Source organism: Sminthopsis crassicaudata, chromosome 2 (assembly GCF_048593235.1).
Source record: "Sminthopsis crassicaudata isolate SCR6 chromosome 2, ASM4859323v1, whole genome shotgun sequence".
Lineage (NCBI taxonomy): Eukaryota > Metazoa > Chordata > Mammalia > Dasyuromorphia > Dasyuridae > Sminthopsis > Sminthopsis crassicaudata.
The window spans coordinates 489,939,985-490,012,073 of record NC_133618.1 but is presented as its reverse complement, the minus strand read 5'-3'; the positions used below and the strand labels follow the sequence as shown (position 1 = coordinate 490,012,073).

The 72,089-nt window shown below is 35.9% G+C and overlaps 1 long non-coding RNA gene across 1 annotated transcript; it reads left to right on the top strand.

Moving 5' to 3' along the window:
- The first annotated feature begins 38,094 nt into the window (after nt 1-38,094).
- On the top strand, nt 38,095-69,850 carry LOC141553637 (uncharacterized). The gene is made up of 3 exons (XR_012485562.1): nt 38,095-38,234; nt 63,479-63,587; nt 69,592-69,850. It is a non-coding gene; the product is annotated as an uncharacterized LOC141553637 (long non-coding RNA).
- The last annotated feature ends 2,239 nt before the right edge of the window (nt 69,851-72,089 follow it).

Below are 72,089 nucleotides of genomic sequence, written 5' to 3'. Positions count from 1 at the left end.
AGATGAAGTAGAAGCGCCTCTCTCACCCCTTACAATTTTTTTTTTTTTTACTGGTCATTAAAACTTCACACATCTCAGTTCTCACACACCTAACCCCACTTAGTTTAGTTCTCTAGACAGAAGCTCCCAACTTCATCCCAGAGTCTATAGGTATGACTCAAAAGTGCCGATATATTAAATAAGGACACTGGTTTCTTGGACTTTTATAGTTAGGAAGTGCTCAGGTTTCTTCCCTATTCTCCTCCTTCCCGGGGGAAATAGTATTCTGAGGATTCAACTGTACCTTGAATCCCATTCAGAAGTTCAGATTTCTGTTCACCATTTTCCTCCGCTTGGATTTTAGAAATTCTACACAGAGTTCTAGGTAATGGCTCTAGTCCAGGGTAAGCTAGGGAGGCAGATGGCAACCCCACAAAATATCTATAAAATATTGCTCTAGCAAGTCCACCATCCCAGACACCTGGGAGCCTTCTTCCTACACAGGGGAGACAATGGAATTTGGTAGAGAGGGTCTGGAGATCCCAATGAGAATCCAGTCCCAAGAGACCTCAACTTGAGCTTAAAATTGCATAATGAATAAGCCCCGTTACTCTAACAAGATGATTTGAGGAGTTACATTTATAGCCATTAAGGAAACTCTTGGCTTTCCTCTTGGCAATCAGGGCTTTCATCCCCATGCTATTTCTTTGTTCTCCAGCTTGTGGGAGGATTTGTATGGGTTAATGGAAAAATTACCGCTATTTTGCAACAATGCAATCAAAGTCAGCTCAGCATACACTGATAAAGTAAGTATAGCTTATTCAGATTGGACTGGCAGGCCTGAACTCACAATTGCAAAGTTTGAATACAAAATAAGATATTCATTTAAAAAAAAAAAAGAATTCGTTGTCATTCATTCTAAAAAGGCATTACAGACTGTCGACACTGTACAGAAAAATAGGAGATGTTGACCTTTTTATTATAGACTTTTCTCTACCGTTGCCCTCCTTTCAACTGCACCCCCCCTTCTTCAGCCCCCCATACACACACTCTTCAGCTGTATGTTATCTCAAATAATTACCCTGTGCTTCTGGCTGTCCCTAGTGACTTCTGCTGCTAAAAAAGCTACTCATTGTCGGAGAGTGAAGAGGGATTTCAAACCTGCTTCTTGTGGCCCAGCAACAGCTCTTAATTAACCACTCAGGTATTGTGGAGACTCCCAGCCCAGCTCCCATCCATATGGCAGAAACATGTCCGCAGTGATAATCATGGAAGGAAATATTGTATCAAAAAAAAAAAAAAAAAAAAAAAAAAAGAGAGAGAGAGAGAGAAAGAGAGAGAGAGAGAGAGAGAGAGAGAGAGAGAGAGGGAGCTCGCAGAACAGAAAGCTTGCGCAAATTATTTTTAATGATTCTCCTCTGGTGAGCCATCTTATTTGTTATTACCAGAGGAGGGGGCCAGATTTGTTTTGTCCTTGATTCCCCTCACCCCTCCCTCCCTTTGGCCCCTTTTTGCTAGGTTCACCCAACCTTAAACCTGATCCTTAACACTGCTATAAAGAGAATGCCCCAGGTAGTGAAGGAGTCCCTCCAGACTTCCTAAAAAGCTTTAGTCATTGTGATTGCCACAAGCCTTTGTTACTGCAGGGTGACTTGCTTTTACACACACACATACACACATACACACACACGTGTGTAAATGTATATTCACATGCTCCCTATGAACAAGTTGTTTTAAATACCTTGAACAATGTTCTATTTGCAATACCACACATATCTGGTATCTCAGCCCCCCCCCCTTTTTTAAGGAAGAAGTTTATAAACCTAATTAAAAATGAAGTCGCATTTACATTGTAAAATCCCTGCGTCCACCAGCACACAGTGTCACCAGGCATTATGTACGATTTTACTTTGCGACAGAAACCATTACATTTAAAAATTCATTACAGCAAGGTTAGTTAGACACATGATGGATGCAGTTTTAATCCTGCCATATATTATTACAGTTAAAATGTAAATGATGAAAAATATTTTGTGCTTATCAGCATTTATGTGGAAATGTGTTTCACGGTGATATATGGAGTTATATTTCTATTATTGTGATGAAACAGAATGAAACACAAAAAAGATGAAGTGTTTATTAAAACATGGTTACTTGTGATAACATATTCCTGTTGTACATAGTTTTCAACATATTCACTGAGGGCATTTGTCCAAAACAACCGTGAAATGTGTTTGCTGTGCAAATCATTCTAAGTTTTTTCTCTTGTTACACTGATTACAGCTCTTTTTAATAGGCTAATATTAATTCAAAATCATGTAAAATGTGAATTAGGCAGCAGAGTTTTCTATCATGTACTGCTAAAAATGCATGTGTGTATATACATGCAGACATGGATCTGTGACCTATATAAATTATAGATAAATGCATTACCTGAAGAGAACGTGCCAGGCAAAATGGACACATCCAAATAGAACCAGCAGTACTGGTGTGGTTTTACATATCAATATCATGGTACATGTATACAAATAATACACATTTACATACATAATAATACCTACTAATTATTATGATTAATGAAACTGAATACAAATCCAGATCTATTTCAAAATAAGGTGGAAATTTTTTAAAAAGTGAATGTTGGATTCTCATTCTCATATAAAGTACTTAAAATATTGCCATAGTGATATGATTGCTAAATTGTGCTCCTAAAAGGACTAGATCAGTACATAAAATTCTTTACTGGGTTAGACTGGAAAGTTACTTCCTAAACTAAGTTTTTGCCAATTTCCCACCCTCCTCCCCCTCCTCACCCCCTTTTTGGCAAGATGCAGAACAATGGATATATACAACTGCAAAATGAAATATGATTCTGTAAGAAAATGAATCATTGTCATACTCAAAAAAAAAGAAAAAAAGAAAATTCATGAATAAATCATTTTTAAAGAAAAATAACACTGTACCTTCCTAAACACTTTCTCTAGATTGGCATTTAGATTTGGGTATTTAATAAATTGTTCACTCAAGTGCCTGTAATAATGTTTATCCAGTTACCAAGGGAAAAAATATCATTTGTACAGCAGTCCATGGTTACCTAATTTGTTGCATAAATTGTGACTTTTTCTCCCTCCTCCTGCTGATGACAGAATCGTTTAATAAATTTGGAATTGGCCAGCCCTGAAAATTGGTTCCACATTCTCCCCCTTTGGTTCAGTTTGCTAAGAGTCCCCAGGGTGAGAGCAACCTAGGCTTAATGCAAATTTCCGTCAGCTTTGTTTCCTTTCTTTTCTTCTCCCCCCCCCCCCCCTTAACATCTGCTTATATGAGGATGTTGTTATGTATATTAGCCCTGTAAAGTTTAGCACCCTTCAGGGCTACCTTTAGCTCAGGAAACAAGAAAACCAAGAGCCAACTCCAATATATCAGGACCTGAAATATTTCCTATCTCAGCACTCTCCATAACTCTCCTGTTCAGCTGTCTGGAATTGTTTTCCTTAGGAAGTCCAAAGTGAGGGTTGGAGGCAGGGTGGACTAGGGGAAGGTTGACCTGGCATCTATCCTATTTATAAGACATGAGTCTCCTCCCTGTACACCTTGGGAACATTGTCATGTAGAGGTCACATCCGCTTAGAGTCACAGCCAATAGTGCCTGTGACCTATATTGTCCTCCACCTCTTTGTTTGAAGTATCAAACCTGATTCTCTTCAAAGCAAGAGGTTACAGGATTTGCAAAAATGTCTTGCCATACAATTAATTAGGAAGGAAAAAGGATCTGTCACCCTCTGTACTTCATGTACTTTAATTTAAAATCTGAAGAGAAAAAAGAAATTCTATTATTTTTTTTTTCATTCATGGCCTAGAAATGAAACTAGTCCTGAACACAGAAAAGTCCTGTGGTTGGAAGAGGCAAGGGGCCATTTCCTTCGGCCTCAGACAAGCTGTAATTCCTTCCCAGAAGGAAAGTCCCTTTGGCTTCTTTCCTGCTGAGATATTCCCAAGTCGGGATTCATGGGGCCATCAGACAACCTGGGGTTGCCCTATTAAATGTATTATTTCTTGGAGCTGAAGAATATTTGCTGAAAGCTGGATTATCACTTGGTAGACCACCAGCAGCTGCTGAAAACCAGGACATAAAAGCTTGTTTATGTCTTTAATGGCCCACTTAATGATGGAGCAAGTATGTTATTCATAATAAAATGCCAAGGAATAATCTTAATACCCCAATGCATGGTGCTAGTGAATTAAGAAACATCTGCTATGTAATAAAAAAGCATATTATTTGGGTTTCTACATTTAAAAATGATTCTATGGAGATCTATTGACTTATATTGTAAAAAACAAATTATGGTATCTTGAAGTAATTATACTTTACACTTAAATCTACAAGGGCTGTGATGGGAAAAAGCAAGTTCTCCTTATCCTGGGTCTCAGATATACATTCTCCCTCTTCAATGTAACATTACTAAGGAAATATTTCAAGTCCTACTTTTTGTCCCTCAAAGAATATTGCAAATATCAACAATACACAGCTGCTTAAACAAGAAAGGGAAAAGTTGGCTTGTTTTTAGTTATTTTTGCCCACCTGGCTAGAGTCTAATTTCTTCCTATAGGATCCATAGATTTACCTTGGGAAGGAAGACATAGACTTTTGTCTACCTGGGATAAAAAGACTTGTCATATTCTATTATGAGTATAATATTTGCAAGGTTAGAAATGCTATAACCAGGGGCATAACTAGGAAGTGAGAGATAGAAAAAAACCCTTCAGAATATAATTCTGAAGGTAAAGGGGATGTTTCAAGGACATAAGTGAAGTTCCTGTTACCTCAAATCTTTTTTTTTTTTTTTCTCTCTCTTCACTCTTTTTTTTTTTATTATATATATATATATATTTTATAATATTATCCCTTGTATTCATTTTTCCAATTTACCCCCCCTCCCTCTATTCCCTCCCCCCGACGACAGGCAATACCATACATTTTACATGTGTTACAATATAGTCTAGGTACAATACATGTGTGCGAATATCATTTTCTTGTTGCACAATAAACATTAGAATCCGAAGGTACATGCAACCTGGGCAGACAGATATTAGTGCTAACAATTTTCATTCCCCTCCCAGTGTTTCTTCTCTGGGTGCAGCTACCCCTGTCCATCATTGATCAACTGGAAGTGAGTTGGATCTTCTTTATGTTGAAGATTTCCACTTCCATCAGAATACATCCTCATACAATATTGTTGTTGAAGTATACAGTGATCTTCTGGTTCTGCTCATTTCACTCAGCATCAGTTGATTTAAGTCTCTCCAGGCCTCTCTGTATTCCTCCTGCTGGTCATTTCTTACAGAGCAATAATATTCCATAACCTTCATATACCACAATTTACCCAACCATTCTCCAACTGATGGACATCCATTCATCTTCCAGTTTCTAGCTACAACAAAAAGAGCTGCCACAAACATTTTGGCACATACAGGTCTCTTTCCGCTCTTTAGTATTTCTTTGGGATATAATCCCAGTAGTAGCGCTGCTGGGTCAAAGGGTATGCACAGTTTGATAACTTTTTGGGCATAATTCCAGATTGCTCTCCAGAATGGCTGGATTCTTTCACAACTCCACCAGCAATGTATTAGTGTCCCAATTTCCCCACATCCCCTCCAACATTCATCATTATTTGTTCCTGTCATCTTAGCCAATCTGACAGGTGTGTAGTGGTATCTCAGAGTGGTCTTAATTTGCATTTCTCTGATCAGTAGTGATTTGGAACACTCTTTCATGTGAGTGGATATAGTTTCAGTTTCTTCCTCTGAGAATTGTCTGTTCATATCCTTTGACCATTTATCAATTGGAGAATGGTTCGGTTTCTTATAAATTAGGGTCAGTTCTCTATATATTTTGGAAATGAGACCTTTGTCAGAACCTTTGTTTTTAAAAATATTTTCCCAATTTGTTACTTCCCTTCTAATCTTGTTTGCATTAGTATTATTTGTACAGAAACTTTTTAGTTTGATGTAATCAAAATCTTCTATTTTGTGATCAATAATGATCTCTAGTTCTCCTCTGGTCATAAATTCTTTTCTCCTCCACAAGTCTGAGAGGTAGATTATCCTCTGTTCCTCTAATCTATTTATTATCTCCCTCTTTATGCCTAAATCATGGACCCATTTTGATCTTATCTTGGTATATGGTGTTAAGTGTGGATCCATATCTAATTTCTGCCATACTAATTTCCAGTTTTCCCAACAGTTTTTTCCGAATAATGAATTTTTATCCCTAATGTTGGAATCTTTGGGTTTGTCAAAGATTAGATTGCTATAGATGTACCCTTTTTTGTCCTTTGTATCTAATCTGTTCCACTGATCTACCGGTCTATTTCGTAGCCAATACCAAATGGTTTTGGTGACTGCTGCTATATAATATAGCTTTAGATCAGGTACACTTAGACCACCTTCCTCTGAGTTTTTTTTCATTAGTTCCCTTGCAATTCTTGACCTTTTATTCTTCCATATGAATTTTGTTGTTATTTTTTCTAGGTCATTAAAATAGTTTCTTGGGAGTCTGATTGGTATAGCACTAAATAAATAGATTAGTTTGGGGAGTATTGTCATCTTTATTATATTCGCTCGGCCTATCCAAGAGCACTGAATGTCTTTCCAATTATTTAAATCTGATTTTATTTTTGTGGCAAGTGTTTTGTAATTTTTCTCATATAATTCCTGACTTTTCTTTGGTAGATGGATTCCCAAATATTTTATACTCTCAACATTTGTTTGGAATGGAATTTCTCTTTGTATCTCTTGCTGTTGCATTTTGTTAGTGATATATAAAAATGCCGAGGATTTATGTGGATGTTACCTCAAATCTTCACAACTTTTTTGTGTTTTGTTTCCCCTGTGCAAATGACTCCCCCTCTCTGTGTTTTTTTCCTGTATTAAAACAGGAAGTGATGCCATAGCCACTGATACCTCCATTATAAGTCAAGTGAGTTTGCATGTCATTAATTCCTATAAAAGTACAGTTTTCTTGACATTCCCTATATCCTGATCTAGGGCTCTCCCAGGCTCCACTGTCTGTGACTATTCACGTTTGAGCTGACTTCAAAGTCCAAGACAAATGCAAAGATTCTTCACTCTGTTTCATTTATTATTTTGAGAAATTACTTGGTTACTCTTTTATCATTCCCTCCAGGTTCCTTCTATTCTATTCTTCCTGGCTTCTCTTTTAATTCTCTAAGTGCATCAAAGCCCTTTGGCCCATGTGTCAGCTATTGCTAAGATAAATGTTGTTAGCAGAGAGGTCCAGACTTTTCCATTGAAATTATCTTGGTCCAGGTCCCTGATACACATGTGTGTGTGCTATGTGTTCATTGGCTATGAGAATTTGTGTTCTTGGACAACCACGCTGGGCTTCTTTTAAACCGCTCTGGACCTCATTTCTTCATCTGTAAAATGAGGATGTTTTCAAGTACTTGAAGACTCTTCTGGCTTAAATGTTAAAAGCCTAGGAGTACTTTGCTATAGTCATCAATATATGATGTGAGATCAGTTCAACAACCTTGCATCCATGCCTACTCCATATGAGACCACGTATATTAAGTCTATCCCTCAAGTCAGTTCTTCCTGACTCAATTTGGCTAGAGTGCTGCAAAATTTCCCTCCTTTATGTGCTCTTCTAATAAAAGTTACAAGTAAATAAGGCAGTTTTGAAGAACTATGAATGAGATGAGTTCTCTTCCCTATCTGAGCATCAATCTGCAGGAAAGTAGCTCTGCTGGAAATGGAATCTCTCAAAGGCCAGGCAGCATGGAAACATTACAGCATGCCTTGGTCAGCCACCGGGGCCAAAATCAACATCAGTGATTATTATGGGAAGAGAAGCAGTGACTACTGAAAAGGAGACTGGAATACGTGTGTGCAAAGGAGAGCACGTTTTTCCACTGAGCCCATTGTGAGCATCTAATGTGTTTGTATTTCTCCTTTCTGGCTCCTGTTTCTTCAAGTAGACTGGCCAGAGTTCCCTTTCTCAGCCCTGCCCTGATCATTGCCTTTGACCCTTAGATACATTTCAATTCTGTTCTGCAACCTTTCTCACTGAACTCAAGCTTTCCCATTCCCCTGATAGCCCACACAGCAGGTCATAGCAAAATAGGAGGCTGTCTCCATTGACCCTTCTTTTTCCAAGTGACAAGGAAATGGTTATTGTTGCTGCTGTTGCTGCTGCTGCAATTGTTCACTTTTTGTTTTTCAAGAGGACCAGTGACTTTGTGGGAGAAGTCTTGCTCAAAGTAAATTACATGTAATCAAGGCAGAGTTGACCAAAGTCATCAGGCTCATTCTCACTTCTGGAGTTGAAGGCCAGTGGCAGGAAAAACATCAAGATAACTGGCTCCAACTTGGGATGCAGTAGATGACTTTAGTATCTTCCATGTCTAACCAAGTTCAAGGAAATGATAGGGAGGGGTCTTTCTCAGACTAAACATCCCTTGCTCCTCATTCCCCTCCCACTTCTGTTTCTGATTTTCTGGACTTTGCCAGCAGCCTTCTCATATGAGAACTTACCTCAATGTCTGGGTCTCCTCACCCTGCAACATCTCCCTATCATGCCAGGTCCCCTTTTTCTATTGGTTAGCTCTTCCTGGGGCTTCAGTTTCTAAGCCAGTTAACCTGCATACCGCTCCTGGCTCTTTATGCCTCCATTCAGGTTCCTTCCTCCTCCCCACCCTTTCAACTCCCTTTTATGTGCAATCTTCCCTCATTAGAATGCAAGCTCCTTGAGAGCAAGAGCTATCTCTCCTTTTGTCTATAGTTGTACCCCACACATTAGCACAGTGCCCAATAAAGATAAGTGCAAAATAAATGCTCCTTACCTTGCCTTGCCACTTACAGCTAACTATACATAAGATGAAATTTTAAGGTCCCTCAAAACGGTAATCATTCTCTTATGGCCATGCTTTTGCCTATCAATGTCCCAAAATGCAGTGCCCAACATGGAAAATAATATGGCAGTTGTGATCTGACTACATTGAATTATATAGCAGAACTATCCTGCAACTTGTTTCAATGACAACCATATTGAGTTCTTAAACAAAATGGAAACTGTTGTCATTTAAAATTTCTATATCTTTTTAAATTTAAGCTCTTGTTGATCTAAACCTTCTCCATCTATACTTGCAAAGTTGACTTTTTAAATTCCAATATAGGCCTTTACATTTATGCTTGTTGTTGTTGTTCATCTTTCATTTTTGAAAAGTATCAGTGATATCACAAAATGATCATGTTTTGACTCATTCATGAATTGGATGTGAGTCAGTTGCAGTTTCTCTCTCACTTCTAGAGTCACCAAAGTCCAGCGGCAAAGCAAAAGTCAAGATGATTGGTGATGGCTCAGGATGCATTTATACTTGCTACCAGCCTGCTAAAATCCTCCTTTATCCTGATTCTTTCACTCAATGTATTAGTTATCCAGTTAGGAGATACAGCAGACAGATTGGAAGTCAGGAAGTCTTGTATTGAAATGCAACTTCAAACGCTTAGTTTGAATAACCTCTTTTTGCCTCAGTTTTCTCATTTGTAAAATAGGTATATTAATAGCAATCACCTCCCATGATTGTTGTTAGAATCAAATTAGATGATATTTATTAAGTGCTTTGCAAACCTTAAAGCATTATATAAATACTAGCTATTACTATTATTATCTTCATCATTCCCAATTTAATGACATCCTATTGATAATTTTGATGTAAAATATATAATTTTGATGTGTCCTATTTGATAATTATCAAACGGTCTTTGTTCAATTACTGGATTAAAAACAAAAAAGCAAACAAAAAAAAAACCTTTTTGCTACAAAAGAACCAAGAAAGGATCACATCACAACATTAGAGACCTCTTTGAATTGATATAAATCCATTTTTTTGGATTTTTCTATCTAAATTTTATTAACAGACAGCCTACAGTTTTCCATAATGTCCACAAGGTGATCATGAGAGACTTTGTGAAATAAGTTGATAAAACTCAGATATATTGGACTTATGTCCATGACTTTGCCCTAATCAGAACCATTGAGGAACTCTGTAAAAAAAAAAAAAAAAGGAATTGGATTAGTCTGGAATAATTATTCAAAGTTAACCCATGAGGACTCTTAATGAATGGACACTTCCCTAAGGGCTTACAAGTTGCATTCTAGAATTTTGCTATTCATCTTTTCATTTTGCAGATTCTAGAACCTACCTTCTCATTTTTTGAAAACTGTTGCAATATGTGTCCATCCAGTCTCTTATCACTTTATTTCCATGATTCCTCAAAGAACATTACAATAATAGCTAGTACTTATATAGCACTTTGCTTATGAAATCTTATTTGATCCTTATAATAAACCTAGGAGGTAGATATTATTATTATCTCCATTTTTCAGATGAGGAAACTCAGGTAGACTGAGATTAAGTGACTTTAGGCTAATAAGTATCTAAGGTGGAATCTGAACTCAGGATTTGACTCCATAGCCTACTAGAACATTTTGTGCCTGGGACAATCACTACCAGAGCCTGACTGAGGCAGAAGACACAAAAGGAACTATTAGTTGAGGAAGGGGGTACAAAATTATCAAAAAAGGAGGCAAAGACCCCAGAATATCCTCATGAGACTGATACTGGGGAGACAGCTAAGCTTGAGGACAGGGAAACATGGTAGGAGGATACAGCTCTCTTCAACATCTGGCAGCTTTCTATTCTTAACTAACTATCTTAGCTAACTAGGGTCCAGGTTCTATTGTTTCTATGGTACTGAAGGAGGTCAAGTGTTATTGGTGTCCTCTCATTTTGTTGCCCTGAGGAAAGTATTCATACTTGCCCTGCTTCTGTCTTTTCTAAATATTTGTTACAAATCTGGATATACCAGCGATTCCTTGTAAAGCTACATTTTTTTATCTAAATATATCCTCCTTTCCTTTTTCATTAAGATTATTGAGTGAATCATCAGATTTTTTTTTTTTTTGAGAGCCCTCGATCCTCTTGAGCCATGTTCCCTTTCAGAGAGTGACCGTTTCTTTGAACTTTAAAAAAGAAATGCCTTCTTGAAGCTTAAATGCAATATTTTCCCTCCAAATCTTTGTTGGCCTATAAAACAACTTGGTCAGTTTCTACCACAGTTTTCCTTGCTTTCTTTTTATCAGTCATGGCCTCCTAGCTAGTTAGAATTTAATAGCAGTTGCCTTTTCCTAGAAAAGACTTCTCTTCCATTCCTTCCTCTCTCCACATGTAACATTAAATATTTGAAAAAGACATGGTATAATGAATCTAAACTGGTATCTAAGTGAGAAAAGCCTGAGTTTGAGAGTAGTCTCTGCTACATATTGATCATTTGATCCTGGGCAAGTCACTTAATCCCTCAATATCGCAAGGTATTCTCTAAGACTATTAGATGTAGAGAACAAGCAGATTTGTATTGTTAGAGGAAATTTCCTCACTGAAAGCACCCTGAACTGATAAAAATCACAGGTCCACTTTTTTTTTAAATTTGAATATTAGATTATATACAACTCTTTCCCATTAGAGACTCCTTGGAGAAGGTGCTCAAGCCAATAGATACAAAAAGATGTCATTAAATGCTGGTATTTGAGAGAAAAGTTTCATCTACTCAGATATTTGTATATTAAGTTGGCATTCAGTCATGACCACTCTGATAAGTGAAATAAGATTGTAGATCTAACTAGGTGCTCAGGGCTGCTACCCTCCCCAGGTTTGCTTCTGTCTTCCCATGATAATGCCAGTGACACTAAGCTTTAGTGGGGGAAAAAAAGAAATTTTCTCAAATTCACAGGTACATCCTTGCCTTTGGAATAACTCCCTAATGCAGGGCAAGAAGACATAGCTTCTGAATGGAACTTGACTTGCTATCTTCTGATGGGAAATAGACAAGAGTAGAGTATGTTAGAAGGATGGATTGTCTGACTTCAAGTTAGCTGGATCACCTTACCTTCTCACTTTGTCAATAGAATAGGTATGAATTTAACTAACAGGCTACAGACTTTCAAGGAAACCTGAAAGAGGTATGAATAATTCCCAGCTCATTGGGAAAAAAAACACAAAACACTCCACGCCCCTGTGTACTCAAATATTAAAGGATGCAGTCACACCAAACAGTATATTGTAATTAATCAATGGCACAATTAATAAATAGTTTGTATAACAGCAAAGCTGAAAACAGCATGAAGTGACAGAGGCTTTGCCCCAGACTGACACTCCAACATCTTGGGGAAGGGTGTAGTCTCCCCTTGGGGTTGTACTTCTTCCTCACTGTAGCTGACATTCTCAAGCCCAAGTTCCAGATCTTTTCTGGCCACAGTGCAGCTGACCCCAGGCCACTACTCTCAGGATCACATTGCCAAAGTACTGTTTCCTTCTTAGGGAAAGGGAATAAAAAGGAATAAACACTTATAAAGTTTCTACTGTGTCAGATACAGTGCTAAATACTTTTACAAATATTATTTCATTTCAATCTCCCATAACCCTGTGAGGCAGGTGCTATTATTATTCCCATTTTACAAGTGAGGAAACAGAGGCAAATAGATGGCATATCTCTTGTTCATGATTATGCAAGTTGGAAGCATCTGAAGTAGGATTTGAAATCAGATCTTCCTGATTCCAACCTTGGTGCTCTATATATTCTGCAAAGCCAGATGTAGAGACAAAAAATTTCATCTCTTGGTGCCCACAGTGGGTCTCTTCTCTGTTTCCCTCTCATTAAGCACCCTTCCAACTCAATCTGCCCCCAGGCTCAGTTACATCTATTTATGACTTTTTTGTGAAAATACTTATGAACTCCTGAGCTCATGTAAAGTATGTAGTGGCAGCCTGAGGCTATGTCTTATCCTTCAGAATTTTATGTGGATGCCTTTAAATTAACACTGGAAAACAAATCACAATTATGAGTCATTTTGATGTGATCATTAAAAGTAATGGGATGCCCTTTGAAAAACCAAACATGCTATGGCAGAATAAAGAAGGATTATGATAAAATATCTACAAAGAATCAGGTAAACAGCATGGAAGAATGCATAGAAAGAATCCTGGACTTGAAATCAGAATATCTATGATTGGGAAGCCAGGAAATTTCTCTAGGCCTAGGTATTTTCACCTGTAAAAGGGGGATTGCACTAAATGCTCTCCGAGATCTTTTCCAGCTCTAAATTTGATTCCATGAAACTTATGTGTGGCAAAAGCAAATGAGGACCCCCCAAAATAATAGCTAAGAATAATAACAATAGCATTTATATAATCCTTTAAGGTTTGCCAAGTGCTTTACAAATATAATCTCATTTTGTTTTCATAATAATACTGGAGGCAGGTACTATTATTATCTTCATTTTACAGATGAGGAAAGAAAAAGGTTAAATAGTTTGCCCAAGATTACAGGTCTAGTGTATGTCTGAGGCAGAATTTGAACTGAAAACCAATTAGAAATGGAGAAAAATGCTTCTCTTGAGACCTATCGTCCTTTCCCTACCAACTCACATCTTCAGTGATGACCACCTTTGGCTAGCTTGACCATCTTTTCTCCAGTTCCAGCTTTCATCTTTATATCTTAATTAAGATGAAAATATTTTAAAAGATATAAAAATTTCAAATAGCAAAGGCTATCCTGTATTAGATATTACTGATTTTCACAAAAGAAAACATTACACTTTTTAAACATTTTATTTCCTTAAAGTTTGATGTATTTAAATATTTTTTGTCATTTCATTTTCTTTTGGTTTTATATCATAGTCATATCATAGAATATATTCCTTTTTACCCTCTTCTTTCCATGATTTTTTTCCCTTGAAACAAAGAAAAAACAACTATTCCATAGATCCAGTCTCACAGTCTATGTCACATTCCATACCCAGTCCCATTGGCCCCATATAAGGAAAAGAAGGAAATAGAATTATTCTTCTGCTACTCTTTTGTCCAGGGCAAAGACTGACTATTGTACATCTATAATGTTCAGCTCAATTTTTAATTGTTCTTTTCATTTACTTTGTTGTTCACACACACACACACACACATTTTGCTGAGGCAATTGGGGTTAAGTGACTTGCCTAGGGTCATACAGCTAAGAAGTGTTAACTGTCTGAGACCAGATTTAAACTCAGGTCCTCCTGACTTCAGGTCTGGTGTTGTATCCATTGCACCACCTAGCTTCCCCTGACATATATATTTAAAAAAAAACACTCAACTCCAAAACATTTTCATTTTAATCCTCCACACCCTTTAGGTCACTCTCCTAACTTTTTTCACTGACAGCTCTCCACCACATTACCTGCTTTCATCTTTGGGAGTGCCAGTATTTTTGTTGAAGACTTTTCTAACAGCCTGACCATATAATTACTCAATTTCTCCATCTCTAATAGCTTCCTTCCAAGGAGTGGAGTATAGTAAAAAGTTCAGTGACACTGGAGTAGGGAGAATCTGGGTTTAAATCCAGTACCTGACATTTACTATCTATGTGGTCTTGGGAATGAATACTACTTAATCTCTCTGAGACTCAGTTTCCTCTTCTGTGAAATGGGAATAATAATAATTATTGTAAAATGGAAATAAGATATGATATATGTGAACACTTTTTTAAGTGTTTGTTTTCAAGCCATATAAATTTTATATAAATTTTCAAGCTTTATATAAATATTAGCTATGATAGTTAATATTCTCTACCTTACACTCCAATATGGGGTCACACCAAAGACAATACCATTCCTAAGAATTATACATGCCCTAAGACCTGAAACTTTAAAATTCTCACCAATCACAGCCTTCTAGTCTTTTATTTCCTTTGTTTCACTCACAGAGACTTTTCATACTTCCTGAGATCTCCAGTCTCTTAATTCACTCCTATTTCCTATTTCATTTCTCTCTTCTCTAGTTTTATTTAACTTCATACCCATTGCAAACTAATGTTTTTTCAGCTACCTTCCCTATCCCTGAACTCATTGACCTGAAACTCAGACACTTGCTAGCCTAGATAAGTCACTTAATTTCTGTTTGTCCCAGTTTCTTCAACTGCAAAAATTGGAATAATAATATACCTTCAAGTTGTTGTGAAGATCAAATGAAATAATATTTGTAAAAGTGTGTAGACAGTCCCTGGCATATAGTAGGTACTAAATAAATGCTTAGAACCCTCCTTCCCTTTCTTCTTTCCTATGCTATCAGTTCTCCTCCCTGGGAAGTCCCTAGGTAAATAAGATTTCCCATTTTCCTTCTTACCAGCCATCTTTCTGCATGAACCAGACACCATGACCCAAAGGTCTTAGCCCTTTTATGTTCATTACCTAATATGGCTCACGTTGGTGTAGTTGTTCAGTCATTTCAATAATTCCTGAAGTGTTAGGAAAAGAGGGGAAAGTAGAAAGAGAAAAAAAAAATCTACAGATGATCATCTAAAAAAATTCTAGGAGAAAAACCTACAAGAATATTATAGCCAGATTTCAAAATCCCCAGGTTAATGAGAAAATATAATAAACAGCAAGAAAAAAATAAGCCACCATTAGAGCTATCATTAGAATTACTCAAACTTAGCAATGACTAGACTAAAAGATTGCAAGTTTCAGCACATTATATATTGAAAAGTAAAAAAAAAAATGGGTTGAACCTAAAAATAATATACCCAGGAAAATTAAAGATAATCCTGCATGAAAAAAAAAACATTCAATGAATTGCCAGACTTTCAGGATTTTGTTGAAGAAAGACCTAAACTTTATAGAAAATTTGAAATACAGGATTCAAGAGAAATGTAAGGTAAACATTAAAGACTAATTATAAGGGATTCTAATAAGAACAAATTGTTTATTTTTTATATGTGGAAATGTAAAACACATGTTTAAGATTGTCATAAATAGTTGGAGAGTTCAAAAGAAAGACTGGGGTAGAGATGAGTATAATGTGATTCTAAAATGCAAGACCATGTAGAAAAAGATAGAGTAATTATCTCATACAAGTCAGGTATGAGGAGAAGAACTGATACCGAGGAATTAAATGGGGCAGGAGGACTGGTAGTTCTGGAACCGTACTCTCATCAGCAATGGGATAAAGAAAGAACAATACATACATACATACAAGCATACACACACATATTTTTTCCTAAATTCAGAAAGAAGTAAGAGAGTAAGGCAATAGGGAGGGAGGAGAATATAAGGGAGGGATTTTTAAAGGGAACCCCACTCATATAAGATCTGAGTTACAAAACATACATTTATAAGGAAATAAAAGTCTTATAGATTTATAAAGAAATATGAGAGTGAAAAAATAGAATGCAGGGGATAGAAAGGTGAATAGATTAATGGGAGTTAAGAAGGAGAATAGAGTGAGAAAGTGAGGAAAATAGGAAGGAGGCAAATAATCAAATAATTATAGCTTAGGATATCAATTGGATGACTTCAACCATAAACAGACAGTAGATTAAAATTTTGACTTCAACAATATGCTGCTTTTGGGAATGTTATAAAAATGAGAGAAATATGCAAACATAAAATGAAGACCAGGAGTAGAATTTATTTTGCAAAAAGAACAATAATAATCATGATCTTAGACAAATTTAAAGCTAAAATAGATTTAATCAAAAGAGGAAAATGAGGGATCTACACTCTATGTCAGCCATACTAATCAATATTGTTTTATGCTTTTAAAATTAACTAAACAATCTAAATTTGGAATATTGCTGTGGTGTAGGAATATTGCTGTGATGAATTTTGAAAAATATGGCAAGATTTGGATGTATGAAGAAAGATGCTATCCACCTTCAGAGAAACAGAGGATAAGGGGAAATCAGCATAGCATGATTTTACATATATACATATGAATATATGTATGACAATAGATAATTATTATATCTATCTATCTATCTATATGTGTATATATATATGTGTGTGTATATATATATATATGTATATATATATATATATATATATATTTGTGTATATCCACATTTAATTGTAACCTTTTTTTTTTTTTTTTTGGAAAGGGTGGGACAAAGGAAAGGCTAAAAATAAAAATAAAAGGCACATAGAAGAGAATAAAAGAAAAATCTACAAGGAAGCAAAGAAAGAGGGATAACTCTGAATACAATATATAATCTTTATTATATAGGCTTTCTGGAAATGGAAATTTATTCCTTTATGTTTCGAATCCCCTCATGTTCTGCTGTACACATGGCAATTTTTTCTTTTCTTATTTTGTGTTTAACTTTAAATAAGGAAATGATTTTTAAAAGAAAATATTTTTTAAAAAAATAGAATTTGGCAAGTAGAAGTTAATGAGTCTATAAGACATCAAAAAACAATCAAAATGAAAAGAATGGAAAAATAGAAGAAAATACAAATTATCTCATAGGAAAAACAACTAACCTGAAAAGGAGACTAAGGAGAGATAATTTAAGAATTATTGGACTACCTGAAAGTCATAATAAAAAAGGAGGCTAAATATCATCTTCCTTCCTTCCTTCCTTCCTTCCTTCCTTCCTTCCTTCCTTTCTTTCTTTTATCTATTTTATGATCAATAATGGTCTCTAGTTTTTCTTTGGTCAAAAATTCCTTTCTCTTCCACAAGTCTGAAAGGTAAACTATCCTTTGTTTTTCTAATTTGTTTATAATATCATTCTTTATGTTTAATTTCAACCTTACCTTGGTATATGGTGTTAGGTATGGGTCTATGACTACTTTCAGCTATACTAGTTTTCAATTTTCCTAGCAGTTTTTGTCAAATAGTGAATTCTTATCCCAAAAGCTGGGACTTATGGGTTTGTCAAATACTAGACTGTTATCATTATTGGCTATTTTGTTCTGTGAACCTAACCTATTTCACTAATTAACTTCTGTATTTTTTAGTCAGTATCAAATTGTTTTGATGACCACTGCTTTATAAAGTACATATATATAAACTAAAACTATTATAAATATATATACATATACAAATATATATATATATATATATATATATATATATATATATATACATATACATATACATATATATTAGATCTGGTACAGCTAGGCCACCTTCATTTGCTTTTCTCTTCATTAATTCCTTTGAAATTCTTGACCTTTTGTTCTTCCAGATGAATTTTGCTATTATTTTTTTCTAATTCAGTAAAATAGTTTCTTGGGAGTTTGACTGACATAGCAGTTTAGGGAGTATTGTCATCTTTATTATATTCACTCAACCTATCCAAGAGCTCTTAATATTTTCCCAGTTGATCTGACTTTATTTGTGTGATAAGTGTTTTGTAGTTTTGCTTATATAGTTGCTAACTTTCCCTTGGCAGATAAGTTCCCAAATATTTTATATTATCAACAGTTATTTTAAATGGAATTTCTATTTGTATCTCTTGCTATTGGATTTTGTCAGTGATGTATAAGAATGCTGATGATTTATGTGGATTTATTTTGTATCCTGCAACTTTGCTAAAGTTGTGGATTATTTCTAATAGCTTTTTAGTTGATTCTCTGGGATTCTCTAAGTAGACCATCATGTCATCTGAAAAGAGTGATAATTTGGTTTCCTCATTACCTATTCTAATCCCTTTTATCTCTTTTTCTTATCTTATCAATATTGAATAGCAATAGTGATAGTGGGCAATCTTGTTTCATCTCTAATCTTATTGAGAATAGTTCTAGTTTATCCCCATTACATTTGATGCTTGCTGATGGTTTTAAATAGATGCTACTCACTATTTTAAGGAAAAGTCCACTTATTCCTATACTCTCTCGTGTTTTTAATAGGAATGGTGTTGGATTTTATCAAATGTTTTTTCTGCATCTATTGAGATAATTATATGTTTTTTGTTAGTTTGGTTATTGATATAGTCAATTATGCTAATAATTTTCCTTATATTGAGCCAGCTCTGCATTCCTACTATATAAATCCTACTTGGTTGTGGTGTATTATCCTGGGGATGATTATCTGTAATCTCTTTGCTAGTATTTTATTTAAGATTTTTGCATCATATTCATTAGGGAGATTGGTCTAAAATTTTCATTCCCTGTTTTTGTCCTACCTGGTTTAGGCATCAATACCATGTCTGTATCATAAAAAGAATTTAGTAGGAGTCCTTCATTCCCTATTTTTTCAAATAGTTTATATAGTACTGGAGTTAATTATTCTTTAAATGTTTGGTAGAATTCACATGTAAATCCATCTGGTCTGGGGATTTTTTCTTAGGGAGCTGATTAAAACTTGTTCTATTTCTTTTTCCAAAATGTGACTATTTAAGTAATTTATTTCCTCTTCTGTTAATCTGGATAATTTGTGGTTTTTTTTAGGTATTCCTCCATTTCACTTAGGTTGTCAAATTTTTTAGCATAAAGTTGGGCAAAGTAATTTCTGATAATTGCTCTAGTTTCCTCTTAATTGGTGGGGATAGTTCTCTCTTTTCATTTTTGAGACTCACAATTTGATTTTCCTCTTTCCTTTTTCTAATCTTCTTAACTAAAGGTTTATCTATTTTGTTGGTTTTTTCATAAAACAAACTCTTAGTTTTATTTATTAATTCAATATATTTTTTTACTTTCAATTTTATTGATCTCTCCTTTTATTTTTAGAATTTCAAGTTTGGTATTTGATTGGGGATTTTTATTTTGCTCTTTTTCTAGCTTTTTTAGTTGCAAGCCTAATTTATTGATCTTCACTTTCTCTATTTTATGCAAATAAGCATCTAGAAATATAAAATTTCCCCTTGTTACTGCTTTGGTTGCATCCCACAAATTTGGCTATGTTGTCTCATTATTGTCATCTCTTGGATGAAATTATTGATTGTGTCTATGATTTGCTATTTCACCCATTCATTCTTTAGGATGAGATTATTTAGTTTCCAATTTCTTTTTGGTCTATTTTCCTCTGGCCTTTTATTGAATATAGTTTTTACAGCACTGTGATCTGGAAAAAAAAATTACTATTTCTGCCTTTCTGCATTTGATTTTGAGGTCTTTATGTCCTAATATATGGCTAGTTTTTGTATAGGTTCCATGAACTTCCAAGAAGAAAGTGTACTCCCTTCAATTTTCTCCAAAGATTTATCATATCTAGTTTTTATAGTATTCTATTTACCTCTTTAACTTCTTTTTTATTTATTTTGTGATTCAGTTTATCTAGTTCTGAGAGAGCAAGGTTGAACTCTCCCACTTTTATAGTTTTGCTGTATATTTGTTCTTGCAACTCTCTTAACTTCTTCTTTGGAAATTTAGATGCTACACCACTCGATGCATATATGTTTAATATTGATATTGCTTCATAATCTATGGTACCTTTTAGCAAGATATAGCTTCTTTCCTTATCTCTTTTCATTAGATCAGTTTTTGCTTTTGCTTGATCTGGGATCAGGATGGCTATCCCTGCATTTTTTATTTCACCTGAAGCATATTAGATTCTGCTTCAGCCTTTTACCTTTACCCTGTATGTATTGCTCTGCTTTAAATGTGTTTCTTGTAAAAATATATATTGTAGGATTCTGGCTTTTAATCCAGTCTGCTATCCGCTTACGTTTTATAGAAGAGTTCACCCCATTCACATTTATAGTTTAAACTACTAATTTTGTTTTTCCTACCATCTTATTAACCCCAAATTATATTTTTATCTTTCCTTTTCCCCTTTTCCTTCACCCCAATATTTTACTTATAAACACTACTTGCCTCAAGCAGTCCTTCCCCTTTAGAGACCATCCCCCTTTCTTATACCTTTCCCCTACCTTTTCTCTTTTTTCCCCCCTTCTATTTAGCCTACCCCTTCCCTTTTCCCCTTTCCCCTCCCAATTTTCTATAAGATGAGGCCAAATTTGATGAGAGTAAGATTCACACAATATTCATTACTGTCCCTTCTTTCCCTCAATATAATGGGTTTTTTTTTTTGCCTCTACCTGAGATGTAATTTCCTTCATTTTACCTCCACTTTCCCCTTTCCATCTCTAGTTTCTTTTTTATATTATATCAGTAAAATTAGATTATACATGTACTCTCAATGTATATCCATAACAGAAACAAGAGGTTTTTTTTTTCTTTTTACCTTTTTATGCTTCTCTTGAGTTCTATATTTGGAGGTCAAATTTTTTGTTTAGCTCTGATCTTTTCATCAAGAATAAATGGAATTCACCAATTTCATTGAATGTCCATCTTCTTCTCTGAAAGAAAATGCTCAGTTTAGCAGGGTAATTTATTCTTGGCTGCATTCCAAGTTTCTTCACCTTTGAGAATATCAGATTCCAGGCCCTTTGATTGTTTAAAGTGGAAGCTGCTAGGTCCTGAGTAATCCTTATTGTGGCTCCTCAGTATTTGAATTGTTTCTTTCTGGATGCTTGTAATATTTTTTCCCTTGGTTCAATAGTTCTCAAATTTAGCCACAATATTCCTTGGGGTTTTAATTTTGGAATCTTTTTCAGGAACTGTTTGGTGAATTCTTTCAATGGTCATTTTACCTTCTGATTCTATATCTGGGCAGTTCTCTTTGATGATTTCCTAAAAGATAGTGTCTAGGCTCTTTTTTCATCATGTATTTCAGGGAGTCCAATAATCCTTAGATTGTCTCTCCTAGATCTATTTTCCATGTTGGTTGTTTTCTCAATTAGGTATTTTATATTTTTTCTTTTCTTTCTTTCTTTCTTTCTTTCTTTCTTTCTTTCTTTCTTTCTTTCTTTCTTTCTTTCTTTCTTTCTTTCTTTCTTTCTTTCTTTCTTTCTTTCTTTCTTTCTTTCTTTCTTTCTTTCTTTCTTTCTTTAGTTTTCCATCACTGATTCATGTTGTCTCCTTGAGTTATTCATTTCCATTTGTTCAATTCTGAATTTTAGTGAATTATTTCCTTCATTTACTTTTTTGGCTTCTTTTTGTATTTATCCAATTAAGTTTTTAAATGAGTTGTTTTATCCTATGGAATTTTTTTTTTCCATTTCACAAATTATGTTTTTTAAGGAGTTATTTTGTTTGTTTGTTTCACAAATTCTGTTTTTCTGGGAATTGCTTTCTTTTTCCATTTTATCAAATCTATTTTTCAATGAGTTATATTTCTTTTCCAAACCCTCTTGCAAATTTTTCATTTCCTTTCCCCATTTTTCTTCTAGCTCTCTTTTAAGATCCTTTTTAATTTCTTCTAGGAGAGTTTTGTGGGGAGGGTACCAGATTATATCACCTTTTAGGGCTTCATCTAGGGACAATCTGCCTTTAGTCTCTTCAGGGTTTGAAATCTGTTCTTCTCTTTCACCATAAAAGCTGTCTATCATCAGAGCCCTCTTTACTTTTTTAATCTTTTTTTTTTAAAAAAAAGTTAAGATCTGTCTTTAGGGTGGGGGAGGTTTCCAAACAACCATGGCTACTCTGGGTCAGTGCTAATTCATTCCTGATGAGTGTGGCCAGGTCCCCTGAGATTCTGGCATTTTGGGGGTTCACTATTGATCTTTGTGTTTGTGTTGGATGTTTTATAATTTCTTTGCTGTCTACTGGCTTGCAACCAGGGCAGAGTGGCCAACACTGCTGTAGATCCCTACAGATTCCTCCCTGTAGATTCTCTGCCACACAGAGTCAATACCACCCTGTGAAATCTGCACCATCCCTGGATCTGTGCTGTCTGTGCTGGCATTTGTACTCAGATATTTGTGGTTCATTGCCTCCCTCCTGTTACAGATTGAAACAAACCTTCTCTGGTCTGTTTCCTCCTCATAGATTTTCCACTACGTGGAGGAGACTGCAACACCCAGGATTCTGCCTTGTCCACCCTGGTATTTGTGTTCAGCTGCTTGTGCTGGCTGCCTCCCTCCCCTTTCCAATTGAAACAGACCTTTTCTGGTGATCTTCAAAATTGTCTTCTGCTGATAATTTGTGCACTCCCAATATTTGTGGGTTCTGCTGATCCAGAGCTAATTCAGAGGCTGGATTTAGGGTGAGGATTGTAGAGGTCAGAAAGAAAAGTGTGTCATCTCTGCCATCTTAGCTCTACCCCCAGAAGTCTAGACATCATATTTCAAAAAATTATCAAGGAAAATACTATACTAGAATAGAAGGAAAAATAGAAATTGAAAGAAACCACCAATTGCCTCCTGAAAGACATATCCAAATGAAATCTCCCAGGAATAATATAGACAAATTCCAGAGCTTTCGGGTCAAGGAGAAAACATTTCAAGAAGACAGAAACAATTCAAACATTAGGAAGCTAGTCATGACCACACAAGATTTAGCAGCCTCTACATTAAAGGATCAAAGGGTTTGGAAGACAACATTTTAGCAAGCAAAGAAGTTCACATTGCAACAAAGAATAACCTATCCAGCAAAACTGAGTATAATCCTTCAGGGGAAAACATGGATATTTAATGAAATAAAGGACTTTCAAACATTCCTGATTAAAAAAACAGAGTTGAATAGAAAATTTGACTGTAAGATATAAGGCTCAAGAAAAGCATTAAAAAGTAAATAGGAAAGAGAAATTATGAGGGATTCAATAAGATTAAACTATTTACATTCCTATATGGGAAGATTATGCTTATAACTTAAAAATTTTATTACTGTTAAGGTAATTAAAATGAGTAAACATAGATAGAGGGCATGGGGGCAATTTGAATATGATGGGATGATATAAAAAATAAAATTAAAGAGTGAGAAGGAGGGATGCACTGCTAGAAGGGGAAAGGATGAGACAGAATGGGGTAAATCATCTTAAAGAGTTTATAAAGTGGAGAGGAAGATGGGAGAAAGTGGCAGGCAATACTTGAATTACTCTCATTGGAATTGAATTAAAGAAGGAATAACATGCACACTCAATTGCATATAACAATCTTTCTTACCCTACAGGGAAGTAAGAGAGGGAGGGATGAGAGAAGGGGAAGCTGGGATTGGTAGAAACAGTGGACATAAACAAAACATTTTTGAAGAGGGACAAGGAAAAGGAGTGGAGGAGAAAGAACAGGTGAGGGAAAGAGGAAGGAGGAAAATATATTTACATAACCATAACTGTGACTATTAATGGAATGAATTCACCCCAAAATGGAAGCAGAATATGAACTGAAAATAAAATTCAGTCAAGCTTTTAAAAATAAGAGTCACTTATCAATTAATACATGGTCAATGGATATAAACAGGCTGTTTTCAGAAGAAGAAATCAAAACAATTTACAGTAAGATAAAAATGCTCTAGTCATTATTAAAGAACTGCAAATTAAAACAACTTTGAGGTACTACCTCACACCTATTGGAAATGACAAATGCTAGAGGAGATGAGGGGAAAATAGGTACACTAATGAATTATTGATGGAGTAGTGAATTGGTTGGTTTCAGAAAAATATGGCAAGATCTATAAGAACTGATACAAAGTGAAGTGAGAACCAGGAAATCATTGTATATATAGTAACAATGTTGTAATAATAATCAACTGGGAAAGATTTGGCTATTTTGATCAATACAATGACCCAAGACCATTCCAGAGACCTCATCTCCAGAAAGAGAACTGATGAACTCTGAGTGAAAAATTGAAATAATTATCCCTTCCAAATTTTAGAGGTTAGGGGCATAATTGCACCCATGATCTATAAAATTCAAATAAAAAAATTGGCCCTTCCTTCATACCAGAGAAGATGTTCTAAGTTATTATGGTATTTTAAAAATGAAATATATGGATATTATGCAAAATCATAAGTATATTTTATGAATTTCTAAGTTTTTAAAATTTTCTAAGTTGTCTGCTGAGCTTCACACATCATTTGCAGCTTTTGCAAAACTCCCCAGAATTCCCATTTAATTTCTTATGCCAAACCTTAAAATATTGAAATTGTGATGTGGAAAGTCATGACGTAGAAGGGATCTCTGTAAAAAAAATTTTACATTATTTTCTTGGGGTGTTTTTTTTTTTTGAATGAGGCTAATCTGGAAATATATTTTACATTAATTCACATTTATAATTAATAGCATATTGTTTACCTCTTTAGTGGATAAAGGAGGGGTAGAAGAGAAAGAGAATTTAGAACTCAAAATTTAAAAAGAAAAGAATGTTAAAAATAAATAAATAATCTTTAAAAATTAAAGGGAAAAAAAGAATGTAAGCTCCTTAAGGGGAAGTGTCTCTAATTACTTTTATATTTTTATATAGTGTTCAATATATAGTAAGCCCTCAATACATGTTTGTTTTTTAAAATTCATTATTTTGTTATTTTATTTCATTATTTATTTTCTCCACTCCTTATCTAAGATTACAACCTCATAATAGATTATAAAACAAAGTTGATTTCACCTGCTATAAACTTGTTACATAAACTCATTACTATTATACAACACTTATAATCTATCCTCATCCCTAGTACATTTGCCACATTGATTGTTCTATGGTACTTTCTTTTTCCCTTTCATCTCCAACTGAAGCCCAACTCTCTATTCCCAATTTACAGAAAATTGTCTTGCTTCCTGATTCACTGAGATGGAGACTTTCCAGCAACAGCTTCTACATCTATCTTCCTTAGAAATACAAAACCTCTAAGTTGGGAGGAAACTAAATGGTGATATTGTCCAATCATTCATTAAAAAAAAAATCCTCCCTTATCAAATATGCCAAAATGTCAGTCACTCTGTACATGAAGGCTTTTAGGTAGTGAGGGTAACTCACCATTTCTTTTACAAAGCATATGCATGGGTAATTTTTCCAACACTGACCCTTGCATAACCTTTTGTTCCAAATTTTCCCCTCCTTCCCCCACCCTCTCCCCTAGCTGGCAGGTAGTCCAATACATGTTAAATATATTGAAATACATGTTAGATCCAATATATGCATACATATTTATACAGTTATCTTGCTGCACATGAAAAATCAGATCAAGAAGAAAGAAAAAGAAAAACTAGGAAAGAAAACATAATGCAAGCAAATAATAGAAAGACCATTATGTTGTGTTCCACATTCAGTTCCCACAGTCCTCTCTCTGGGTGTAGATGACTCTCTTCGTCATTAAACAAGTGGAACTAGTTTGAATCATCTCATTGTTGAAGAGAGCTGCATCCATCAGAATTGATCATTGTACAGTCTTCTTGTTGCCGTGTATAATGATCTCCTGGTTCTGCTCATTTCACTTAGCATCAGTTTATGTAGATCTCTAGAGCTAAGCCTCTCGGAAATTATCCTGCTGGTCGTTTCTTACAGAAAAATAATATTCCATAGCATTCATAAACCGTAATTTATTCAGCCATTCTCCAATTGATGGGCATCCACTCAGTTTTCAGTTCCTTGCCACTACAAAGAGGGCTGCCACAAACATTTTTACACATGTGGGTCCATTTCTGTTCTTTAAGATCTCGTTGGGATATAATCCCAGTAGACACTGCTGGATCAAAGGGTATCCACAGTTTGATAACTTTTTGAGCATAGTTCCAAATTACTCTCCAGAATGGTTGGATCTGTTAACAGTTGTACCAACAATGTATCAGTGTCCCAATTTTCCCACATCCCCTTCAACATTCATCATTACCTTTTCCTGTCATCTGAGCCATTCTGACAGGTGTGTAATGGTATCTCAGAGTTGTCTTAATTTGCATTTCTCTGATCAATAGTGATTTGGAACATCTTTTCATGTGACTACAGATATTTCTTCATCTGAACATTGTCTGGAACTCATTATTTATTTCTAAAAGCAATCCATTTCCCTTTTGTATAGCTCAAGTGATTAGGAACTTTCTCCTTATATCAAACTTAAATCCAACATCATTTCAACTTCAACCTAACATTCCTGGGTCTTTCTGGGATTAAGTAGAGTAAATACAATCCCTCTTCCATAGCATAGCTCTTCATATTTTTGAAAACAGCTATCATTCCAAGCCTTCCCATTTTTATTATTTATTATTGTTGTTCAGTAGTGTCCAACCTTTTGTGACTCCATTTGAAGTTTTCTTGGCAAAGATACTAGAATGGTTTGCCATTTCCTTCTCCAGTTCATTTTATACATGAGGAAACTGAGGCTAACAAGGTTAAGTGATTGACCAGGATCACATAGCTAGTAAGTGCTTGAGGCTAGATCTGAATTAAGAAAAACGATTCTTTCTGACTCCAGACCTGGCATTCTATCCATTAGGAAAACCTTGCTACCCTACATCTACTGTAGGATAAACATCTCTAGCTCTATTAATTGATTCTCATATGCATGTGGCATGATCACAAGATTCTTGACCATTCCAATCACTCTACATTGGATGGTCCCCAGCTTTTCAATGACCTACTTAAAATGTGTTGCACAGAATTGAAAATAACACTCCATATATATCATCTAGCCAGAGCAGGACACAAAAGGACTATTGCTTCCTAGTTACTTGGCCTATTTGAGTGTGACCCAAAATCATATTAGCGTTTTTGGCTGCCCCATCATATTATTGACTCATGTTGCGCTCCAGTAAACCTCAAACCTCAGATTTTTTTTTTCAGACAAACTGCTGCATAACCACATCTCCCCTATCTCCTACTTGTGAGATTAAATTTTTTGAATTCAAATGTAAGACTTTACATTTATCTCCATTAAATTGCTTCTTATTAGATTTAGCCCAACATTGTGGATTTTAAAATATTTTTGTACCCTGATTCCAGCTATTCCTCATAGTTTGGTGTAATCTACAAATTTAAATATGCCATCTGTGATTTTAACCAGATAATTGATAAACATGTTAGCACAGAGGTGAGCACATGTTATGCTGATATCAAATTATTGACCATTCAAATAGTTCTGAAGCCACCTAGTCTTCTGGCCATATCTTTCCAACTTGTCTTCAAAAATACCTTGAGACTTTGTTGAAACTTTGCTAAAATCTAGATAAACTACATCTACTTTATTCTCTTGATCAACCATCTAATAACAAGTCCATCACTCTTGTCTGACAATAAAAGACGTGACTTTATACTGACCTGGGCTGTTCTTGATGAAGTCATGCCGATCATGATGTTCATTTCTAGATGTTCATTGACCATCCCTCATCCAAGGTAATAATAGACCTTGGAATTTTGTGAGGAATCAGAATCCATCTTATTTTTCCAAAGTTTGAAGACTATATTCTTTTCCTTACATTCTCTACATTCATTTAAAAATGGGAATGTTTTCCTTTTCCAGTCCTATATATATCTATATATCGACATCTATCACTATTTCTATTCCTCCTACTCTTCATAGTATTTCAAAGATCATTGACTTAGCTCAAAAAATCTATAATAAGCATTTATCAAGCAGCTAATATGTGTCAATCATTTTGCTTGGCAATAACAGATAAAAACAAAAGAGACCCTGCACTCAAAAAGCTTACAATCTGTAATAGTTATCCTAGATACAGTTAAATTTTTCATAATAAATTGAAATCATCAAAGACATTTAGGTGCTTTATTCTTCTCTCTCTAGTTATCTTAAGTTTCAAATTCTTTTCAGTCATTTTTGTTCCATTTTTTCCCCAGTTCAATGATTCTTATTCTAGGCAGTGAAAACAGAAGCCAAATAAGAGTTAAAATTTTCTATCTTCTAATATCATTATTGTACCACTCTCAAACAAGAGTCCTATCCCTTAATTAAAATTCTTATTTTCCCCAATGTAACTAACACATGTGCATATCCATGTGTACATGCATATGTGCACATACATACACACATATCCAACCCAAAAAGTCACCAAAAATCCTTTCTAATTGTCTTTAGGATTTCTCAGCATCCTTGTCTTCTTTTGAGCTCTTCTGACACTTCCTAAAAAACCATACTATGTTTTCTCCCTCCCTAACTTACTCTTGATTCTATCATAAATGTACATATACATAATATACACAAATGTGTGTATATATAAATACATGTACACAAATGTGTGAATATATACACACATATGGAAAGGTATAGATAATTGAGTGTTACAGATATGTGGAAATCGATTTAACGTAGGTATAGATAATGAGAGATAGCAAAATTTAGGTATAGCTATTGAGTGAGATAAAGATAGACATATAGCCATTGGTATAGATATAGCTGTTGAGAGATAGAGATAGAATTAGACTGATTCTTTTTTTCACTGTTATGGATCTTGGTCTATTTAGACAATACCTTGTTTTCTCATAAGAATTGTTTCTCCATGTATCTTTAAAACTATTCCAAAGAGTTGTTGTTTAATTTTCCTAGGCTAACTTCCATTATAGGATTTTAGATCATTGATCTTACAAGTGCCTGTTATCACAAAGCACAATAATATCTCTAATTCTCTTTACTTTCAGTCATAGTCTGCCATAATATTTCTTATAAAAGCCTGACTGTTCTCCCTCCTGTCTTCATCAAAGATGCTACTGATAGTAGCATGAAGATTTTATAAAAATTGGAAAGTAGGGATCAGTAATGATTGCTATATTTTTTATTGCTTTTTTCAATAATAAGAATAATTATAACTAATATTCATATGAAGTTTTAAGATTTACAAAGTATTTACAAATATTATCTCATTTCATCCTCAAAACAACCCTTTAAGATAAGTGTTATTATTATTCCCATTTTATAGATAAGGAAACTAAGGCAAACAGAAGTTAAGTGACTTTCTTAGAGTCACACAGCTAGGGAGTGTCTGAGATGAGATTTTAACTTAGGTCTTCCTGATTCCAGAACCAGATCTCTGACTACTTTACACCTCACTGCCTCTATAATAACTATCACTTATCTCTACCTTAACAACATCAACCACAATAACCACACATCTATAATAATTACCCTCATTATAATTATACATATTTTATTATAATAAGGATAATGATGCTTTCCAAACATTTAGCACCTTTCTTTCTTTTAGGAAAAGAAAAAAAAAAAAGTAGAGAAGATAAAGAACTGACCTAAAAGCCAAGAAGCTGGAATTAAAATCCTGTCTCTAATATATATTGCCTATGTGAACCTGAGCAAGTCTTATAATCTCTCAATGCTTTAAAAAAGCTAAGATTCTAAGTTTGAAAAAAGGTATGACCAGTCTTCCATATACTGAAGATATCACAGGTTTAATGCTTTTTTATTATCCCTTTCATTCAAATACCTTGAGAATCAGTTTATCAATGCTTAGAACATTTTGTCACCCCTAGTCCAGACCTCCATCTTTGGTCTAAAACAGCTATGCTTCCCATTCTTGTTCTTTTTAATGCTATTTCTAAATGTGGTGTTGGTTCAATTGTCTTTGGAGATGAACAAATCTGTCATAAAAATCTTGACAGATCTTTTCCATTATTCATTTGTTTCTTGTCCTCCTTCTAGTTCTTTAAATGCTCTCAGGATAATTTGGCTTAACTGATTCTCCTGTCACAGATTCTGCAAACTTGTTTTTTGTATTGCTTCTCACTGTTTTATGAGGTGATTCTGCTTATAATTTTCCACATGCTCTGCCATAAAAGTTTTAAAAAATGTTTTTATTGATAACATTTTTTTACATCATTTAAATAGTCTCAAATTCCTTTTCCTCTTTCTTCTCAGAAATCCATCCTCTACAACAAAGAATTTTTAAAAACCCATTTTATTATTTATTAGCATTCTTTTCCTTTCAAATTTTAAGTTCCAAATTCTCTCCCTTCCTTCCACCCACTTCTTCACTCATGGAGGAGGCAAGCAATATAACAGTCATACATGTGAAATCATGCAGAACATTTCCTTATTAGCCATATTTTTTAAAAGCAAGAAAAATTTTAAAAAATTATATTTCAATTTGTACTCAAGAGTTCATCCATTCTCTCTCTGGAGAAGGAAAACATTTTTTCATCATGAGTCCTTTGAAACTGTCTTGGATCTTTATATCATTGGATCAGTGTAGCCAAGTCTTTCACAGTTGATCATCATTATAACATTGTTGTTACTATGCCCAATAATTTTCTGGTTGTTCTCACTTCACTTTGTATCAGTTCATATAGATCTTGACATATTTTTCTGAAACTACCCACTTCATCATTTCCCATAGCACAATAATATTGCATCATAATTATATGACATAACTTCTTTTAGCCATTCCCTACAATTATTCATTTTTATTCCATAATGTTCTCTAGTTCTTCTTTGGCTTGAATGTTATACTTTCAGTCCAGTTATGCTCTTATCATCAGGACTGCTTCAAAGTCCTCATTTCATTAAATATCCTCTTTTCTTCCCCTGGATGATTACATTCAGTTTTGCTGAGTAGGTTATTCTTGGTTGCAATTCTATCTCCTTTGCTTCCTGGAACATGATGTTCTATTAAGGTACTATCAGATATTTTACTATTTCTTTTTTTTCAGTCTTTCAACTTGGTTTTATTGTTACTTGAAATTTCATAAATTTCATTAGTTTCCATTTTTCCAATTCTGATTTATTTTAGAAAATATTTTCTTCAGTGAGATTTAGCACCTTTTTTTTCCATTTGTCAGTTCTGCTTTTTAAGTTCTTTTCTTCAGTCAATTTTTTTCTACTTCCTTTTTCATTTGACTACTTCTATGCCTACCCCCCACACACACCCCCACACCCCCCCTGCCCTGGCAATTGGAGTTAAGTAACTTGCCCAGGGTCACACAGCCAGGTCAGATCCTCTTGACTTCAGGGCTGGTATTCTATCCACTGAACTAATTAGCTGCCTCCAATCACTTCTACTTTTTAAAGAGTTCTCTTCAATGGATTTTTGTGCTTCTTTTACCATTTAGCAATTCTATTTGTTTTTTTAAGTGTTATTTTCTTCAGAATTTTTGTGTGTCTTAGACCAAGTTGTTATTTCTTTTTTCATAATTTTTTTTACCACTTTCATTTTCCCCCAATTTTTCCTCTACTATCCTTGAGCTGTGTTTTTAATTCTTCCAGGAATTCTGATTGGGTTTGTTTTCAATTAGCCTTTTTATTTAAGAATTTATTTGTAGCTGTTTATATACATTGGTGTCTTCTTCTGAGTTTTATATCTTCATTTTTCCCTTCCACCATACTTTTTCTAAATGACACAAATTTTTGTTTGCTTGTTTGAGTTTTTTTGCTCATTTTTCCAGTCCATTTCTTGACTTTAAACTTTATGTTAAAGTTCAACTCTTATAACCTCACACTGGAGAGACACTGTCCCAAGCTTCAGGCTTTTTGATGTTGCTGTTTTGAAAGCCAGTTCTGGGTGTTTTTGGTGTTTTCAAGGTGATGTAATCCTGGGAGAGGTGTGGTCATCTCTCCAGGTCTGAATTCTGGTCTTTACCCAGGAAGGGCCCCAGCCAGAAATACTAACTCTCCTTTTTGCTTTGGAACCATGACCAAGTCCCCTGCTCCCTTTTCACCAGATGACCAAGAGTTCTTCACCCTAGAATTGCAACCCAGACCTATGTTTGGACAATAAAGTTACCAGTCAGCACCAGTTATATACGGTGCGAGCAAAGAGTTGTTATTATCTCTTACCAGTTGTCCAAACCTTTTATCACACTGGGATAAGAGATAATGAAGCTGCTGCTTCTATAACTACTGTTTCCAAATTTGTGGGCTCTAACAGGCCTCTATATTATCAAAGATTTATCCTGCTGCTCTCTTAAGCTTTCTTAGGCCTGAAAAAAGTCTCACCCTAACTTTTTTGTTGGCTCTTCTGCTTAAAAATTTGATTTGAGGCATTATTTTAAAGTTAATTAGAAGGAAATGTTAGGAGAATTCAGTTGGGTGCCTGCCCCTAATTTGCCATCTTTGCTTTCTTTCCCCCATTTCCCAGAATCTTTTGTAAAAGAAAGAAAAAAGAAGAGAAGAAAAAAATCAACAAAAAATGTCATTTACATAGGAAAAAATATGATCATATCTGCAAACTGCATAGGGATCCCCCATTTCTGCAAAGGTGCTGGGGGAGGTATCTTCTCATACCTCTTCTTTGGGACAACTTTATTCTTTATAATTTTCCAATATTCATTTTCAATTGTCATATGGAGTAAAATAATGATTTTTTTTCTAATTACATTATTGTAGTCACTATGTACATTGTTTTCCTGACTCTACTATCTTCATTTTGTATCAGTTAATTTAAGACTTTTCATATTTTTTTATATTCATCATGCTCATTTATTAATATCCAATTACTTTCTGTAATAATAATTATTAACATTTTATTACATTTGTTTGGGCATTTACTAATCAATCAATCAATGGGCATCTACTTTGTTTCTAACGCTTTGCTACCACAAAAAGTGCCACTATAAATATTTTGGTGTATATAGAAAACTTATCTTTTTGTCAATGACCTTCTTTGAGCATATGTCTAGCAATAGAATCTCTGGGTTAAAAGAGGTATATGTTTTAATCACTTTAATTGCATATTTCCAAATTGTCACATTTGCATTGAAACCAAAGAATATTAAAAGATAGATAAAACGATAGATAGATTGATAGATGGCCCAGAAGGAACCCACTATCTGCAGTCTTCTACAGCCTTGGACATAAGGGGAAACTTGAGTTGCATGGGTAAGGCACCAAAGCAGGGGAATCCCATTTTCTAACCAAGATGAAGAAACTGACAAACCTGTGATTGAGTGAATTATGGCATCAGTAAAGAGAGATGGGAATAAAAGAAAATGACCAAAATACTAAAACAATATTTTAAGGAAAATCTTTAACAAGAAGTCAGCACATAAACATATAAACCATTAGAAGAAACCAAAACTTGAAAGAACAAACAATCAAAGCCATAGTGAGAAGCCAAAGTACCACTAGGAAATATTGCAACATAGCTGAATCACTATATTGTAACTAAAAAATACAGAATCCTAGGGACCAATTCCATTTCATTGAAGTTGTGGAATAAAGAATACCTCAGAATATTTCAAAAGAAACAAAAATTCATGAAAGAAAAAGGTACAAATAAATTTAAGTCATAAATGAGGATGTTAATGCAAAAAAATTCAGTGAAAAAATAAACATAATCATATACAATTAACAGACTAGGAAAAATTAAATCCATGATAGGCAATTTCTCTAAGTAAAAGAAAGTTTAACCCATTCAAAACCTCCAAAAATGCTGAATTGGAGATAAAAGCCAAAGCAAATTACCTTGAGGGCAGGCCACACAGAGATTACTTAAGGATTCTCTAGAGTTTATATTTTACTTGTGTTATAGCACCCAGAGTCACTTCTACTCAACAGTAAGGCAACAGAGTAAACCTCTTAGAAAAAAAATCACCTATACTTGATTCCCCCATATATGGACTTCTCTGCATCTACTAGAAGAGAAAAATAATGCACTGCATCTTCTTAGAATGGAGCCCAGTAGATGCAGAGAAGTCCATATCCAGATGTGAATATTAACGTAAGGATGAGGGACATGAGTGGAAAGAAAAGGCCAAAGAGATGCTGATAAGTAGTGGAGAAGCATTTTGTGGCCTCAATATAGCATTTCATAAAGAATGCATCAATACTTCATAGGATTCCTCATTTAATCAATGTGGGTACTCTCTCCAAAGATGCATGTGTTCTCATCCACACCTCATATTACATGGATTGTTGTCCATGTCCTTAAGTCTTCCTTAGAGATCAACCCAATGTACTAAAGATCTTATTTATGGTCTTTCAACATTCCATGAGTATTTGCAAACATTCATACAAAACGTACATCATTACTGACAACCACCTCCTTTTCCCATCATACATTTCCTGAATGGTATCTGTTCCATCACTTCTTACATGTATGTCATCTATATTAATAAGTTAGAGCCTACTTATGCCAGCTATGTATCTCTCCATCACCTTTTTGGTTAACCATAATTTCAACTTCTCAGAGGTTGTGGTGTCCATGATTCATAGCCATATGCCATCTCTGAAAGAACACTAGTATTTAAGACATGTATTTTTATGTTAGGTTGCATCTTGGGACATTAATATTTTTAATTATGGAAATAATCATTTGGTTGGAAGATGGATGAATAAAAATATGCATCACTCTATTGAGAATCAGAAAACATAAACTCTAGTCCCAGTTCTGCCACTGATTAGTTTTATGATCTTGAGTAAATCACTTTACCTCTCTAATCCTCTATTTTGTTATCTATAAAATCAAAGGGTTGAATATTAGATAAGTTCTAAAGTATCTTCCAATTCTAGAATAGAAAAACTCTATAGTTATTTTTAGAGGGTCAAGTGTAAATAAGTATATAGTTAGTTGCTTATTCCTAAAGTTTTGTAACATCTTGGATGGAATTTGAATCCTTGGGTAGATACAATAAGGCAGCTAACAGGAACTTTGACTTTTAAGTTGTTCACCAATTCCTTTTGTGTTTTCCCTATTTAGACTAAAAACATGAGTAATTAATCCTCAAAAAACAGAGATACTGATCTTTAAGAAATAGATATCCCTTGCCATTTTAGAAGGATCTGGTAAAGTAAGTACATTACTAAAATATCCTGTTTAACAATAACATAGATATTTCTGCTGAAACTAGCTGAGTATCCCTCATTAAATGAGCTGAACATTTATGTAGCAAGAATCACTGGTATGAATTGCTGACTGGTCTCTTGAGATCCCTTCAACCCCTGGACCACTCAGTTTCATAGAACTCCTTAGAACTAAAGCAATACAGGCCACCATCAAACCAGAGACTTGAGAACTAACTCTGTTGTATCCTCCTTTTAAAGCATTGGCTGGGACCTTCTCTCCCCCTTCCCTAGGTTTCAGCTGCCAGACTTACTCCCATGTGATTCTGGGAAAGGAAACTTAAATGGCGGCTGGTAACTAGAATGAAATGAGTTGACAGCCCACACTTCACCTTCTAACATCCCTCATGGGGGCTGCCAGAGAACAGTGGCAGATGCTGGTCAATTAAGCAAAGATTCTTTCATCTTTTTTTTTTTTTTTTTTTAAGAAAGAAACAAAGAAAAGATATTTAAAAGTCCTTAAAAACCCAAAGGTATCTTTTTGTTAACATAAATGTAATTCATTTTTTACAAGACAAAATGGCCAGAAACTAAATACCCTTAAGCATCTGATTTGAGTTATATTTACATAATAACAAACCAAGTCCATGCAGTCATTTCCATGAAAATATCAAACCAAGTCATTTTTGGCATTATGTGACTACTAAGCTATAAGTTCCTTGGAGACAGAGACCATGTCATATTTAACTTTCGTACACACAACTAGATCCACAATAAATTTTTTTTTTTAATAAAGCAACTGATTAGATACCAGAATTTCCCATATGACATTTGGTTGTTTGAGTATCATGCAAACATATCCTTAAGGAAATCTTCAAGTTTCTAGAAATATGTAGGAAAAAATGATTCAATTTAATCAATGATATGGATCACTAAAATTATCTCCAGTCTTCTAAAAATTAAATCATTAACACCATCCATAGCTTTTAAAATAATAATAGCTGACATTAATATAGTCATCTAAGGTTTGTAAAGCACTTTACATATATTTAATATTTCCAATAGCTATCAGCAAAGCTCCTAGAAATCACTTAGGAGATAGACATGCAAAACATGCCATTTCCCTGATCTTTCAGACACTTAAAAGGAACAAGTTTTCTCCATCAAAATGATTTTCTTTAGTCCTTATGAACAAATATTGGGACTTTCTTAAAATTCAGTAGTTGTGCTCCCTGGTAAACCAACAACATTAAGTTCAGTTCTGCATCTGGTGGTCAGAGGTCTCTCTCAAGAAATGAAGAAGATTGTAAGCAAACAATGGTGTTTCCATGGTGACAACAGGTGACTGTGGGTTTTGTGTGCTTTGGGGGCACTAACTCTTCTCTAAATGAATAAATAGAAGGTCATATTGACTTGATGAGACAGGTAAGTAGGAATAACTTACAGGTTATCCCAGTGTGTTTTAGAGAAAAATAAAAAGGCATTAACTTTAGGTAGCATGATCTCTAGTCTCTCTCTAGTGGAAAACCTAACAGATTATTCACATTGATTGAAGGTGATATAAAGATGATGATTTAAGCAAATATTGGAAAGTGTCTTTTAAAAACAGTTTGAATGCAGATAAAAAGCAATATTCTTAAAACTGAAAATTCATTTGGAGTAAGAATTGTTTTGCTCATTGAATTTGTATGACCAGTACCTAAAACAGTGCCTGGCCTATGGTAGGCTCTTATTAAATGCAGGTTGATTAATTGTTTCTGGGGACATTATATTGTTTTGAGTCATGGAATATGATAGATTCCAAAGAATTAAAATTGAAACTTACCCAAAGGGCAGTGGAAAGAAGTATGGTATTTATGAGCTCACTGTAACACGTTACAAATGAGGAATTATGTCCAATAGCCAATTTACAAGATGTCATTTAAAGAAATATTTACTCTTCTCCCCCCTCCCCCCAAAAAAACCAGGCATGTATGATATTAAGGCATATTAAGGATTCACAAAGTCCATTATTATCAATAAAATATTAAGAAAATGAGAAACCTCCAGTATTTTGTAGTGTATTAATGGGAAAGTATGCACGGAGTCATGCAGGCTGGGCAAGTGTGGATGGGTTGTGATCTGCAGATCTACATTGCTGTAGGGAATATCCGCATCTATGACATTACAGATCCATCAAAAGAAGTAAAACAATATTCTGTGTTCTGAAATCTCTATTGCCACAGCCAAAAGAAAACTGACTTCATCTTCAGTCTGTAGGGACAAATATTTTAACAGTCAATAAAAACAACATGCTATGTGCAAGATCACTAGCTGTTTATACACATACCCAGTAGACAGTAGTGTGTCCCGAATTTTAATTGTACTACTATTGTCCAACCTTTAGCACATCAAAGACTGGACATTCTAATGGATACTATTCCATGGTTAGCCTTGGATAATAGTTATCTAAGTAGAGCAAAGCTGAGGGAAAAGTTAGTGAAGATACTTATAATACAAACTCTTCAAGAACAAAACATTGTCAATGTAACCATTCCTTCCTCCCCATTTTTATCCTACTCTATCTCTGTTTGTTTCTCTCCTCTGTTTCTCTCTTATACATACATGAACAAACACATATACAACATACAAGCTGGGTAATCAAAAGACTATGGTCTTTTCATTGGTTATTTGGACATGGAAGGAATTACTTAGAATTTGCTTAGAATAGAATTATTGCTACCAAGAATTGCAGAAGAATCTGCTAAGACTATAGGATCATGAGAAATGTATTAATTAACCCAAATGCATATTGACTTCATATGAAATAGGCATTGTGGGCACAGCAGCTTCAAGATGACACCACTGTACTCAACAATATGCTGAGAGAACAATTTTCCACAGATACTGCGTGAATAAGAAATATCTTTCTGATGAAACGCTTACTTTTCAGCATGCCAGATTCTGTTTCAACAGATGAAAAGCCAAAAGGTAAATTATTTTGAGCAGTTTTGAAATTGTGTAATGTTTCAGGATCACTTTTCTCTCTTCGAGGCCAATACCTATCAGTTTGTCATCAACTTTGTGCAGGGCAGAACCATAGGCAAGGAAGGAATACCAAAATGCAGAATGCATTGAGGATTCAGAAACTGTGAAAATTAGAAAATGGATAAATTTAGGCTTCTCCAAAATAATGTCAAGTCTTGAGTGTATAAATTTCTGAGCTCTGTTCTAAATGTACAATGTGTTGTCAGGTAAACTGAACACACATTCAAAAGTTCAACGTGAAGTCAAATATTTTCTTTAAAATAAGGATGAGGAAAACACAGCACCATACAGGAGGCAACCTCATAAAGACTTCAAAGACCATAAAGAAGTATTTAAAACATAAAAACCTTAAAATCATCTAGGGTAACAACTCATTTTACAAATGGGGAAACTAAGGTTCAGTCAATTTATCAGAATTTGGCCAAGGTCACATACATGACAAATAGTAGAGTCACAATGTAAACCGGGGTCCCATAGTTTTGGCGTTCTTTCTTCTATAGCACACTACACAAAGGGAAGAATATAATGGGAGGCAAGGGGAAGAAACAAGTCCTGGTTCTAGTGACTGAGGTTTGATTTGGGTATTTGGCTGGTTTTATACCAATCGGGTAAAACTGATTATTTTCCAGAACTTTACTTTCCCTCTGCCTTCAAAGTCTAGAACTTGAAAAAGACAGAGTTCCAGCAAATAATGCACCGTATTCTCTAGAATTTCTAAAATTAATGGATTTTAATAGGTGGTAAGAATCCCTTCCCCATTTTCCCTTGGATGGGTAAGAGCCAGATCCTTCTGATTGACTTTGAGTAAACTCAGTGCTTTGTGAAGAATTAGGGAAAAAAGAGTGGGCATGAGTCCTTTCTATCTGAGAAGAAGATCCCTCTCCAACTCACCTTTTAGAACAAAACTAAGCCCCAGCCCCAAAAGCTACTGCAAGCATAAATTGTTCTGGATCTGAGAGAATCCAGAAAAAGTTCTCGTCCCTTCACCTCCTATTAACTGTAAGAAGCAGCTCCCCATTGGAGCAGGAAACACAAAGTAAGTGAGAAGCTATGGCTAAGGTTTTTCAAAGTCACTTCCATTATCTTCTGTTCAGGTCAAAGCCAACTAACACTTGTGAGTAATTCATAAAGTGCCTATACTCTGAGGTATTGCCCAATCTCATTATCATTAATTTTTGCATATTTAACTACAGTTTTTAATTAGATTGTATTTTATTATTCATGCACATAATTTGAGCCTAAGTCAGGCAGCTCTCTTGGAGAAGAAAAAAAAAAAGGAAATTTGTAGGATTCAAAAGTTGATATTGGGGCGGTGCCATTATTTGACTGACAAGCCAACGCAAGGCTGCAAGTCTATAATGGCTTTCTTTTAATTTCACTAATAGCTATCATGTTATGTGCCTTTATAAATTTGTTAAATTCGTAGTACTGGGAGTTGTCTCTGTATGCGGTAACTGTAAATACTTTGCTGTGTTTGGCTTTCACATACAAACTGTTTGCTCAGGCTCCTTGATGTATTATTAAAATGGGTAATGGGCTCCTGGGATGCCATCTCGTTATATGCCTTCATTTGCAGAATAAACCATGCGTTGTTTTCATCTTTACTCATGATTGTTAATGGCATTGATGATGAGAGGGGTGTTTTTTTTTTTTTCCACTGCCTTTATCAGCACTGCTTTATTATGCAGGCAAAATAGCCGAGCTGCTGATTTTGTTTAAGGTTTTCAATTAGTCATTTGACTGAACACATCTGGTCCTGGCAGCTTTCCAGGGCTGGACTAGAGCTATTACTAGTTTACACCTGCTGAACCATGGCCATAAACCTCGAATGGGAATAAACTTAAATTGGCCTTTTAGATATGGTTGAAAAGTTGTAATGTTGTGGTGTTTTACTGCAGTGTCAGTAAGGTGCGAACTTTTTTTTTTTTTTCCCTCCTCCCCCTGCCCGTCAGAAAACTTGACACAATATCCTAGCTCACTCCAGTGACTCATTTATAGTTTTGTTATTAATGTCTGCTTACCCTTTTTCAAACATTTATGGCTTAATCGACTGAAGTTAAGTAGATAAGATGCTGTTTGTACAGTAGGAGGGGAAAGCTGGATTTAATTGTGTTGGTAAATAGTAGCTCCTGAGGAAATCTCTGCAGATGACTTGGAATGATTCAGCTGCTGTTTGGAACAGTCCTCCCATTTCTTCACTTACAATGAAAATTGATTCTCAGTAGAGCCAGAGATGGGATCCCAGAGCCCAAATCCAGGCACATAAACCTTTTGAAAGACCTTGCCTTAACCATCAAAGAGCATGAAATAAAATCCCTGTGAAACAAAATGTTTTCCTAATTCCCCATTATACACTCATGCTAAGGGAAGAACATACTGATGCCCTCTATCAGAAGTTCTCCTTTGTCTTGTTTCCTAGCTCCACGGGGTAGGTGGTGGGCTGCCCAGAGCAGTAGCCAGGTCACAGAGAAAGCCACTCACGTTTGGTGACTGGAGTTCAGGGAAGGTTCACGGAAGCAGCAACATTTCTGTTGGATCCAAGGAATTCACCAGGGACTGAAATGAAAACATTTCACTCACTGTGGGAAAATCCTGAACAACGGTTCAGACTCACAGGATGACAAAAGATATTGGCGCCGAGGCTGGAAGTGAGGTGCCTGTCATGACACCATCTGAGCCCTGGGGATTAACCTTTTGATAATTTGATGATGGCTTGTCAATATATGGCCAACTAGGCTTGAAACTAACAAATAGTCAGGATTCCTGGCAAGAATTCTTAAAATTTAATCTGTTTGGTTCTTTAATGAGATAACAAATGTAAAGAGCTTTGCAAACCTTAAAGCATAATATAAATGTTAGTGACCATGATTATTAATGCAAATAAATCACTGAGAACCCTGGCCCTATTTCCTGAAGGCCAGGTATGTCACATTCCACCCCTCTTCCATAGCTACATGTAAGGGATAGCTGCAAACAGCCCTTACTGCTGGTGTTCCCTCAATTGGGGTGAGGGGAGGGGATGGGAAGGAGGACTTCTGGACTTTCACTCAGTAGGATTAACTTTTACAAAGGAATATTTACTTTAAAAGGTACAATCATTAATATAGAAATTTATTACACAATATGTAGGAAGCATATTCCTTCAACCCTCCCCACCCCCATCATCTCAGTATTTGAGAAGCAGAAGGGATTTAGATAAACAGCTTAGTTTGGTTCCTGTATAGTCTGTTCCCAAGTTGTATATCCCTAACCTTCCTCCATATCTAATCCCAGATCACCCTGACTTTTCAAGGCCTCTCCATCAGGCTGACTTTAACTTCAGAATCCCACTGATCCTGGCTCCAAAACTGCCACAATTCAAACTCCTAGTCCAATCTGCTGTCACCCAGAACAAGTGAAAAAAAGAAAGGAAACAAAAACATTGTAAGCTATGGAACCTAAAAGGGAGGTTGGAGGTGGAGGGGGGTGGGGGAGGAAGGCATCCCTCCCTCGGGAGGCAGTTTAAGAGGCCTTTACTGTGGGTGAGCTGTGTGTGATCCTCATGCTCAAGGCACAGTAGGAAAAGCCAGACTATTCCAAATCTGGCCAGTTTTAAAGACACAGTCAATCAAAGTAGGCTGCCACAAATGGGAATAATAAGAGCACTTCTTTCATGAGATTGTTTTAAAGATCAAACAAGATGATATATGTAAAGTGTTTTATAAACCTTAAAGCATTTTATAAATGCTAGCTGCTATTATCTCAGAGACTACCTTTCAATAAACTTTTAGACAAGTATTTATTTGGTAATGCTTTCTTTGATTTCATGAAATTCTTTCTTGAGAGGGGTAAAAATCACGTAGTCACTTGGGAATGAGGTATCTGACCAGTGTTTCCAAAATGAACTCTGCATACCTGTGTATACAGCATTTTCACAATCTTACCTTTGCTCAAGGCATATTTCTAGTACAACCAGGGCCCCCCAAAATCTTAAATCGGAGGTGTCAAATACATGACCCATGGGTCATATACAGTCTACAACATTCCCTAGTATAACCTTAACCTGATTAAAATGTAACTGAGAAATATTTAACAAAATAAATAAAAGTATAATAAAACCCAGATAATACTAATCTGTGGTTTTCCAAATCAATATGTAGTCTCTGAAGATATTTGTGTACAATATTATTACTGTATTTGAGTTTGATACCACTGTCTTAGAGATAATTGACTAAACTTGTTCAACCTTTAGTCTTGAAGAGCAGTAGCAGGTTCCTTCTGAAATATACCCACACACCTTCACCCTATGGATAGATCTTATGGGATAGACAGTGGAACCCCATTTTTGCCATGATTCACAGATTGAACTACAGGAGATGTGAAAACTTCCCTGTAATTTGAGTTTTCCTACATGTACCACAATAGGGATCAAGCCACACCTATAGTCACTCAGCATCTAATTGCAATTACTTCTTGCTCATACCTGGGGACACAGGTCACTCACACCCAACAGGAAGTATAAAGTAGGCTAGAGGGCAAACAGCACCAGCCTCCAAGATCAAGCTCACTTTGTAGTTCCATCTACCACCCTCATGGTATTCATATATCCAGCCTCCTAGACACCAGGCGTTGTCTTTTGCCTGCACGATCCAAGAACTGCTAGAGATCACATCTCATCACTCTTTCCCATCTTAGGGAAGTCTGGTTCATGTCTTTCTCTAAATCCTCCAGAGGAGGGGCACCAAATGCTTTGGAAGCTTTCCTCTGCATCCTTAATACTGCAATTTCTGTGTGGTCCATCTATTAGCCCTTCCTCCCAAGACATGAGAAATTCACCTCTTTTCTGCCCATCTTCCTGATGATTTCTTTTATATTACTTCTCATATGCAAGGTATTATTGGTAATAAAATGCAGCCTATTTATGTTAAAGCAAACAATAGCATACTAGATAGAGAATTATCCTAAAATCTACTGGGTTCCAAAGCACATCGTGGTTTAGGGACCATAGACAAATAATTTAATCAGTACTAAAAAGCAGAGGTATCAAACTGATATAGAAATACATTAAATTGACTTTCTATCTTCAGTCCTTTGTTCAGTGACTGACATATAGTAAGCCTTTTATAAATAATTGTTGTCTGATTGCCTATTTTCTTCTGCCCCAGGCATAGGCTTCTCAAGGCAACTGTGCAGATGCCATTGGGAAAATCTCCATTCCTACCCATCTATCTTCCCCCAGCACAGATTACCTGCAGTGAGGGGTACCTCAAAGTTCTATTTTGTCTTTTTTAATGATTGGGGATGCAATGAAATCCATTTTGTACCACCATGCAAGGCCATTGCTTTTAAAGGGATAGCAACATCCCATCAGTTTGGTACCCAAGCCAGTATGATGGGGCTGAGAAACTGAAGGTTTCCTTTACTCTGAGAGTATAGAGGGAGGTGTGTGCATTCACAGCAGATGAAAGAAGTATAACCAACAAAGGGAAAATGAAATTTCCCTTGAGCTATTTGCCCTGACTGACTAACCTGAACCTTCCTTCTAGGGATGAAGAGCTGCTCTGATGTTGAAAGCATCAAAGGCTGATCCCCTCAACTGAGCCGTCACTAACAGTCACTTGGCGGTGAAAGAATGCTGGGAGACTCCCTCTCTCACCATTTCAAAAGCTCAGAACCTCGGAATCATCCTTGGTTCCTGTTAGCCCAACTTCTCTCTATTCTGTCAGAGGCAACAACTGAATATTCTTTTGCAGGCATTTGTCCTACCTTCTCAGTACCCATTGGTGGAACTTTTCCCTCCCCCTACCTATGAACATTAGTTTTGTCCCATCTATTTCATACCTCAAATCCAGCTCACTGGAATTCAGTGGAAGAAGAGGGATAGAAACTCAGATGCCATTTGTTTTTCTCCTTTTATGTGTCTAGCACTTGTTCTCCCTGTTGTGGATAATACAGTCAGGGATGTGGTGGTAAACATTTAACAATCAGCTCTCCAAAAATACTTGGCGTACTTTCTGATTTAATCTGCAATGTTTACATTTTTTCCATCACTTTCTCAAGTCTAGAAGTCAACAAAATAGTAAATCAAATCCTGATTTGTAGTATTTGATAATTTTCAAAGATACAAATGCTTACCCAGAAATGTTAACAATCAACTCTCTGGGGCTGGTTCAACTGGTTTCAACACTCTACTAAAAAAAGGATTCAAGTGTATCTGTCACAAAAATCCCCTTCATTCTACTTTGGGAAGCAAAACTAACAAATACTAATGATAACAAAAACAACTCAAATTTTATTGTTCTTTATGCTTGTAAAGTATTTTTTCCCAACTACCCTGTGAGCCAAGTAGTATTAACCCCTGAGATTTTTGTGAGGGTCAAATGAAATAATATTTGTAAAGTGCTTAGTATAATACCTAATACACAGTAGGACTCAATAAATGCTTATTCTTCTCTTCCTCCAGTTCTATAGATGAAAAAAAATTAGATAGGCTAAGGAACTTACCCAAGTTCTCTCAACTAGTAACACTAATGGCTTAATCCTTACAAGTACATTGCAAAGAATAGACTCAATAGATAATCTCGAGTCTCTTTCTAAGTCATACTTTCTCATAGTCAGAGCCAGTATATTTTAAAGACACACAAAATAATTTCTCCCACAATCACTTTGTGAGGTTGGTATTTATTGTCCTATATGTCTCAGGAAGCTATGTACCACGGTAGACAGAGCACTGGCCTAGAGTCAGGAAGGCTCATCTCCCTGAGTTCAAATCCCATCTCAGACATTTATTACCTGTGTGACCCTAGACAAATCACTTAACCCTATTCACCTCAGTCTCCTTATCTGAAAAATGAACTGTAGAAAAAAAATGGCAAACCATTTCTTCTATGTGTCCCCACCTCTAAGGTCTGGTCAATGTGTTTGCCAGTATGATTATCTCATTGTTCAGATGAAGTAATGATGATTTAAATATAACTATAGTTGGTATTTAAATAGCACCACCTTTGTTTTTTAGACTTTTTCCATCTTTACTCAAATATACATATTTCCCAGAATGCCCTCTCAATTTCTCTGAATTTTCTTCTTAAAAAGAGAATCTTTATAGTGATAGCAATGTGCAGCTATTTAGCCTTTCTTGGTTTTTAACTAAAGCTGATAACTATTAAGATTGGCTCAATATTTGTTGGAAAGCACTCAATATAGCTACAATATCATAAAACAGCCTCGTGAGGTGAATAGTTCTACCAACAACAGAATCGATTTTTTTCAAAGCAAAAGCACAATTCCCCTTTTTAATTAATAAACTCATCCAATCCTACTCTCCACCGCTAATGCCAACTACTAAGCCTCACTAGTGGCTCTCTAAATCAATCCCAGCTCTCTAAATCAAGTAAAGAGGAACTTCTCACAGGATACACCCACAAATGATAAGCAATTCCCAGGGCAGTGTAATCTTAATACATAAATTCATCCAGCAGCAGTTTGGTATCAACCAGCAAAAAACAGAAACAATGGGGACCAGCCAGTGATGGCTCTGGGTAGGTCAACAATCAAGGTTATCTATATTCAATTACTCCTATCTACCAACTTGCATAGCTGTCAGCTGATCCCAGCCCAAATGAAAGCTGGCCATGCACTCGGAAAGCAAATATAGTTTTAGAGGCAAGCCTCAAATTAGCTCCCTGGATGACTTGGCTTCCAACACATACCAAGTATCTCTCGGATTTTGAGACTGGGGAAATTTCTGCAGCTACTACTTTTGTGTCTAAATCTGGGGATCATCTTATAAATCTCTGCTTCAAAAAGTAGGAAAGGACTGAAATTGCTCCTTAACCCTTAAAGACGATAAATTATATCACTTAACAATAGATAAACTTAGGACACTTTTCCTGTGCCCAACCCTATTGTGAACTAACTGCTAATCTACAACATTTCATCTTTCTGGTCTGTGCAGCTAAAAGATCTGCCTGTGGTGAAGACACAATAATTTGTTTTCTAACTGCTCCTCCGGAACCATATATCATGTGAGAAAACAAAGCCTCCCAACAACTGATATTTATCTATTTCCTCTATCTGTGTTCCTTTTACCACCAGTGCTGATTCAAGTCTGACATGTTTTCCTAGTGATGCTTCCATAGCCCCAGAAAGGAGGGAGAAATCTCTTTCCATCTGTAGGCTGGAAGAGGGAGGGAATCTAGGTTCCTGGCAAAGAATAGCTACAATTGTTAGTGGGGCCAAAGAGAGTCCAGCTCGATGCTGGACCTGACTACAGTTTAAATCACTTCCTAGGATGCCTTGGCTCTTTCTGGCAGGTGCCTCTCAAGTAGAGGCATCATTTTTAGGCTGCTTTTGAGATTTACTGACGTGAAATGTCAGTGTTAATCAATGCCGAAGTAATTTCTAGATTAGCTTTGGAGGACCATAAATCACCAAAGCAGGAGTTAGCCGTCTTTGTTCTTTTGCTTTGGGAGCTAGTGAGGATAATGGGAGATGGGAAGGAGAGGGTCTACTTTTCTCTTTGCCTTATACCCTCCCATCCTAATGCAACCCTTTCAAATATTTGCTGTTGTGGTTCTGCCTGGCCATTTAAACTAATCACATACCGGGAAGCTCTGACCCCGGTTTCACTCCTTTATCAGCCATTAAGGCTGAAATGATCAGTCTCACCTTAATGAGGGAGGGCCTCTGTCCAATTCCATTGGGCTGAAGTCATTATCAATCTCCTGCCTATAATTTCCTAAGCCTACAATTAAGAGCATTCACAACTACTTCTGGGTACAAAGAGTTCATTTCATCTACAAAATAAGTAATCATCAATTCGTGAGTGGAATTTGAACTTTAATTTTTTTTCCAAGTGGTAGAGATGGGGGTATAGAAAAGAAGCCTAGGAACTTCCAGAAAAGATGAAAATGTCATGAGCTCCTTATATACATAAGAATATTTAGGCTAGGATTCATCAAAAACTGGGAGACTTAGATTGGGTTTTACCTTTATGGTCAACCATAGATAGCCCTACACTTGACCCTAAAACCCAATGCTAATGATGCATCTCTATCCTTATTTCTGACTGGACTACTGGTCTTATGTAGCATGACCATCTATTTTTATCATGGTGCCTAATGATTTCTTTTATATTCTACTTAGAGAGCTCTTTCCTCTATCATACTGTTTTCCTGGGAATCAACATCAGGCAAATCCATAGGGATGGGTTTTGCTAGATGGAAAGTTGAGACATGAAACCCCTACGGGGAAATTTGCCTCCCTCTCTTCCATATTATTCTTGTTCTTTAGAGTCATATATCTCAGCCAGACTAGTTTGTTTGCCCAGAGAAGGAAGAATTTTGCAAGACTTAGACTGATCTATACTTCACCCAGTGAAGACAGCTCCCTGTAAAGACAACAATTCTGTTCATGAAAATTGTCTTGAGACAAAATGTTTAAAAATAAATAAAGGAAAGAGATCAATTGGGGAAATGGTTAAAGACATCATAGCACATAAATGTGATGTAATATGACTGTGCCGTAAGCAACAATGAATATGAAATAGGGAAGCATAGTAAGGCATTTATGAATTGATGAGGAGTAAAGAAAGCAAAGCTATGAAAACAACATAAACAATGGCTACAATAACAAGGAACTATGTATAATTATAATGTTCAAGCTTAGGTCCAGAGAAGAATTAAAAATGTACTTCCTCCTTTGTAGCAATGGGAAATTATGGGTGTGGATTATTGTATATACTCTCAGTCATGGTTGATATGTTGATTGGTTTTTGCTGAACTCCTTTTCATCTTTCTGTTTTATTCTTTGTTTTAAAGAACAGCTTCCTAAGTAAGGGAATAGATTCAGAACTAAAAGTAATCTAAGAATCATTTTTTTTAATAAGAGTGATAACATTTGCTAGCATTTATATAGTACTTTAATGTATAGGACCTTATTGTTTATACTGTACTTTATATATTTTGAATAGCACTAATATGTCATCTGATTCTCAGAAAACTAAGGCAGAGTAAAGTTACATGATTTGCTCTTGATCACACAGCTTATAAATTATTGCAACATTATTTGAACTCAGTTCTTCTTAACACAAATTCTATCACTTTTTCCAACAAATTTCAAATAGTATGTCCAAATATAGAAAATCGTATGCTAATAAGCCTAAGTTCTAACTCCACAGAAAAAAAAAAATTAAGACATTCTTGATAGGGATCCCCATTTTGAGACATTCTGTCTGCCAAATCTGAATTTTAGAGGCTATTAGATGGCTCTTAGTTACCTGAATTTTTCCTTAAAAACACATTATCTTATACTTTTTCTGGATTATTTATAGTATATTGGATGTATGACTGTGGTTAAGGGCCTGCCAGAGAAGTTCCCAGATCAGAAAATTGAATGATTTAACTAAGTTGATGCATCAACTAGTGGTGGTAAGAGGGCTTTCACCACCTCATTTTGTGGGTATTCCAGGCAGCAAAATTTCACTATGATGCATTTCTTCTCTTTTCATGAAATCTGCTCATAATAGTCAGAAAACATCTGTCTTTGGGAAACATAAATAAAGCCTCATCTCAAGTATAAAATAATGTCTTTATTATCCATTGCCAGCAGTTTGGCTTCTAAAAGAAGTCTCATTTGACCATAAATAGGAAGTCTTTTCAATCTTGAAATGAGAAATGAGGAATTCTGGGTGAGAGGCCACAATTTGCAGGAAAAGAAGAGTCACTGGAGGGAAGAGAGGACAACAACTATGTTCACAGTGGAACTGAGCCATTTAATACTGAGGTGGCAGATCCCAAGTCAGCAGGGGAGATGGAAAGTGAATAAGTATTCATTAAGCATCAGCTATGTACTAAGAGTTTTACAAATATTTTTCCATCTCATCTTCACTACAACCCTAAGAGAGATGATATTACTATCTCCATTTTACAGTAGAATAAATGGAGGCAAAGAGATTAAGCAACTTCTTTAGGGACACATAGCTAGCGAATGAGTGTCTGAAGGTATACTTGAATTCAGGCCTAAAGCTATATTTGAATTCAGATCTTCCTGACTCCAAGCCAAGCACTGTCTCTGTACCACTGTAGCACTTAGCTTCTTCCTTGCTGTGAAAAAGTACCAGGGATAAAAAAATTGAGAGTTTATTTTTTCTCCTCTACAGCCCATGGCAAGAGCCAGAGTTAAAATTAAATGCAAAGACTTGCCCTGGCCTTGACTCAAACAGGGGAAGGTAAGCCCTGCAAGTAAATACAAGCATCTTCATCAAATGGTAGGCAAGATTGTAAGAACCGTCCTGCATATGCTGCATTTCTGAATAATTCTCCAGTCTAACAGGGAGCCCACATGAAATCCATTGACATTAAAAGAAAAATCATATTGGTTGGGGGCTGGGAGTAGGGAAAGAAGGAAAGGGAGATTTACTGATAGCATCTTTGTGGATTGCTCTCTCTAAACTCCAGAGGAGAACTACCTCACCTTCTGCCCCACCCAATAAAACGAGTGGCAAATATAATTACTTCCACTGGCTAATCAATAGTGGATTGCTTCTGGCTTCTGCTTGTTCAATATCAGTGTCTGAGATCACTGAATCTTGATACTTACCTCAAGATGCCAATTTCTGTTTAATGTCAGATAAACCACATTTATCACTCCACTCACTAATGAGATTTTATTGTGTTGTTAATAATATGCATTTTTAAAAAATGTTTTCTCCTAATGTAACTTGAAACATGAGGTTGGAATGTTCATAGTTCCCAGTCATCTGAACTCCCAATAGTCAATTGAACAACCCAAATCAATGTTATATTAAGCAATCTTATAAAGTGATTATGGAAGTTGAGAGACAACTAACTGGTAGACAAGGAGAAAATATTTTTGATTGATTTTTATAAGGGAAAGAATTAAAGAGGAGCCCCTCAGCCATATTATTATAGGTCCATTTGGTGCAACTTCACTGGTCACATTCTCCGGAAAACTCCACTTGCTCCTTGGCCTGAGTTTCTGCCAAGACTACCCAGAATCCACAAGGCAGAATCTGGGTACTGAATGCATAGTCATCTCAGCTCTTGTGCATATGCCAGCAAAACAACAGACTTCAGCAGAAGTATACACCAATAAATTATCTTCATTGGAAACACATTGAGAGAGCCATGCACATGGCCAGAGAATGGGGCTGGTGAGCCTGCCACTTAGAGTTCATCTGTACACATGATAAACCCTGGCTAACTAGCCTGCTTTTCAGAGAAACTGTCTTGATGTCAAATCCCAGGCCAGCAAGCTCTGGGGATTTCAGCATGTAGCACGAAACAAAAACAGCTGCGAGGGAAACTCATATGACTAGGAGAGGTGCCATGGAGTAATTAACAGGCAGAAGTTTTCTTGATCTGGAAAATCACATTTATTTTAATTGCCACACTCTGATATTCCTATAAAGATTTTGGCCCATACCCTTCTTTTTTCCCCTTATTAGATATATCATTTAGCTTTGGAACAATGGAGTCATCAACTCCTTTGTTCCAGGTTTTTTACTGCCCTCAAATGAATGATGAATGACATTTGGTGAGAAAAGATTGTTTATAAATATGTATTGTAATTTGAAAAACTCCATAATACTCTCTTATTTTTTCCTTACATAATTAATTGATCAATTATTTAAATTATTTAATCTATAATAAGGTAAATTTCTTAACTTGAAGGTCTTCCCCATGTATGGAAATTCCATCTGTAGTTCTATAGAACAAATTCACAAAGAAAACATGGCAATATTTTTCTGTGAATCCATATGAAAACATGTTGGGTTCTCATTAGTAGATGATTGTTTTCTCTCCTGCCAGCTACTAGGGGTGAAGGGAAGAAAGAATGGGGAAGAACAGAGGGGAGAGGTTTAAGGCAGTCATGTATATATTATTGCTCAATAGTTTCAATTGTGTCCAACTCTTCATGATCCTATTAGGGATTTTCTTAGCAAAGATACTGTACTGTATTGCTATTTACTTTTAAAGCTCATTTTATATATGAGGAAACTGCGGCATACAGAGTTAAATAACTTGCCCAAGTGTATGAAGCTAGTGTATGAAGACAGATTTGAATTCAGGAAGATGAGTTCCCAACTCCAAGCTCAGGGTTCTATCCACTGCACCATCTAGCTGCCCATATTTATAATATATGTATATTTGTACATATACATATACATGCATATACACATATACAGATGCATATACACATATATGCACACATTTACAAATAAACACATTTGCAATTGTTTGGATATACATATATAAACACAAATCCAAAAATACATGTGTAATACATATGCACATATGTAAATATAGGTGCATGGGTGTGAAAATATACATACTATAACTGTACACATATATAAATATACCTTCAAAGAATAAAAATAATTATCACTCAGGCAATGGAAAGGGACATGATGGGAGTGGGCAGATAGCAATACATTGCAAATGACGAAATATAAGGAAATGGAGTCAAGGATGTTATCCCAGAAACAAATAATCTAAAATGAAAATGAATTGACCCCATAACAAAAGAAAGGAATATCCATAGACTGTTTTTGTACTCCATTGGTATTTATAAGATATCAAAACAAAGTAAGGAAGCTCTCCAGAACTTTGACCCTTGTGGTGAACATGGTCACAAGTGGCGTAAGTTGATAAGGTATGAATGAATTTGCATTCTGCATTATTGTAGGGAATACCTACATGGATAAAATGACATGGCACTGGGTCTTCTGAATACATCTTTCTCATACATAAGATTTATATGCACCCCAACCCACTAGCTATATCTGAAGCTTGTCCATTAATACAAATTCATGGATGGATATGTAGTGTGTATTTCAGAGGGTTCGTGTGTGTGTGTGTGTGTGTGTGCTTCTGTGTACTCAGTTTCAAAGAAATTCCCTTTAACTTTGATCTCCTATAGACTCCTGATATCTGTGTCTATATCTATATGAAGATAATTTAACATTTTCTTTTTTTAAATAGTGTTTTATTTTTCCAAATATATGCAAATATATTTTTCAACATTCAACTATGCAAAATTTTGTTTCAATTTTTTCTCCCTCTTCTCCCTCATTTCCCTCCCCAAGTATGTGAGTAAACATATGCAATTCTTCCAAACATATTTCCATATCGTCATACTAGCCCCTCCCAAAAAAAAAAAACTAGATGAATAGGAAAAAAATACAAGAAAGGAGAAAAACAAGCAAACAAATAACAACAACAAAGATGAAAATACCCTTCTTTGATCCACATTTAGTCTCTATAGTTTTCTCTCTCTGGATGTTCTCTCTCACTTTCCATCACAAATCAACTAGAATTGTCAACAGGCATTTTCTAAGGACTTACTGTATACAAGCAACTATGCAATTTGGCTCAATCATTTCTAGTTTGTTTGTTTTCTTTTTTAATAAGAAAAGAGAAATTTAATGGAAAAGAAATTGGCCAAACTGCTCAGTAATATCAAATGACTAAATGACCAAAGGATTTCCTTAACCCTTCACCCTTCATCCAGTTATCTTGATGTTGTGGAGACAGCTAGAAAATCATCCTGGGGAAAATAGAAGGATAAGGAAACGACAGCATCACGTAATTCTGAAAATAATGCCTGGTATGGAAAATTTGGGAAATAGATGCATGGGTCCTTTGGGGAGAGATTTGCAAGTGGTATCTGTTTTCCCATTACCCTCAATTATGATCAAATATTTAGAGAAGGCTGAATTGAAAATGAATACTTTCTTTCAGAGAGAAATCAAAGGGTGAACAATTCAATTTGGCAGCAAGGTCCCAGCCGCCATTTGGTGGTGGTATGGGACTCCAGCAAAGGGAGCGATCACTACAGGCATAATTTACTTGCGATTAAGAATCTGTCTGAATTCCAGCTACAGGCCAAGTGGCCATTAGCAAAAAACAGCTTTCCCTCTTGCTCATTTGTTTTCCATGTGTGTTTCTGTTCTCATCCAAATCCTGCCCACAAATGTCTCAGTCCTCTTCACGTGGAGACAGCATCAACAGTGAAACTGCTAAAGGAACACAGTGAGCTTTAGGGGATGAAAAAGCAAGCAATCAAACAAAATGCAAGGAGTTCATAATGGGTCTCCAATCATCTAAAAATGAGGCTGTGATTGATTGATGTTATTTGGGGTTGCCTGCAATAAACAGGGTTTGGGGTGGGGGAGGACCTGGAAGGAGGAGGTTCAAAAACAAAACCAGGATTCATGGGCTGGAGCCGATATTCATGTGTAAATTATCCTAAGTGGGGTAACTTAATAGCGAAGTGGGTAGCTTTTAATATTGTGACCATTAAGAAAATAACGTTAATACGAGACACATGCGAACACAGGCATGCGTCCCCTGAGCTCCCCAACCAATATTGGCTCAGCCTCAGGGATCGGGACTGAGAACCTAGGGCTCGGCACAAGCAGTTGGGCTTAGTTTAGAGGTCAGAATCTGCTAATGTAATTTTCCACCTAAAAAGGCGAATCCATGTGTTTCCAATGACATATTTGGAGGTTTGGTTCGTGCCTCTTAGATCACAGAACCATGGTATGTCAGAACTGAAAATGGACCATAGAGCTCAATTAGAGAGAACTGAAACCCAAGGTCATATAGCTAGTTTATTACTAGTAGAACCCAGGAAAGAAGAAAGGTTTTGTTTTGGTTTGTTTTGACCATCCTTGTCAACCCCCACAAAGTAGGCAGCCCATTCCTGCAGCTGACTCACAAGTGCGGTGCATTTAGTAGAAGAACTGAATTCTGCTAATGTCGTGTTTCAAATTGTAAAAGGCCATTATTAGTAATTTGCATTTACTTATTGGAACATTACCCAATAAACCAAAAACACGTGTTAAAACACAATCCATATTAGCAAGGGCAGGAAAAAAAAGATGTTTCTGGGACTTTCAAAAAAAATCATTTCAGGAAAGCAGTTTAAAAAGAGAGTTTCCATTGCAGATAATTAGGGTCTCTCCTTTTTTTTTTTTTTTTTTTCCTGTGACCTTGTATCAGGGCATAGGGTGAACACTAAACTGAACATGGATATTTGAACCCAGTTCTCTCATTATGCCCCCCTTGAACAGTATTCTTCTCTCTGTCCAAAAAGCACCATGCCCCAGGCTCCCCACAAAAGGACATCTCCCTGAATAAGTAGCAGGGATAATTCAGTGGCTCTTAGTTCTCCTTCCCAAGGACCAAAATCTGGGCCAAAAAGTCCTGATTGAACTCCAAAGCCTCACCTGTTCTTACAGCAGTAGATAAACAATAAGGTCAGTAGAGTACTGCCTGGTATGCTAAGTCTTTGCGCCATGTCAGCCTGGAATATATATCCTGGAAGAGTGACTGGAACAGGCGTAAGAGGATCAGGGAGAACAAGGAAAATACTCCTGGTTAATGTCCTTGAATCTATGAAGAAGTAAGGGTGGGTGGGGATGAAGAGGAGTCAGAAGCTATAATGCTTCTCAGACTAAAGGAGACTTCCATCTTTTCCTGAGCTCTGGAAATTTGGATCTAGTAGGCCTAGAATACCTATCACTGATGAACTGCAAAACCTGATCAATACACAAACCCTGTAACTATAATATTAGGTAGTATGCAAAGTAAACACTAGGGATTCAAAATCAAAAGTGAAATAATCCCTGCCCTCCAGGAGTTTCTATTCTATGAAGGATTGAGTTTCCATTCTAGGGGGATTGGATTGGAGGGCAGAGGGAGGAGTGAGACAGAGACAGAGAAATAGAGATAAAAAGAGAGAGACAAGAGATAAGAGAAAAGAGAACAGGGAGCCATAATAATAACTAATACTTATTTAACAATTAAACATTTCCTAGGCATTTTCCACATATCACATTTGCAGCTAGGGGATAGAGGACTAAGTAAGCTTGGAGTCAAAAAGACCTGAGTTCAAATCTAGCTTCAGACACTAGCTGTGTGACCCTGGACAAGCCACAACCCTATTTGCCTCGGTTTCCTTGTCTGTAAAATGAGTTGAAGAAGGAAATGGCAAACTTCTCTAATATCTTTGCCAAGAAAACCCCAAATAGGATCCCAGATTCAGACACAAAATGACTAAACAACAAATAAATCTTGATTCGATCCTATTTTGATCCTATAATTATGGCCCGTGTTACAGATGAGGAAACCAAGATTGAGAAAGTTCCAGTGATTTGCCTGGGTCTACCTGGCTAACTCAAGTTTTCCTGACTCCTAGTCCTATGCTCTATGCAGTGGATAGATAGATACCTGCCTCTACTACAAATAAGTATATAAAAATAGATGCTGGGTAATTTGGGAGGGATCAGTAAAGATCTAATGAAGGAAGAGACATTTGAACTGAATTTTTCAATGAATAAAGAATTCTAAGAGAAGGAGGGAGCACCCTTCAGTCTGTTCTAATCTAGTTAGGAAAATTTATCAACTCAGAAATAAAATTCTTGCAAAAAATAAAATAAAATAAAGGCAATCTTTGCTTTCTCCCTCCCACTCTTCCAGAACCTCACGACAATTTTGGAACGTTCCCCTAGAAACCTTGGGCCAGACACTGGCACATCTTCTTTTCCTTAATTCAGTGGAGACATGCCAACCAGTTTAAAAGCTTTAGCTGCAAATTAAAGGAAGAACTAAGACCACAGCAGAATGATAGGGAGAAACAATTGAATTGCTGAATTAGCAGTGTCACAAGAGTCCTCATACCCACCTAATATGAGGCTCTGTAATGTGGTGAAGGGAGCTTGCAACATCTGCAATCACATCTGGGTTAGAGTCCTGGCTCTCCTAAGTGCTACCTGTGCAACCTCATCTCATCTCTCTCGGCTTGGTTTCCTCACCTCACCTCACTAAATAAGTGGTGTCAAACTCAAATAGAAAAGGGGGACCCTAAACTATATGTAAGGATCCCTGCAGAACGCATATTGATTTAGAAACTACATATTAACATTATCTATGTTTTATTGAATTTTTATTTATTTTGGCAAATTTTTCCCAATTATATTTTAATCTGGTTCCAGGATCTGGCCCTGTATTTGTCAGCTCCAAACTAACTGACCTCTAAGGCCACTTCCATCTTTAAATTCTCTGATTCTACCTCTAGAGACTGAATAATATAATGTATACTATAGTGTATAGTATATATGTGTGGCTTTACATATGTATATATATATATATATATATATATATATACGCTGTCTATAATAAATATTCTATAATTACATGTGTATGCATACATACAATATATGTGTATACATATATGTTCTATAAAATTCTGCAATTATATGTGAATATGCATATTATAGTGTATCATGTACAGTATACAGCATATATGTGTGTTCTATAATAAATATTCTATAACTATACGTGTGTATATACATACTATATTGATAATATATATGTGTTTACATATATATTTTATAATAAATATTCTATATATGTGTATATATGTATAATGTATAGTATATATATATGTTCTATAATAAATATACTTTAATTATATGTTTATATATATATATATATATATATATATATATATATATATATATATATATATATATATATATATATATATATATATATATATATATATATATATATAGTATGTAGTATGGTATAGACAGAGTCCTGGACTTAGAATATGAAAGATCTATGTTTAAATGGTTCTTCCAATATTTAATAACTGTGTGACTCTGAGTAAGTCACCCAACCTTTCTGGGTGCCTATTTTTTTAATCTGTAAAATGAGAAGGGCCTGAATGATCTCTAAGTTTCTTCCAATTAGAAAACTATGTTCCTCTGAATCAGGGTCTGATTCAGAGATTTAGGAACCTGGAATTCTTTCTTGGGGCAGAAACAGCAGATCCTGCCTTAGAGTGAAGTATGCTAAACTCCATCATGTCCTACATTTTGAACAATGCAATGACCAAAGACCAGGACATTTCAAAGGACCAATAAGAGGCCACTCCACCCACCTTCTAACAAAAAGGTGATGGATTCAGAAGGAGAAGAAAACTTTGTATACATATTTGTTACTAGAGCTTTGCTTGAGTTCTTTTTGTGGTGGCAAAGAATTAGAAATGGAGGGAATGCCCATTATTAGAGAATGCCTGAACAAGTTGTGGTAAATGAATGGAACGGTTTACTATTGTGCTGTAAGAAATGACAATTTCAGGAAAACCTAGAAAAGATTAACATGAACTGAAGTGAGCAGAAGGGAAGGGAAAAGGAAGTGAGCAGAACCAGGAAAATATTGTACACGACGAAGTATTGTAAATGACATAGCTAATTCTTAGCAAAACTATCATCCAACACAATCCCAAAGGACTTGTGGTGAAAAATGTTTTCCCCCTCCAGAGAAAGAACTAATATTGTCTGAATACAGACTGGAGCTTTCTATTTTTCTCTTCCTTCCTTCCTTCCTTCCTCCTTTGTTATTTCTTTCTATCTTTTGAGACTTCTTGTACAAAACTACTAATATGGAAATGTTTTACATGATTGCACATATATAATCTTTATCATAACACAGTGCCTACTTCATCAAAAATTGTTTGTTGATTGATTGATTTCCCATTTCCTTAAATGTATAGTAATAGCACAGGATGTCCATCCATGATAAGAAAAGGGATACTTCAGTATAGAACCCTGCCAAGAGCACTTATACCTATGGATGGGAATCTAAGAAACAATTCTGACTTCTCCCCTAGATAGTTTCTGCCCCAGTGATTCTGAAATCATTCATGTACCTCTCAGGTCTGCTTTCACCTTCTACTCTTTGGTCTCTTTTTTCCCTTTGAAATCCTCTGGTCCTACTTCCAGGCATATGTTTCACTTGAGATATCTTTCTCCTGTTGCTGTATGTAAATTTGAGGATTCTTTTACAAGGCATCGGGCCCTCCCATTTCTCTTGTGTTTCCACTTTCTGACAACTCTATGACATCAGAGAAAGGCCACACTATAGACAAAGCTCTCTCGTTTACATTAATCCCTGCTCTGGCCTAGGACACTGGGAGTTATAAAAGAATCTTAGAATATTGGAACTAGAAAGAAGCTTCAGGATCAAGTAACTACCTCCTTAATTTTATAGAGAATTATAGAATGATCATGAATATTTTTAATTAATGCTTTAAAAAATCCAAGACCATCATATAATTATATAGGTCAAGAGAAACTTCTCTTGAAATCATAATTTTTTTAAACCAAACTAATCACATGCAGAGGTCTTTAATATTTTTTGTCTTGGGTAGTGTGGTGAAATGTCTGGACTCCTCAGAATATTTTTTAAGGCATAAGCAAAATACAAAATACAAAAGGAAAGTGATTATATTGAAATGAATATGAAATTTTTTCCTATTCAAATTCATTGATCCTTGGAAACCTATTCACATCCTTTTTGAGTAATTTGTGTATCTCAAATTATAAATCCCTGGAATTGGGAGTTAGTTCTTAGTGAGGAATTTGTCCCTCCAGTTAAATCAGCATCTTCTCACAACTTAAGAGTTTTAGAAAGTTTTTTGGCATATCCAAAGGTTTGATGATATTTTTCAGGAGTCATGAAGTCAGATAAATAGAAATTAAACCCACATATTCTCGATTTCCAAGTCAGTTGTCTCTTACACTGCTGTCTCTAAAAGCACAAAGAAAAATAGACAAAATAAATCAACATATTTTCCACATTTTACAACCTTATTCTTTACCTACAATCTGTCTACTCTCTCTGTACCAAGAAATGGGAGGGAAGTTCTACCATTTCTCTTTTAAAGTCTAAGCTGTATCATTTGGATTGATCAGAATTCTAATGTCTTAAAGTGTTATTTTCTGTTATTATTATTCTAGCAATAGTGAAGTAATTTCCCCCCTTCCTGGGAGAAGGAACTTTAGAATGACATTCTCTTCACCATACCCTCCTAACTCCAGCTTCAAAGCAGCCAGGTGGTAAAGTACAAAAGGCACTGATCCTGGAGTCAGAAAAATATTAGTTTAAATCCAGCCCTAGACATCTACTCACTGTGTCTCACTTCATCTGTTGTTGTTGCTTTCAGTTACATCTGATTCTTCATGATGCCATTTGGGGTTTTCATGGCTTATACTAGAGTGGTTTGCTATTTCCCTCTCTAGTTCATTTTATAAATGGGGTAACTCATGCAAATGGGATAAAATGACTTGTCCAAGGCCACACAGCTAGAAAGTGTTTGAAGCTAGAGATCTCAACTGATGAAGATGAATCTTCCGGACTCCAGGTTTGATAGTCTATCTATTATGCCGCCTAGCTGTCTCTGTTCATCTGTAAAATGGGGATAATAAAAATGAGAATAATAATAGTACCTACCTCCTAGGGTTGTGGTGAGGATCAGATGAGATAATAACTGTAAAGTGCTCAGCTTAGTGCCTGGCACATAGGAAACACCACATAAATATTAACTTTATTATCCTTATACATTTATTTTTACATTTACATTTATATTATTGTTATTTTAGAGATGAGATAACTGAGCATTACTGAGTTGGCAAAAATTATAAAATAAAAACAGTGTTTGGATTTTAACCCATAACCTCTGCCTCAAAAACTAATGTTCTTTGGAAAACCAACTTGTCTAAGAGTCATGTAACTCAATTAGTGGCAAACCCAAGACAAGAACTCACTTCTGCTGCTTACTACTCATGTATCTTTGGCCAAGTTACCTTTTAGGGACTCTTCCCCCATCTGTAAAAAATGAGGGGGTTAGAGTAAATGGCTTCTGAGTTCCCTTATAGCTCTGGATCTCTGGATGCCTGGTTCAAAGTATTACTCTTTTCTTTTCCCCGAAAAGGGCAGAATGACAAATTCCAGGAAGGGAGGGGCAGATTTTAGAGGGGCTGGGGAGGAGGGAGTTTAGAAGGAAATATTCCCCTAAATGGAGCAGATTCTGCACAAAATATTTGTTGGTCCTTTTCCCCTCAGTCATATATTTCCTCAGATTTTATGGTTACCATCAATCTCTGCTGTAGTCACTGTAGATTTAGAATAACAGTGTCAAGGGATTTTTTTTTCCTCTTTGGCAAAGAGGGACTAAAATCTGGTTTTTAGTGCTATTCCCTGAATGGAAGTTGTAGTGCTTTTTTTTTTTTTTTTTTTTTTTTTTTTTTTTTTTTTTTTTTTTTTTTTTTTGTACTTATTTCTATGTTGTTGTTGTTTTTTAACAGACTCTAAGTCTTTCTTGTCTGAATGTTCATCCTTTCTGCCCAATTAGGCTGGAAGCTTCCTGAAGGGTTGAGGGGGCCATAATTCCTGGCACCCATTCTGGTATTGGGTTTTGCATGCAGCACCTGGTGCCCACTGATATGTGTTCAGATTTTTTTCCCCAGATTTTCCAGTTTCAGAAACTTATACAACAGAAGTAGACATCCAGACATTTAAAGGGGACACCTGGTTCTGGGCAGCAGCCAAGAATCTCATTCCATCTCCCTGACATGAGGCAAATGTGGTACTTATACTAAACTTGCCTGATTTAAAAAAAAATTAGAAATAGAACTCATGCTGAGGCAGTCGTAATTGAAAGAAGAAAAAAAAAGCATAAAATTATTTTTAGGTCTTTAACCAATGTATTATACGGTACTACTAGCCTTCCTTTCATGAATAGAAAGACCATAGAAATTAGGGAGAATTTTGTTGGTGTAATGGTTGTCATCTCTAGAGTGGAGGAGGGCTAAAGAAAAAGAGAAAAAGAGGAAAAAAAGACAAATTTACCTGATAATTTTATTATACATTTAAAAGGGAAAATAAGTTATACATAATAGATTTGCATATTATATATATATATATATATATACAGATTTCATATATAATATTTTTATTATGATATGTTATGGAAATGCTTATTTTATTCCATAAATTAAAAATAAAAAAATAGATCTAAGGGAGAAAATATCCCTCTATTCCAACTTACTCATTTTACAGAAGTATAAAAGTATTATGATTTATTCAAGGTCAGTCAAGTAGCATGCCTTCACTCGGAGATCGCCTTCCATTTACACTATATAGATAGATAGATAGATAGTAGATTATGTGTATATACTATATATATGTATGCCATATGTATATAGTTATTAGAATTATATATATATACATATTACATATGTGCTTTTTTGTATATAATTATTGGGGCACATAGGAGAGCATTTTAGAATTAGAGTTAGTAAGACTGGAATTCAGACACTTACTAGCTGTATGACCCTGGGCAAGTCACTTACCCCTGTTTGCTTCAGTTTCCTCATCTGTAAAATGAGCTGGGAAAGAAAATAGAAAACTACTCCAGGATCTCTGCCAAGAAAACCCCAAATGGGGTCACAGAGAGTCAGACACGACTGAAATGACTGAACAGCAACAACAACAACAACAGACTCATATTGGACGACACATATATAATTATATTATATTAGAATGACAACATGAGGTCCTTCAGGGAAGGTCATGGGTTTTTGCCTTTTTTTCCTGATTCCAGAGTTCAAATGAAAATGCCAGTGTCTGTCTCCCCTCCAGCCTCCAACAGTGAGCGGATTGGGGGGAAGACTGAAAGATTATACCAAAGGTCTTCTCCAGGTCCTGGGTTCAAATCTCACCTCTAATGTTTAGTATTTATGTGCCTTGGTGACTATGGGCCTCACCCCTATAGGCTGTCCCAGTTTCCTCTCCTATAAAAGAAGCATTTTGGACACATGGACACTAAATTTAGGACACTAAATGAATTTAGAAGTTTCTTTCAGCTCTATATCTATGATCTCACAAACACACACACACACACACACACACACACACACACACACACACACACACAATCAAACCATGGGCAATGAGATTTATGGCTACAAAAGGCTTCTCTTTGGACAGGAACCAGCCTTAGATCACACTCCAGCCCTCTAAGTTTAAATCCTCCTGGCAGGGATGGCCTGTGCTTTACAAGCTTTCTCCCTCTCTCCATTTTATTAACCAGAAGGCCAAGGTGGTTTACGGTACCAGTTACAGGCTGGTAGTATCTGAGAGTAAAGCCCTTCCTCCTCGAACATACCTGAAGGCCATGCCAAGCCTGCCAGATGGGCTGTAAAACCTTTGCAACAGCTGCATTCACAGCAAAGCCTACTACTGAAGTTGTAAGACCATTTTATTGCAAATATTGTCAAATGGAGCTTTTTAAGACTAAAAACAAAATGTTTTTAAGTACCCACAAAATCAGTATCTGACTTACAAATGCTACTTCCTAGGCCCAACTCTGAAGGAATATAGCTTCTTCCCTGGTTTCCTGAAACCAGGATCTTAGCCCATATAAAATATGAAAAGCCAGAATCTGATGGATAGGAGTAGTTCATATTTTGGAGGCAAGGGGATCAAAGAGAAAGATAGGTAGTTCCAGTGGGACACAGAGGGACTACTGACTCAATCAACCTATAAGCATTTATTAAGTGTGCCGGGCCCAGTTCTCCAAAAATGAAAGAGATCTAGTCCTACCTCAAGGGGCTTTTCTAATTCTAATTTCTAAAACAGGTAACAACAGACCACACAAGCCCCAAGACCAGATTCTAACCCCATCTGCAGCCACTAACAAGGGTACTCACCCTGAATTCTATTTTCCATTAATGCTCAAATGAAGCAACAAACTTTAATTAAACATCAACTGAGTGGCAGAACTTTGTTACAGATTCTGGGGAAACATAGACAAGAGTGGGACTATGATAGTAAGATTTTCGAATGGAAGGAGATCTTAGATCATCAAGCCATCAAGGTATATGGAGCACTGGACTTGGAGTACTGAGTTCCAACTCAGATTTAGATACTTAACTTGCTGTCACTTATCCTTTTTCAGTCCTTTTCCTCATCTATAAAAATAGGAATAATAATAGCACCTATCTCTCAGGGAGGGTGTGAGACTCAAATGAGGAATTTGCAAAAGTGTTTTGTAAACTTTAGAACATTAAGTAAATGCCAGCTATTATTATAAGATCAGCCAATTGATGAAGAAACTGATGCCCATAGAGATAAAACTGTTTGTCTATCCAGGCAGAAAATAATAGGTGAGATTTGAACACAGGTTGTCTAATTAGAATGCCAGAATTCTTTTTACTGTGTCATGCTATCTCTCTGTTTTTTTTTTTTTTTTTTTACAATGCAAAATAGGATTTTTCCTCCTTCATTATGACTGGTATCAATTATTTATGACTTTCAATTTTTTTTTTTTAGCTCCCACAATGCCTCAGGAGGCATTCATTATAGGAGACTCCTGAATTAACAAAAGCAAGAACCTCTATTGGATTGACAATTTGTTGTGCTCAGCTGCTGCTAAGCTCAGGTAAAGAATCTAGGTACATTAAGAGGATGTCTTAATCAATGTGATCTTGTTGGGGGAGAGCAGAATCAAATCGCAAAATGTTGAAGCAGGGAGGGACCTTCAGGATCACCTAATCAAAAGATCCTGGAATCTTAGACCTCAGAGACCATTAGCTCTAACCAGGAATTCTTTCTCCAACATTCCCTTTTCCAACTTTCACTTAAAGATGATTCCTTACCATTATCTCCCCAACCATTGCACCCTGAGACCAGAGATGATACCCTAAGAGACAATGCTTTTCACTCTGAGACATCTCCTCTCTCTTCTCCCCCTGGGTCCCTTTGTTCTAATGGCCTTGTACACACACACACACACACACACACACACACACACACACACACACCCATAACTAGATTTCATCTGATTCTCATAATAACCCTGTGAGATTGGTAGCATAAATAGACATTCACTTTCATTTTACTGCTGAAGAAACTGAGGCTGAAGGAGGTGAAATACCTCACCCGAGTGACTTTGCTAGTGACTTGAACCCAGGCCCTCTGTCAGCCTCCAAAAGTCTAAGTTTTTCCATTCACAGCATGCCATAAACACAGGGGTTGGAAGAGAGTATATGGAGAAACAATATGGGTAAAGTTAAGTGAGAATGGAAGTGGGATAGTATCAGTGTATTTGCTTGGAGACAGAAGGAACCCCCAAAGTGACATAGCTCAAGAGGAACAATGAAAAGAAGGAAAACCTTTCTTGTGGAAATCTCATTCAAGTGGACCAGTTAGATCCTCTTATCTCTATCTTCACAACAGCCCAAAAAATCCTTGAAGTCATTAAAAAATAAATTGGCAAAAATAATGAGCCATGTGTCTACATTTTTTGAAAACTTCCAAACTGGTTTATACTAGTATCCCCCAGATACATGCTGAGTCATTGGACTAGCAAACTAGGAACAGTTTCTCTTACCCTGAAGAAACTTACTTGTAAGCACTTGAATTACAAAGTTAAAGGCTTTAGTGGAAAAGGAATCCCAGAGATATCAATGAATCCAATCTCCTTATTTTTTAGAAATGTCAGCTGAGGGTCAGAAAGGGTAAGTAGCTGGGCAAACATCACACAACTAGTGTCAGGTAGGATCTGTACCTCCTGATTTCCAGTAGAATGCATTTTATAGCACATTTACATCAGAGAAGCACATACTTTGGAACCACAAAATGCAAAGACATATACTGGCATGTCCCCTATACATGTCAAGAAAGAAAGACACTTCCTAAAGCTATTCTCCTCTCATAGCAATATTTGCAGATGTGTACAGAGAAACATACACAAGCCTCCTGCACCATTTCCCCAATTATTCTGCTGCATTCACTGTATATATTTTAACCGCTCCTTCTTCCTGAGAATCTATCCTCTGCTTAGCTGACAAATTCATATTCCTATAAAATAGTTCTGTCTCCATCACTCTACTGCTCAAGATGTTTCAGTGGTTCCCTGTTGCCTCTACAAATTCTTATGTTTAGGACTTCATAACATGATTCCAAAATTAACTTTCTAGATTGATTTCACATTATTTTCTTTAATGCATTAACCTAATTATCAATTGCTAATTATTCTGTGTTCTAGCCTAATTGCTATTCTCTGTATGCAACATCACATGATTTTCACAAGTTTTTCTCAAACTGTTTCCAATTCTTAGAATGTTTTCCCTCCTCATTTCCACCTGATCTTCCTTCAGCACTGTGTACAAGTTCTTCTCTCTACAGGAAATCTTTCTTGATCCTACCAGTTGCCAGAACTTCCCTAAATATTATTTTGTATCTATTTCATACATATCTATTTGTGTTGAGGAAACTGAGGCAAACAGAATTATGTGGTTTGCCCAGGGTCACACAGCTAATAAATGTCTGAGTCTGGATCTGAACTCAGGAGGATGAGGCTTCTTGACTCTAGGCTGGGCACTCTATACTCAAGCTATTTCCTTTTACTAGAATGTTAAGTCTAAGGCAAGGATTTTTTTTTTTTTACCTTTGTATTCCCAGGACTGAACTCAGGGCCTGGCACATTTTAAAAATTGTTTTAACATATGGGGGGGAGGATAAAAATTTTAGTATATATAATGGCTATGTATCCACACATGTATATATATATATATATATATATATATATATATATATATATATATATATATATATATATATATATATATATATTCAATAGATAGGATCTTTGATCTTTGCAGAGAAGTATAATATAACTGATAAGAGTACCTGACTTGAATTCAGGAGAGACCTGGATTCAAACCTTGTTTCACATTCTTAGTCATGTATAACCCTGAGCAAGAGTTACCTTCCCCAACCTTAGTTCCCTCAGCTGTAAAATTAATTAATTAATTATTTAAAAAAAAAAAAAAAAAAAAAAGTCTTGGACTAGATGACCTATGAGGTCACTTCTAGTTCTAAATTTATGCTCTTAGTCTTAACTGGAAGGGATCTCAGAGGTCACAGCATCCTTTCATTTGAGAGCCATAAAAGGCAAGAGATAGGCCCAGGTTACACAGGAAGAATATGGCAAAACTAGGTTTAAATATAGTCTCCTCATGAGAAATCTTATGCTCCTTCCATTGCACCAATGCAAACTTGCTGAAATGAATTAACATCAAAAATTCTAAGACTGTATAAAGATGAAGTCAGAGGATTGGAATAAGGTAGAGGGAAGAGTAAAAAAAAATAAACCTAAATTAGCTTTGTTATTCTCCCTCCATCATTTGTAGAAAGTACTTAACATTCAAAACAAATCCTTTTTAACCTTTTACCCAACTTAGCTTTCTCAACTTCAAAACCCCCTTCCTTATCCAAGGTCTGGGTTCCTTCAGGGCACAGGCTGTAAATGTTTGACTTTGATTTGAGATACATGACAATAAATTAGAGGACATTTATCAAAGCTGCTTTTTGCATAAATTACTGTGTTATACAGATACACTTAGCAGGATCCTGCTTCTTTGATGTTGGAAGCAAAGATTTATGTTCGATGGAATTTTTATTTATCTGCCCTGTTCACCTCGACAAGAGCTGGACATATTCCTCAATTAGTTCCATACTTCTCGAAATGACACATGTATCTCTCACAACTTAGGTCCAGGAAACAAAGACATTTAAATTCAATTCAAGTGGCCTTTCCCAGCCAAGAAGAAACTCAACTGTTGTATTAGCCAAGGTTTTGAAATCTCCCCTCCCACCCCCTCCCAAGGCATTTGAAAAGCTATTTAAATAAACTCATTTTGGACTTCACCACCAAGGCAAGATCCCATTTTTTGGAGAAAGTTATGTTCTCTACCCATAAAGATGTAGACACAGCCAACAGTCGAGTTTGAGCAAGTTAAGAGTAATCATTTCTACTCCTCAACTGATCTAAGTAGAAATTTAAGTAGAAATAACATTTAGGGAATGTAAAGTTAGTAGAATACACTGGACCACAAGCAGGCTAAAAAAGTAAACCATACTACACAGAAATGCATCAAATGAATCAAGCAGAGAGTGCATGGAATTTGGGTTGAAATTCCAATTCTGCTAGGTGGTACAATGGCTAGTGCTCTGGGTCTAGAGTCAGGAAGATCTGAGTTCAAATTGAATCTCCAGACACTTTTTAGCTATATCACTTTTTCAGAAAGTCACTTTCGGTTCACCTCAATTTCCTCAACTATAAAATGGGCATAATAATAGCATCTATCTGCAAAGATTGTTGTGAAGAAAAAATATTTGTAAAAAGCTTAGCCCAATGCTTGACACAGATTAGGCATTATATAAAAACCAAATGCCACTATCATCATTATTACCACTTTTTTTGTTACTTTCACTTCTCTCTGGATCCCATTTTTCTTATTTGAAAAACAAGGGAGAATGGAAGACAGTATATCCTTTCAACTCTAAATCTCTGAGATGATGAAATCGTGCTTGACAAATCTTTGTGGATGACTGCTAGCTATCTTTCATTTCCTCTATGTTTCTAGGTTTGGCTTACCTGTTGCCTCTTAGACCTACAACTTATTTTTACACTGACCAATCCTATCTGTCTCCACGCCAAGTATCTCACTCCCTACTATTACTCTTCTGTTTTTTGAAATGGCTCTCCTTTCCATAGAAAATATATTTATAATTTTAATCACAGAAAAGAGCTGGTGAAAGATTATAGATGCAGAATGGTGAATATATTGTCAGACATGATCAATGCATTGATAAATTTTGCTGAATGTTTTTTCCTTTAAAAAAAACTATCACAAGGGATGGCTTAGTGGATAAGAGGGGAATATTCAGAAACAAATGTGGCATATGAATAAAAAGAATCAATAAAAAATAGAAAAAATTAAAGGAAAGGTAGAAAGAAAGTTTTCTTCCTCTTCAAACATTTTTAGTCTCCCTTATGGAAAAATTTCTCTTTGTTTAATCTTTGTGTGCTAATCCTATTCTTTCAACTAGACTCCATAGTCTATAAAAGCCAAAATTTATTTTATTCTTATTAGTTTTTTAATTCTAGCACCTAGGACAGGTTCTTAAACATAGTAGGTACTCAGTATTGTTGAATAAATGAATGAAATGAACTTTAACAAATATTTATTAAGTACCTGTCTTCAGAGTACAGAGCAGAAACACAGCTTACATCACAGTTTGAAGTTTTATGTAATTATCTTATCCTTTTAACAAGGTAAAACATAGATTGAAGAGATGTTAAAAATAAAACTGAGATTTGGTTATTACTAAACATAGGGAGTAGAAGGCAAGACTCTAATCAATTAAGTAATCAACATATATTTCCTGAGTTAAACTGTGAGTTCCTTAAGATCAGGGACTGTTTGATTTTGGCCTTTCTTTGTATCCACAGCATTTAGCACAGTTCTAGGCATATAGCAGGTGCTTAATAAATGCTAGTTGATTGATTTATTGATAATTATATTAGCTTCTCAGTATGCAAACAGTATCTAAACTCCTTAAGAGCTCAAGAGCTGTTTCATTTTTGTCTTCATCTCCCTAGCACATAATAAGAGCTTAATCAATGTTTGAATTGAACTCATAGAAGCAGTTGGTGGTACAGTAGAGAGAGCTCTGGACTTGAAATCAGGAGGATTTGAGTTCAAATCCAGACTCAGTCATTTAAACCCTGTTTGCCTCAGTTTCCTCATCTGTAAAATGAGCTAGAGAAGAAAATGGAAAGCTGCAAGATCTTTACCAAATGGGGTCATGAAGAGTTTGAAAAGACTGAACAATAATATCAATATTTGTAAGAGTAAGTAGATCAAAAGCATTCAGAGCTGGAAAAAAAAAGAATTGTGAGAAAGTGATCCTAGTCATGATTTTCCTACCATGAGGGGCAAGAGATGGTGCTTTTGATAAACAAATACTCTTGGAACTGAGAACATAAGTGATTCTGAGAAGTCATTTGATATAAAATTATACGGGATTTGAGGTCACCATAAGCAGTTTGTGGATCATTCTTGGTTTTCCTTTTGTTTGTTTTTCTTTGTTTTAATCAAACCTGCCTTTGATTTTTTAAAAATTAACTTGGGAATTATGAGATGGAAATCACAGAATCAGAATCTCAGAATTGGATGGGTACTTAAAAGCTATCTCTCCCAAACTTTTCTGACCAAGAATCCATTCTATAACAAATAACCTTTGCTTAAAACCTTTTAGTGGGAGGAATTCCATTACCTCCAAAGCAGCCTTTCCTATGACCAGACAGACCTTCTGGTTAAAAAGTTTCCTTTCCATTTAGCTTCAATCTGTCACTCTGATTTTCAGAATTGTGATTACTAACTCTGAAGTTAAGATGGTAAGGTAAGTCAGGATGATGTTCCTCTAGTAATAAATAAAATCTTGGGCAACTACCTTAACCCAAATGCAAAATCCAGGCCTGAGTACTGCTGATAATTGAAGAACTAAGGTTGATCCACAGGGCTCTTTGTATCAAAATGTTTTCCTCAGAGTTGTAACCCTCAGAATTATCTTCTATTTACATCTTGACCTAGTTACTCAATGGCATGAATTCAATGCATAGATGACAAGAGATTTCCATATCTGGGATGGAATGGGAAATATGGAGCTACAATCTTCAACCATTCAGCCTCAGAGCATCCATCTCTTTCTGAGAAGAAGGGAATTCCTTATTATGAAGAAGGTGAGTTTTGGGCGAAAATCCCATAATTCCTTTTCTTTTTACTAAAAGAAAGGTTTGCTTAAAACAAAATAAAACAAAACAAACAAAGAAAAACCAAGAATAATTCACAAACAATGAGAGAACCACTGAGTTTGGAGTGAGAGGACCTGAATTCATAATACACCTCTGATACTTACCCTGTGTGATTTGTGTAAATGACTTATTCTCCTGGGACATCATTTGTCTATTTGTAAGATGAGGACTTTGAACTGGATCTGAGATCCCTTTCAGTCCTAAATCTATGATCCAACACAGCAAAACTTACCTTCTGAGCCAATTTAATTCAACATGAATTAGGGAGAAGCATGAGCCTTGGTGCTAAGCAGACCCAAACAAACATTGTTTTCCAGAAGGCCCCCAGTAAAATAATTTTTTCTGGCTATGTATTTTATAACTAGTTTTGCTTCTGCCACATATATATGTGTGCATAATTTAAATTGTTGATTTTCATTTGTTTACATATTTCTGCTCTTTATGTCTGTTTCATGGGTGTCAGTCTTAACTCTCATATTAGACAAAATCAGGAATTATTTCAGCAGGAGAATTAGCAACAGAATGGTGACTGCTGGTAAATAGAATTTTGAGTTTTAGGAATTGACGTGGCATAGTAGACAGAATACTGAATTTTTTTCACACAAAATCTGTCACCCCTCCCCAGGGTTGTATATGCAGCGCAAAGTATAGGTGGTTCCAATATTTTTTTTTTTATTCTGGTGGTTCCTAAGGAGCCCCATATCTTAAAGGAGAAGGAGAAATCCTGACTGTGTGCTATATCCTCCCTATGCCTCTGCTATTGCCTTCTGTTTAGCTGCCACTGGAAGAGTCCTCTGAATGAGCAGGTAAAGGAGTCAAGAAGTGATTTATAGATGTTTATTGGGCCATGAATGAGCAGAGCAATGATATATAAATGGTGATGAGACAAGGGATCTGGGACACTCAAGTTTTCAGACTAAAGTTTTCAGACCTTTACCAGACATTCTCCTGAACCCTAGTCTAGGGGCATTATTAGGTTGGGAATGGAATCATAAGATAATATATGTGGAGCTGAAAGGGACCTTAGAGGCCATCTAGTCTAACCCCCTTTCATTTTATAGATAAGGAACCTGAGTTTCAGGGAGGCTGAGATTTGTCTATGGTCCCAGAGGCAGTAAACATCAAAGACAGGATTCAAAACCCTTTATCCCAAATCCAGCCCCTTTAACATTGTACCATGTGGTCAGTGGGTCCCAGAAAGAGAAAGGCAGTTGTCCTTGAAAGCAGAAAAAGACAGAAGCTCAAGGACTAAGTCCTGTAATACCCCATCGCCATTTTTGATCTTACAGAGATGAATCCTGCTTCCTGGATCTCTTGCCCCATTCTCAAATCCATATTGTCTTGGGCTCAGGGTTCATCATGTGGCCACTACCTCAGCCCTTCACAGTCAGGGCAGGAAGGCTCATCCACCTGCCCTGCTCGTGTTACAGAGGATCTGTGGGGTCTGCTTTGTGCCCGTTGAATGGCCCCCACTCCAGCTGTTGAATGGCTACCATACAGCTGGCTTCTAGATGAAGCATGACCAAAGCCCCAGAAAAAGGAGCTGGGCCCCTGGCTAGTGTTGCTTCCTTTCCAGGGCCCTGAAATCCCCCAGAAAACTTCCCAAACCCAGACACGTTATCTGGGGATAAGGTAACAATGGGGTCGGTCTCCCTAACCCCTAGAACTTGGAAAGAAGTTGGAAATACAGAGTATGGATAACCAATATCCCAAGGTTATATGAACTGTCCCAAAACTTAGGGCAATTAATGAAATGCTCTGCCTAGGGGCCAGCCACATGTGTGACTTATTTCATGGGATAACAAATTCTGAAAAAATGTGGTTTAGAAGCAGCAGAATGAACATCCTCTAAAATTAGGCACATAATCTAAATAAGCCAACATCTTCCTTCTCAAACAAACAAACAAACAATCCCAGCTCGAGACCACAGGGATGTATGTCATGTTGGCAAGCTGGCCACTCATCTCCCTGTGGAACCAAATAGGTGGCAGCATGCAAACAAAAATGGTAAATATTCTGTTTCTGGAAAGACTGCCTATTCAGTTCTCACTCTGGCTGTCTATGGCTGTCAGCCCAGGCGCCCTCCCGATACCCTCTCTTCTTTATGTTTCGGCAGAGAAATATTTTTTCAGAAGCCATTATCTAAACTGCTGATGTAATAAGGCCCTGGTATATGAAATTCACTTAATAACTCACGCTTGGTTATTTATTGTGAACCCGGGTGCATTCTCCTTGATTCCATTTTCCCGAGAAATATAAGTGCAGCTTTCATCGTGA